The following is a 69,464-nucleotide window of genomic DNA, read 5'->3' on the forward strand; positions in this document are numbered from 1 at the left end:
AAAGTTGCTAGGAAAAAAAAGATGAGATTGAGAGTGAAAACCTAGAGGAAAAAATAGCAAGTACTAATCGTACATTAATAAGAAAGAGAAAAATGTATTAATTGGGGAGAAAAAAACAGTCCAAAGAGATATCGAAAAGAAAGAAAGTTTTTTGAGTTTACCCCCTCAATATTTGGTGATTGAGTTTACTCCCTTGGACTTTCTACTATTGTTAAAAACACTAAGACAATGTTTGACATGTGAAAAAAAAAAATATGATTACCAAGAATAATGATCGTGTAATTCGATTTTAGTAATTTGTAATATCTTGCTTTATTGTTAAGTTTAGTCAAGAATTTGATTCCCAAAATCTTATTATTTAATAGATTATTTAACTTATGATTCTAATTTTTTTTCTTTAATCAAACACGACCTTAGTAATTTATCTAAATTAGTAAGTTTACGGAGTTAAACTCAATTGTACATTATTGAGGATGTAAACTCAATTACCAATTAGTATAAGGAGAGTAAAGTAAAAAACCCAAGAAAAACAAGTAAATAAAACAGCAGAGTTGTTAGTCAGAGATTAGTTGACTTGGGCTGTTAGGCAGTCTAAGGAGCCAAAGTTGAAGTAGGTAAAATATGGCAGTTAACAAGTAAATTAAATAGTTCAGTTGGTCAAGAATAATGTCTTTTAATGACTCTATTACATGGTATCATGATTTCCACTCATTCATTCCATGGAATACTATGAATACAGTCCATAGGGGTTGGACTATCTCCTTAATTCAGAAGTTTCAGCTTCGATAATTCAGAAGTTTCAGCTTCGATTCTCATTAGAAGTTATAAATTTTGAGATAAGTTTAATAGGGTTTGAGCTCCCTCCACGTGCACCGCTCCAAAAAAAATGCAAGTTTAATAGCATAAACTAATTCTACAGACCATAAAAACGAACCACCGGGTATCCAATTAAATTTTTGGGGAAAAATAATACAGTATGTATGTATTTCTGTCTTAAAACCAGTACCTAGAGAATGGAAACTAACTTGCTAAACACCAAGCGAGAAATTGTTGACACTACTTATCTTATTTACACTTGTTAATTACACAGCATGATTATTTGAAATAAACTACAACAATCTCTAAATCTCTAAGTGTGTCCACCACCAATTGGTGTAATGGTTGGACACCATGTCTCCAACTTTACCTATTGAATGACCTAAATTATATTCTTACAAAAATAAAATTTTATGATTTATGAATTTGGATATATTTAACATATAAGGTAGAAATATGAACAAATAGACCCTTAAGAACTCAAAATATTATTATCAAAAAAAAAAAAAAAAAAAAGAACTCAAAATATTTTTGAGAGGATAGTTATTACACTTATTCAATCTGAAATGTATATTTGCAACAGAAAGAAAAACTATAATATATAAGTTTTTTAGCAAAAAAAAAGAAACAAGTATATAATGTATATATTCTAACGTATCAATATCACCTTGCTTTTGCGCATCTATCTTTGATGGTTTGGGTTTTAGTAGTGGTAGTAGGTACTCTTATCGTCACATAGAGAAAGGACAAATCCTAATATTTTAAATCATTCTAATTGAAACTTTAATGTAAAATAACTTCTTCTTTTTTTTTTTTTTTTTTTTTTTTTGCATATTTTGGATAAATAACAAACTTGTGTTTTAATCAAACCTTTCCTAATTGTTAGTTAAAAACCCATAATAAAAACACCACTTAAATTAAATTATTAACGTGCTCTTTGAGAAAAAAAAGGCATTAAAAAAACAAAAACAGAAAAATATAGGGGAGGGGATGTTACAAAAAAGAAAGCCCAAAAATGCATGTTTTTCGTTATTTTTTTTGTTTCAAAAAACAGAGAGGAGAGGTAGCTTCTGCACCTCTCCTCCCTCCTTCCTTCCCTTTCTAGTAGTTTTCTTTCAAAGAAAAAACCTCTCCACCTTTCATCTCTCTCTCTCTATTTCTCTCTCTCTCTCTCTCTCTAAAACTTGTTTCTCTCTCTAAAACTTGGGAGGCTCTGTAAAGGCAACAAACCATGGGCCTCTGTCTCTCCACGAAGAAAGTCAGTGGCCCCAATGAGGGCAACAACAATAACAATCGGAAAGACACCACAAACCCTTCAAACCCTTCAGCTCAGAAGAAAGATCGATCAACAACCCAGCAACAGAGGAATTCACAAACATCATCAAATCAAGAACAACAGAATAGACCGAGAAGAAATTCAAGGAGATCGAATGGGGTTATTCCTTGTGGGAAGAAAACAGATTTTGGGTATAATAAAGATTTTGATGATAAATATATGATTGGTAAGTTATTAGGTCATGGTCAGTTTGGTTATACTTTTGTTGCTACCGATAAATCTAATGGGGATCGAGTTGCTGTTAAAAGGATTGACAAAAATAAGGTATACCCTCTTTCCATTTCTCTTTTACTACTAGTATTTGATTCCCATTTCCAATCCAGATTTGATTATTTTCAATTTGATTCATAAAAGGTAATGTTTTGATTATTATTTCATTCTTTTCTGTAAAAGTTTTTTTAGATTCTGAGATTCAATTTGATCCTCTGCTACCCTTTTTGAGAAATTATGGTCCATATATTGGGACAGGGAATTTCTCATTTATAATACTTGACTAAAATTCGATATGACAGATGATTCTACCCATTGCTGTCGAGGATGTTAAGCGCGAGGTGAAGATATTTCAAGCCCTCACAGGCCACGAAAATGTAGTTCAATTCTATGATGCATTCGAGGATGATTCTTTTGTTTACATTGTTATGGAGTAAGTGTTAGTTACTCTTCAATATGAATCTTATTCGAAGAAAGAAGAAAAAACTCATTACATTTCTCCTACCATATTAAATTGTATTTTATCAGGTTATGTGAGGGTGGCGAATTACTTGATCGTATCTTGTCCAAGTAAGGAACCTCTAACTACATCTATCTTTTTTGGTTGATATTTTCATTATGTATTGGAGATAAGAATAGTATCGTCGGGGTGAGTGAAATTATTGTGTTGTTTAGGAAGGATAGCCGTTATACTGAGAAAGACGCTGCAGTAGTAGTACGGCAAATGCTCAAGGTTGTAGCTGAGTGTCACTTACGTGGTTTGGTCCATCGTGACTTGAAACCCGAGGTATGCTAATGTAGCTCACATTCATATCCTTTGTAAATGAAGCTTGACTTTACTTCTCTTAATCATATATATGTTTGTAGAATTTTCTTTTCAAGTCAGCTAAAGATGACTCACTTAAGGCCACGGATTTTGGTCTCTCAGACTTTATAAAACCAGGTATGGTGTTTTCTCAGTAAGATTTCGATCACAAATCAATTAGGAAAAAAGTAAGCCAGGAAATTCAGCACTAACACTTCTTTATTGTCCGCTTACGTTCTGAAACTAATTTAGGGAAAAAGTTCCAAGATATCGTTGGTAGTGCTTACTATGTAGCACCAGAAGTACTGAAACGCCAGTCGGGGCCTGAATCCGATAATTGGAGTATTGGTGTTATTACATACATTTTGCTTTGTGGTAGGCGCCCATTTTGGGATAAGACGGAGGACGGTATATTCAAGGAGGTAATTACACTTTTTGGATGAACTTGATTTGACTGTTACATGTGCACTTTATGGTTTCTCGTTCGATCTTTTGATGTTCATATTTATCTCAATGAAATACCTAAATGATTTAAACTGGTTGTAGGTCCTGAGAGGCAAGCCCGATTTCACCAGGAAACCATGGCCAACCATAAGTCATGGTGCTAAAGATTTCGTAAAGAAGTTATTAATGAAGGATCCTCGTGTAAGATTGACTGCCGCCCAAGCCTTGTGTATGTATCTGTTTTCATTTTCTTTTTGTGTATCTCTTCGAAAATTAGCTTACTATTGGTGTGAGATTTTGTTTGAATTCTATATGATACTGAGTTTTTCCATTTTTCTAGCACATCCATGGGTTAGAGAAGGAGGAGATGCCTCGGAGATCCCTCTGGATATATCTGTTTTATCAAATATGCGGCAGTTTGTGAAATATAGTCGGTTGAAACAATTTGCACTTAGGGTAAGCAATTCATTCGGCCCGTTAGTGGAAAAGATGGATCAAATTGTTTTTTACATCTCTAACGAGCTCTGCTTTCTACATTTAGGCCTTGGCATCTACTCTTAATGAAGAAGAGCTCGCCAATCTCCGTGACCAGTTTGATGCAATTGATGTGGATAAGAGTGGCTCTATTAGCCTTGAGGAAATGAGACAAGTATCTAATCCTTCTTATTTTCTTTCATTTGTCTCCATCTCTTAATCTAGATAAAATTATTTTGATTCTAATCTATCACAATTATGTCTGGTGTCTGAACTCAGGCCCTTGAGAAAGATCTTCCATGGAAAATGAAGGAACCACGAGTTCGTGATATTCTTCAAGCGGTGAGCAATTTTTCCGAAGTTCACGATTAAGTTTTCCTTGTTGACGACTCTTGGTCTTCATCATCAACAGCCCCAGTCATATACATTTGAAAGAACAACATTTAAACCTTCAGTAACGCCCCAAACCTTGGCAATAGCAAATTGTCCTTGCTTTTGATACCTAGGACCATACCCTACGAGTACGGGCTTTGTTATTGGCGATGGTTCCATGAGCCCACTCAAAAGACTTCAACACTTACTAAGCTTGAGCATGCACCAATAGCTCAGGCTCCGGACGCTCTTCCAAGCAATGTGGGATTATCGAAACCTGTTCTCCGCTGCCATGGAGGGATACACAGGTTAAGCTAAGTGGGCTTCACTCCAATTTATATTAATTTGTTGGTTATTATTTTGTTGATGCAGATAGATGGCAACACAGATGGGCTAGTGGACTTCCCCGAATTCGTTGCAGCCACTCTACACGTTCACCAGTTGGAGGAAAATGACTCTGAGAAGTGGCAATTGAGGTCTCGAGCTGCTTTTGAGAAATTCGACGTGGATAGAGATGGATATATCACACCTGATGAATTACGGATGGTAATTACCAAACCCTTTTGAAATCTTTCTTCCCTTCACAGAGTTCCTAATTGGGGGAAAAAAACGTAATAGTGGGTCCATGTTTTTGTAGCACACTGGACTGAAGGGATCGATCGATCCACTCCTAGAGGAAGCAGACATCGATAAAGATGGGAAGATAAGCTTACCGGAATTTCGCAGACTCTTAAGAACTGCTAGCATTTCTTCACGAAATAAATCCAAAGTAACACCTTTTCGCAACTCTCGAAGATTATAGATATAAGAAGAAATGCATATTCAAGGATGTGAGGAGAGCTCAGACACTTGGGCAAACAAAAGGATTGCACATTTAACTACCTACTTATGTTCTCATTTATCTCCATTAGTAATCCGAGATACCGAGCTGAAGTGATCTGAATCGATGAAAGTGGTCCTTGGATAATCTTTCTTCTCTATTAGAAACTATGTCCATTTGCTAAAAGGAGAAAGAATGCCATATTATAGCTGGAAAAATAAGACGCTGTAAGAGATGGATTACGTGGAACTAACTGATCGTCTATGAAGGAAGTCGTTGTAAGGCTTATTTGATCCTTTGGATGGGGTGCAACGTGTGGCATAAATAAAAAATGATGCAGCATTTGGTGTAATGGAACTTATTTATCAACTTATATTAAATATAACCAACTTATAGTATCTTCCCTGTCCATTTTAATCCTGGTTTTCATCTTTTCTTGTGTGTGTGTTTGGGTGGTCCAACTTCTGGTCTCTCCATGTCTTGGTTGTGAACATAAGTTGCTGCACAAGAGCTAACATTGGCTCCTCAATAGTCAAAGGTTTGTCCACCACCCTTTGGTGTCGTGGGAGGACATCCCTCTTAAGCCCGTAAGGTCGTGGGATCGAGTCTCGGTTGAAGTAGTTTATCACCAAGATTTATTCCATGTGATAATGTTGTCGGGCTTTAGGTTTTTTCTTGTCGGACTTTAGGTTTTTTCTTGTCGGGCTTTAGGCCTCTTTCATTATTGGTTTAACTTACGCGGTTATCGGGCTTATCACATCTTAATGATGTATCAATGCCTTGTAACGACTAATGTAGTCGTAATCGATTTCTCAAAAAAAAAAAAGAGTCAAAGGTTTAATTGCTTGAGAATTTGAGTCTAAATATTTACATAATAAGCAAAAAAATGAATCAACTTTTTAAAATCTCGAAAACTGTCAAAATTATTACGTGTATTTAGCATTCATATAACATCACTAGTTAGCTATTTTTTCCCTGACCCATAGTGACAGTCGCCAGGTATAAGGGATCTGACGAGAAAGCGACGGAAGTCGATCTATTGACGCTCTTGATACATGTCATGGTTAACATCGATCATCATCTTCTTCCGATTGAAATTTATTTTGGTACATATCTGGTTATGCAAATCAATCGTGTGTCACTTATTAGAGACAAATATAAGGTTTTTGTGTTTAGGTTTCTTAATACAAAGGAAGGAGGAACTCTCAAGGTATAAAAGAGAACATCTTATGTCAGAAGAACCAGCAAAGAAGCATCCCTTTCTTCACGTACCAGATCAATGTAATGAATGATATTATCCTCACTGAATAGATGTTGGCATTTTCAAAAAAAAAAAAAAAAAGTTTTCTTAGTACCTGTGTCTAATTCTGGGGCACACAAGGAGGCATACAAAAATAACCCATAAATACAGGGGCGTCTTCTCAACAAAAAAATAAATAAATACAGGGGCGTCTGGCTAAAATTCTCAATTAGCGCCTTATATAAATATAAGAATCACAAATTTTCCCCCTTTTTGGTCGAGAGACGAGGGAGGGGAAGGAATTGGGAAGAAAAGGGAGGGAAAATGTCAGGAATGGGAGATGGATACGTGGGTACGGCTCAAGACTCGGTAAGGATACGAAGATTGGAGAAGCAGAGAGATGTAGAGAGAAGAAAAATCGAGGAGCTCAAGAACAAATCCGCTTCCGCCGGTGGTCAGACTGGCCTTCTTCAGTTCGGCTCCGGTACATCTGAGGTACTTTTATTAAACCCTATTCAGTTTAAATCATTCTATTAAGAATTCAATCTACGCATTAATTTTTTTCATTATTTACTGTCAATTTCAACTTTTGGTCTCTCTCTAGGGTTTGAAATTAATAGAAAGGTACAGCATTTGGGTTAAAAGGGTTTTTTGACAAATTTGAATTGAATTTTTTGGATGATTGGTTTTGAATTTTTGTTTCAGATTCTTGAAACTGCTTTCAAGAAGGAAACAGTTGGACTTGTTACAAGAGAACAATATGTTGAGAAGGTAAATCCTTGTCAAATTCATGATTTATTCGATTTAGTTTTGTTATTGATATGCAAAGAAATTGAATTTAGAATGTTTATTTGAATGTGATTGATAGAGGGTCAATATCAGAAATAAATTTGAAGAGGAAGAGAAAGAGAAACTTCAGAAGTTGCAGCAAGAGTAAGTAGAAATATAGTATAAATAAACGAGCTCTTCTCTATTTCGATAATTTCGTAATTTTCTTATGATTTCTTTTGGCTTGGTTGGTTGTTGGTAGAGAGGAGGAACTTCAACTACAAAAGCGTAAGAAGCGGAAATTAAAGGGGGGCTCGAAGTTATCGTTCTTTGATGATATTGAGAATGGTAGTGACGAGGATGAGTCTGAAAATAGTATGTACCCCTTCAATATATTTAGCCAATACTTGATTTCAACAATTAAAATTGCCGGGTATCTTAGCGTGTGAACTCCTATAATTTTTATTTTGGTACAGTTCTTAGAATTCCTTTATGCAGGAAATCAAGAAACTAAGAAGATCGGGAAACTTGGCAAGGATCCAACGGTGGAAACAAGCTTCTTGCCTGATAGGTACTGTTTATCTTTCCTAGTTAATCAACATATAGTAGCAACTGAAGCAAAGTAAGTTCAGTTTTCCTGCTCAGATTTGCTAATTTCAACGGGGTTTTTGTTATAACAATACAGTGAAAGGGAAGCAGAGGAACAAGCTGAGAGAGAAACGTTGAGGAAGCAATGGCTCCTTGAGCAGCGGCAGATTCAAAGTGATTATCATTTAATTCTACGTTTTACATGTTGAGAGAAAGAAAACAAAATTAGATGAATCCACTGAATGCATCTTCTGCTTTGTCCTTTTCAGACGAACCTCTTCAAATTACTTACAGCTACTGGGATGGTGCTGGCCATAGGCGAGTTATTCAGGTTGTTCCCTCCTACCATCTTGTTCTGTCCTTCCTTGATCTGCTATGGTTTTCTCTGATTCTTATATTCATTTCTTGTGGGAAACTGTTCTTCAGGTACGCAAGGGTGATAAAATTGGAGAATTTCTTCGAGCTGTTCAGCAGCAACTTGCACCCGAGTTTCGAGAGATTCGAACTACCTCAGTTGAAAACCTTCTCTATGTAAAAGAAGACTTGATCATTCCTCATGTGAGTTTCACGATTTTTTGTGTTCTTTCTAGTTACGCTACTTAGGCCGGCTGCTGATTAATACCATTCCACATCTTGTTTCCATGTATTGCTGGAGTTCAGCAGCATAGTTTTTATGATCTAATCATAAACAAAGCACGGGGCAAGAGTGGGCCGGTAAGTGCACTATACATTTTAAAAACTCGTGATTCTTACTATGGTATGACTTGTTTCTCAGAGAAGTAATTTCGCTTTTGTGCATATAGGAAACTAAAATAACACCTAAAATTCTTTCATCTGACTGCTAGGTCAAGTAGTTGAAATCATGTTGTGAAACAACTCCGAGTGTTTCCTGGTATTAATTATGTTTCTGTTTCTCTTCTTAACCTTAAATTTCGTTAAATAGCCTTCATTTTCATGGAAGTGTGGTCCTGTTAACTTAAAATAGGGACAAAAGTGTGGCTTCTAAGCATTCCCATACAATACACTTCTTTCCTTCCCCCCATGGAACCACTTCCACGTAATTCGCAGTCTCGTAGAGATAACACATTTCGGTGGAATTACATTTCCTTGCCATTAAACACAACCTTAATGATGATTACAAGAAGAGTCTGAATGATGCTTATTTTATTTCAGTTTCTAACTAAACGTGCTTGAACATAATTCATCGAGGGTGCTGTAGTCACTTTATGCAAACTTTTCATGAGTGTGTTTGTTTGTTATAATAGAATGTTGCATATGCGAGACTTACCATTCAGTTTCTATGAACTTTTCATCTTAACTGCATGTTCCTTTCTGGCGGTTTCTGCACTCTTATTCTGATGTTTCAAAATAGAAAGACTATCAATTTCTATTTGTTTCTCTTCTGTACAGCTTTTTCACTTTGATGTTCACGAGGATGTTCGTACAATCGCTGATGCGACAATTGAGAAAGATGAGGTATGTTTTTTGGGATGTTCATATTTTGTTGGCTTATCTACTAGGGGAAAAATATCGCATGTATCATCATGTCAGATTAGATAATAAGATTCATTTTGGGGACATGAATTCTACTGTATATTTTAGGTATCTTATGTTCTTCCACCATTTAGTGGTGATATACAGTACCTATTCATGTGGAAAATATATGCGATGTGATATTGTGTTTCATATATTATAGTCACATGCTGGGAAGGTGGTTGAGAGGCACTGGTATGAGAAGAACAAACACATATTTCCTGCCTCGAGATGGGAGGTACCTCCTCTCTCTCTCTCTCTCTCTCTCTCTCTCTCATCCTGAACTGGTTATTCTTGTTTCAGTTATTTATTCGGTTTTTTTTTTTTTGTGGTTTATAGATATACGACCAAACAAAGAAATGGGAGCGGTATACCATCCACGGGGACTGATTAATGCGATTCATCTTTTTATGTTGAAAGTGAGATTCATCTTCTTCATGTGTACCCATCTCTTATCAGTTCAAGCAGATGTTCCCTTCATATCATCTTTGTTGTAAGCTTGACTTGATCTTTGTTTTATCAACTTATGAGCTCTCAATACCAAATCTTCCCTTTGTGTTTTACATTCAGATGTATGTTTAGTAGTTGGAAGTCATCCCTCATTGATTTTGTAGGTTTTTAATTGTAGTTAAAGTGAGGTCAATTCTCTGTAGTCCTATGTCTGGGTTTCCGAATGTGGTCTTTGGCAATCCCGACACAAACATGGTTCAGAATTAGTATCATTTTGGTAGGGATCGCCAAAGGACTTGACAGGAAACTCCTCGTAGTCCAACAAAGAAATTGTCTGCATTTGAATCCCCAACCCTCTGATTCTTACCCTTGTCATGTATGTAACTATATCATGTTGTGCAACTTATATTGGGACAGCGTGATATTGGATCTTATAAAACAAAGTATTTTGATTATCAAGATTTTATGTTTGATCTTTCAACAAAAGAAATTTCCCTCAAGACAATGAGGTTTATCTTAAACCTCAAAGAAATCAATAAAGGCCATACAATTTACCTATGTGTGGGTTATCAACGAGTTTACATCATTCACGTATTTTGTTTATAGGTTGTTGTGATCCCTAAAGCGACTGAACTTGGTGATCTTTATCATACAATCCTTCTGACTATTTGATTGTATCGCCACCTTGATTAAAGCACCTCTCCTCCAGAGTAAACACCACATTACTCCGATGAAGAGTTTGACAATCCCAATTAAATGATCCAACTCTTAAAATTTGAACAATGGTGAAGATGAAAATTGTGTAAATCCTAAACGTTAAGCATCTTAATTTAACAAATGTACCAATGTATACCATCAATAATGTGATCAATGTATATCACAAGTTATGATATATGTATGTGAAACTACAAACAAAAAAAAATGATATTTTTTGTCAGATTTCATTAGAATAATGATAGGTAGATTTGAGGAGTTGCTAGAGAAAAAAGTGAGAAAAAATAAACTGTTGTTGATGTTAGAGAGACAAAGAAAGCTGAGGGCGAAGAGAAAAAAGAAACAAAAAATACTATTTGGTTTCAGGTCGAGGTAAATGACTGATTGAGATTCGAGAAAGAGAGAGATAAGAAGGTATTTGAGTCAGAGATTTGGCACAATTGAAGGTGAAATAAAGAGAAAAATGTAATTTTTGGTGAGGGAATGTAAAGAAATAAGAGGGAGTGAGAGAACAACTGCAACAATTTAGATTCACTGTTAATTAGATGGAATTTAGGTCAGTAGTTTAGTTGGACTTTAAGTCAGTAGTTTAGTTGAGTTTTAGGTCTGTTTCTGTAAAGATTTAAATTCGACGGTTATCGTGTCTATCACATCGTATTGATATATCACTGCCTTTGTAATGGCGATCGTAATCAATATCTAAAAATATAATAATAGGAGCAGCTTTTGTTTCTTTACCAAACAAAAGGGATAAAAATAAGAGAGAAATGTGGTTGGTGACTCTGGACCCTGGCGGTAGTGGCTGTGAGAGGAGATGATGAAAATGAAACGGGGAAAGTAGTTGCAAGTATACACCATAAGAAGGGTAAGTTTTACTCGAAAACCCCATTAAACATAAACTGAACTATGAGAAATATCACGGGATCCTCCATAAATTTACATCGACTTAACAGAGTCCTATTTCTACGTAGTGACGATTTTTATTAAGTTGCCGCTCTTTCTCTTTGTTGGTGGTTGGTTAAATCTACCCGTTCGTCTCGAATTCGATAGTTTACTTTGTCCTACATTCTATCAAAGTTATACACTTGTAAACTTACAAAATTCTAACGTACATAATCCTTCACTTTAAACATTACCAAAAATGGTGGCTGCTGAAGTCGAAAAGAAATGGAAAATCAAAGCAGAGAATTAGTATTAAAAGGAGTTAATTCGATGCCCAACCGACAAATGTACAATCCCTAATAGCCTTAAATTTGAAGTTGGAAGTGTATGTAAATCCAGCCACTTAAATTGGAATTAGTTCAATGATGCTATCTTTGTATTTATGAGACCCTTAGCTGGGCTTTCTAAAAGAAGGGAAGGAGATTAACTGAGTAGTTGAGACTCATTCATTGCTGTTGCTAAAGTAGTTGAGAACTTCACCATATTCAATCTCTCTCTACTTTCTCTCTCTGTCCTCTCTCTTACACATGTAGTCATAAACACAAAGTCTACTTCTCTGTCTAATATGGGACCATATTCACATGTGAGACTTTAACACCACTTGATACCTTGTTCTTTTATATAACAAGCAATTGGATGTTCTAACAATTCATGCTTCAAAATCTTCTCATAGAAAGAAGCACCATCAAGCTTCTTTTTCCAAAAATCAATCACCCATTTTGTTACCAAAATGTGGGTTCATCTTGATCCCTTTGGGACAAGGAAATTCTTTCTGAGTTTCTGTGTTGCTTTTTTAGTAATTGTGTCATCCTGCTACTGTGAGAATGTTCTTACTAAGTCTGTCCAGGTTGTCGGCGTTGCTCAATGTGCTGACTGCAAGCAGACCAATCTCTTGGCTACCCATGCACTTTCAGGTATATACATATATAGCTAATATCATAATGCCTACAAGAGAGAGAAACAGAGAAAATGCTAAACAATTTATTGGTGCTAATATCTTGTACGGGTAGCATTGAACGAAACCTAGATCGTCGGTAAGATGAGGACTATAGATACCAAATGCAGAGACTAAGACCGGCTCTGTGTAAAGTTTGTGGTTATCCAACTCAAAATCAAAACTAATTGACGATAAGTGGAAATGTCTACAAATTATATTCTTAGTTACTAGATCACCCTTCTCGTCTTCTCCCATGTGAGACTATTTTCACACGTCCCTCATGTCTAGTGTTTTTTTAGTCTAACACGTATTTTTTTTCTTCGACTTACGTACAGTACATGTGGTTTCTAAACCTATTACATGCAGGGTTAGCTCTGGTACAATGTTAAGTTCATGATCGTTCCATTCAAAACAAATTAGCAATCAGTACATTTAACAGTAGAATATTATTTTTATGACAGGTCTTCAAGTAACTATTGATTGTAAAGTATCGGACAAAGGAGAGATCCAAACAAGAGGAGTGGGTAAGCTTGACAAAGAAGGAAAATTCGAAGTGAGTCTTCCTAGTGAGTTATTAAGAGAAAATGGAGAGTTGAAGGAAGAATGCTTTGTACAACTTCATAGTGCATCGAACGCACCTTGTCCTACACACCATGGTCTTGAAGCTTCGAAAATCATCTTCAAATCTAAAGATGCACAAGGAAAACACACATTTAGCACTAATGGAAAAGTAGCAATCTCACCAATTACATGTACTTCAGCCTTTTTTTGGCCTCACTTTAAGTTTCCACCACTACCCAACCCAACATCTCATCCATGGTTTAAGAAAACTCATCCATGGTTCAAGCCTTTGCCTAAACTCAAATTTCCTCATTTCCCTCCATTGACTATCCCTCCAATCTTCAAAAAACCTTGCCCTCCACCAATCTATAAGTCTCCTCCTACCCCAGTGGTTGACCCTCCCCCCACCCCAGTTTACAATCCCCCAACACCCATAATTGAACCTCCTCCAGTATACCACAAGCCTATTCCTCCACCCACCCCAGTTTACAACCCCCCAACACCCAAAATTGAACCTCCTCCTGTATACCACAAGCCTATTCCACCACCAACCCCAGTTTACAACCCCCCTACACCCAAAATTGAACCTCCTCCAGTATACCACAAGCCTATTCCACCACCAACCCCAGTTTACAAGCCCCCTAAAAAGATTTGCCCTCCTCCAGTATACCACAAGCCTATTCCACCACCCACCCCAGTTTACAAGCCCCCTAAAAAGATTTGCCCTCCTCCAGTATACCACAAGCCTCTTCCTCCCCCAACCCCAGTTTACAAGCCACCTACACCCAAAATTGAACCTCCTCCAGTTTACCACAAGCCTATTCCTCCACCCACCCCAGTTTATAATCCCCCCAAGGTTGACCCTCCTCCAGTTTACCACAAGCCTATTCCTCCACCCACCCCAGTTTACACACCTCATCCAACAATCCCTAAAATTCCTATATTTAAGAAACCATGTCCTCCATTACCTCATCTACCTCCATTACCCAAGATTCCACCAAAGTTTCTCCACCCATTCCCAAAGATTCCTCCAAAGTACTTCCATCACCACCCTAAGTTTGGATCTTGGCCACCACTTCCACCCTTCTCCCCCCATCCTTAAAAGGTGGTACACTCAACTGTGAGTAAGAGTAATCTAGTAACCAGGTTTGTGTTTTAGTATTGTGTATTGCTTTGGGACTAAGCTAGACAACACCAAAAAAAAAACCATAAAAGTTCTAAAATGTTCATGTGGCACTCTAGGGATCATTGGCTTCTTATTTTCTTTTTTAAGAAAAATTTGGTCGCTCCAAGATCAACCGTTCACGTGGTGCCACGAAAGAAATTTCGTTACTTTGGGTACTTATTTGGAGTTTGTTTAGTTCATTTCTTTACTATCTATTTGGTCGAAATTTTAACTACGCAATAAAAGGAAAAAGGAATTTGTTTATTGCTAGAAGCTTATTTTAAGTTTGGAGTGAAATGTATGGGTTAGATGGTGGATGGGTAATGTATTTGTTTCTCTACTTTTGTTGGTTTGTAAATGTTATGGTTTGAATTATTCAACTGTCTGTCAATAAGAACAAATTAAAAACATTTTATTTTCTTTTGTTTGGACACTGATCACCATTCATTCATCCTTTTCAATTGAACATTTACTTAAGAGTGCTTTACTAACTGGTTGTACATTTGGTGATACCAAATCAGAGTTGAGTAATTAAGGTGAAGTGACACTCTCTTCATCAAAAAAAAAAAAAAGGTGAAGTGACACTCTCGTATGGATAACATCATAACACGGTAATATGCCATAGTTATGAAGGGACGATGCAATGTCATTCGTGAAAGGTTTCATGAATTGGATACAACCCATATTTTTTGGGTCAAGGAGTTGTTGTCGTCACTTCTAATTTTATTAAGGTTGTATATGATAGGACTTAGGAGTAGTAAAGAAATGTGTTACATGAAAGTGTTTCCATTTTCACCCGTTCTGCGAGTGCAATTACTTTGGGAAGTTGGGAAATGCACCCAACCAAACTACAGTATAAGAAACAAGATTTAAGACCACAACCTTTTGTCACACTTTAAAGGTAATGGGCCATGTTTGCATAGGAAATTAGGAATACTTAGTCCTACAGAAGAAAACAACAACAGTGCAAGTCTTCAATATTTCCTAACTTGTTATAAATCAAAATTTGGAGGAGCATGACTGTATGAGGCCAGAGGTGTCGACATCCTGAAATACCTACAAGTAAGAGCTCTGAGTAAGCACTTTGAAAAATTTCAATTGCTAGAGTTCCTCGAGAAGACAATACAGTGGGTGGTATCTTATAAAAAATGGCGCAAAGTCAAATTACTCTGCTACGATTTTTGTTTAAATCATTGCTTTAAAAGAGCACCGAATAGACAGAATTGGTGTAGGTGACCCTCTGTTTAGATATTGATTTGAAATTCGATCAGATACATAGTGATGTGAATGAAACTCGAAGAGTTTGAAGGAAGAGTATCTTGTATAGTCTGATTGATGACATGTTCCATAGAGATCTTTCGCACAACCTTGTGGAAATCATGTCGGACCCAGACTGTTGGTCAAACAACTATTGGAAGCAGAGTACTACTGGCCTAAGATGCTGGAGTCCCGCATTGAATTTATGAAATATTTCGTACCCTGTTAGGTACATCTGAATATATCTTGGCAACAATCACAATGCTGGAGTCCTGCATTGAATTTAAGTAAACGTTATCATGGCAGGATTTGTTCAAGAACTTTGTTTGTTTTTTTTTTTGGGCCCAAACCCGCCCACCACGTCCAATGGTCTTTTATATTGGCTCGAGACTGGACTGAAGGTATCCCATGGGCACCGAACTCAGCCTGTTTCCCACCCCTAATACAGACCATCACAGCAGAAGCCTTGCAGATTAGGTTATCGAATATTCATTAAAAGCTACAGAAAGATGGTGCATAAGCAGATAAAGTAACACAAGGCCCTTACAGAGGCAAGAATTAACAGTTCAAACAACAATCTTTTCTTACTAGAATTGAAAAATACAACAATCAAGATAGTTGACATGCTTCAACATTAACAATCCAAGAAAAAACAGGCATCATAAGTACTGAAAGTAGATAGCAAGAAAAAAGAACAGAGAAATAAGACTCACCCTCGACCCCCCCACGTAACTCATCTATGTTTTCAAATATGCTTCTTATTGTGTTCCTTCGATTCAGTTACTCGTAGTTATCCTCCATACCTTCTTCATATTCTCCTTCCTCATCATCTTCAGCAGTTGCATCCTGGTATTGCTGATACTCAGAAACCAAATCATTCATGTTGCTCTCTGCTTCAGTGAATTCCATCTCGTCCATTCCTTCCCCTGTGTACCAATGCAAGAAAGCCTTTCGCCTAAACATGGCTGTGAACTGCTCACTAACTCTCCTAAACATCTCTTGGATTGATGTCGAGTTTCCTATGAAAGTAGATGCCATTTTCAATCCAGTAGGAGGGATATCACAAACACTTGATTTTACGTTGTTTGGAATCCATTCGACGAAGTATGAGGAGTTCTTGTTTTGGACATTTATCATTTGCTCGTCAACTTCCTTGGTGCTCATTTTGCCTCTGAACATAGCTGAGGCTGTGAGGTATCGTCCATGGCGAGGATCAGCTGCACACATCATGTTTTTGGAGTCCCACATTTGCTGAGTCAACTCAGGGACGGTGAGAGAGATGTACTGCTGTGATCCACGTGAGGTGAGAGGAGCAAAACCGACCATGAAAAAGTGGAGACGTGGGAAAGGAATGAGATTCACTGCTAGCTTTCGGAGATCTGAGTTTAGCTGCCCAGGGAACCTCAAACAACATGTAACACCACTCATGGTTGCAGAAATCAAGTGATTCAAGTCTCCAACTGCAAAACAATTACAAGCAGACGTGAGCCTCTATCTTTTAAGATATGCTTATTTTCCCCCACAATCTTAATCAGAATTCTGATTAGCATTCCTTCAACTATACACTTTCATCAACTGTTTCTTTATTTGAATTAAAAAGTACGGACTTGGTCATCAATTTTGAGTAAGACTCTGAATAAGACTAACAACTTGTTTTGAAAAATTAATACTTACAGCTTGGAGTGCTGAGCTTGAGGGTCCTAAAGCAGATGTCGTATAGTGCTTCATTGTCAAGGACCATACATTCATCAGCGTTCTCAACCAGCTGGTGAACAGAGAGGGTTGCATTGTAGGGCTCCACAACTGTGTCTGAGACCTTTGGAGAAGGGAAGACAGAGAATGTAAGCATCATCCTGTCTGGGTATTCCTCTCTCATTTTAGATATTAGCAGGGTTCCCATACCAGAACCAGTACCACCTCCTAGCGAGTGGCATACCTGGAAACCTGATGGAAAATATGAATAGAAGATGAGAACCCAGTTTGCGATGCAGAAACTTTAGTAGTTCAAAATATTACTTATTCAGGAAAAGAAAGTCAAGAACCAAACTGAGAGGAGTTCCTTAATAGTCAAACTGAAATAGATAATTTAGGCAAAAGAATCAAGTACATCAGCAAAATAGTGCAAATAATTCTCTTTTTCTTAAAAAAAGGACAACTCATAGTAAACCTGACAACAACCAAAATTATGTTAACCAACTCATTTTACAGTGTCCACCCACCTACACAATCTCAAGTTATACCTTTTAAACCTTCGGTAAGGTAGCGAAGACAATGATGGTAAAATCACTTAAAAATTCATATCGAATTCATTGTGGTTCCCCTCACTATTTTTCCAGGATTACCTCCTTAACTGTATCTTCCTATTACTATCTCAGAGAATTAACTTTGGAGAAAAAATATACCATTACTTCGACATAATAATCATAGGAGGAAGATCATGCCAATAGCTACTCATACCAGCTTATCATCTTATGGGGTGAAAACAACAAACATAATGCTGGCTAACCATACAGGAAAATGTTTAAATAAAATAGTTGTGATTGTTTCGCATGTAGGGTCCTTGTATTTCCTTTCACTCTGTAATATCTTCTGATCTTCATTCAAAGTTTCAAACAAAACAGTTGTGACATTTGAATACATTAAAAGATTCTTTTACAAGTTTTTATAGAATCCAATCAAATGAAACCAGTAGACATACAATGTTGATTAACTAACAACATGGAACTTGTTACATCTCAGAAAATTTAACTACAGTTACATGCAATGTTACAAAATCTCTTTAAGCGCATCACAAGCAACTATGTGTTAAAAAAGGGATTTACGCCTTAGAGCGGTTTTACAACACATTTATATAAAAAGAAAATATGACACTTTTTTTGTACTCCGCTATATTTGTATATTTTTGTAACTTTGTAAGTGTCTAAACAAACAAAAGAACTACCAGTGATTCTAGTTTTGCATAAACTACAACACATAACACTCAAATGTAAACCCTAATGCTTCTACATTTTCCCTTCGTATTTTTGCTTCAATGTTTTTATCAACTTCTAGATGAAAAAAGATTACTACGATCCAATTTCCCAATTGCGCCTTAATATGTGAAGCTCACGCCTCACAACTGAAATGCTTATGTATTGTTTGAGCCTTCAGATTCATAACCTTGAGGTGAAACACGACCGGATAAGGCGTACGCCTCGACTAAATTTTTAAACATTGACAAGTAAAAACTATACATCCACAAGATCTAGAAATGTTCTTATTTTTCAAAAGGAAAACGAAAACAACAGCAATGTTGATCTACAACTTTCATCAGTCACAAAAGGAGGAAGACCATCAATGACTTTTAAAATTGTGCTATCAAAATCAATGCAAGGCAAATTATAAGCCACGAAAAATTGATGCATCCTTTTACGAAAGTTAAATTATGCATTCTTGTAGTTCAATGTCATTAATGTAAAAGAAAATGCAAGTACTCAAGCTTCATAGGACAGAGAGAAATGTTAGTGTTTCCAAAGCAATTAGATGAGTCTTCTCTCACAGAAAGTACCAAATTCAGGGAGAATCAGATCCAAGAACAGAAAGCAATGTGAAGGTGGAGTTCATCATAGATCTAATAGTTTTATACGAATGTTGAACTTTTTGTTATCAGATCTGCATTTACTAAAACCTAAATTATTTACTTCCGCATTACCAAAATATAACAGAAATCAAAGACAGTGAAGGATCTCGTTTTCCTCTAAGAATAATATCAAAACATGATCTTCAAATATATAATCAAATCAATCGTAAAATGACAAGATCAGAAACAAACCTTGGAGGCAATCACAGTTCTCAGCTTCTTTACGAACAACATCAAGAACAGAATCAATCAACTCAGCTCCTTCAGTATAATGACCTTTCGCCCAATTATTTCCAGCACCAGATTGTCCAAATACAAAATTATCAGGACGGAAGATCTGACCGTACTGACCAGATCTGATACTGTCCATGGTTCCTGGTTCCAGATCCATAAGAACAGCTCTAGGAACATATCGTCCACCAGAAGCTTCATTATAGTAAACATTGATTCTTTCAAGTTGAAGATCAGATGTTTCTCCTTTGTATTTTCCAGTTTGATCAATGCCATGTTCATCACAGATTACTTCCCAGAACTTAGCTCCGATCTGGTTACCACATTGGCCTCCTTGAACATGAAGGATTTCTCTCATTTTCTCGATCTACTTATTTAGGGTTTGAGTTTGGAATTCGACGATCGAAATTCGAATTCCGTCTCGATGAGAATGAGGGGAGTGAGTTTCGCAAAATCAGGAAGGAGGGAAATATATAGGAGAAAATGGTAATGTCCATCCTAAAGACATTGTCTACCTTGTTTAATCAACGTCCGATATTCATCGAGATGCGTACTAGGTTATGATTCAACTGTATGGATGTAAGGTTAATCATTGATTGAGGTGGACACAAAAGGAGGGTTTGCTCTAGCTTTGCCTTTACTCATCTTCTTCATAGGACTTCTACGTATCAGTCTTTACTTTCAATGATGACCTTTTTATTTTTCTAAAAATCAAGTTCATCTATACATTATTTCAACAAAAAGAAAAAAAAAATAAAAAATTCATCCATACATACATTTAGGGGTGGGAAACTGGTCGGGCTTCGACATTCATGGATACTGCTAGTCTAGGCTCAGTCGTACCGGGTAGTTTATATCTTGAGGCGGGTCGGGCAAACACTACCAACATTAGTCTTCGGGTGGGTTTTTCCCATCGAACCAGGGTGGTTCGAGATGGATTTCGGGCTCCCGACCCAAATTCTGAACTTTACATACATTCTGCTCACAACTTGCAAGTTGAACTTATGGCTAACCCGCTTACGATCCTCTTATGTGTGAGGGTTACAAACATATCATTCCTGTTTATTCTGCTTGCGGTATTGTAATTGGTTTCTAGCTAAACATTACAATCCCTTAAATGTTCGGACTTGATGATCTTCATCATTTGTCTTGTCCGATAAAAAATGATTGTATTGTAATATTGATCGAAGGACATCTTCTTCAGTTGTAATTCAACAAAATACCTATCTTCACTTCTGGGTTTTCGTCCGCCTTTGTGATGAATTGAACAAGATTATTTCCAAAACAATATAGAGTTGAGAATGATGGATCATAAGAAAAATCTCATAATATTTATCCTCTAAATCTTTTATAAGGTTTGTTTATTATTAATCTTAAATGAATGAAGAAGAAGATTTTCGGCTTCATGATGATAATGATAATAATAATAACAATAGTAATAGTCTTATTCATTCAGCGATGAATCTGTTAAAAATCTCGTGACAAACTCTTTGTTAGTTTAGGGGTCCATGGGTATATAGACAAAAAAAATGTTCAAAAAAGGTTTAGGGTCCAATCTTCCCAAAAAATAGATTTTTAGTCCTTTTGCACTTGGGACTAAAAGCCTTTACTATATGATTTTATTCCTTCTACGTCCCATTCAATTTTCGCGGGATTTAAAATGTGGGGTCGGACTGAAATTTGAAACGTCCTATTATGTACCGTGATTTGGGGATAAAATTAGGAGAACGGATATAATTGAATCTAAACTTTCTCTCTCATCCATAAACCGGTTAAATAAAAATCGAAACTTTCCCAAAACCAATCGTTTCCAAAAACCCTAACTAAATCTTCGAAACGTCATTACTAGAAACTAATCAAACGCTGAAAGGACGGAAATCAAATTTGGGCGTGATTTGGGGGATTTATTAGCAAAAAACGGATAGAAACAAATCATAATTTCTCTCTCCTCTAAACAGATTTGGAAATCAAATTTTCTCTCTCTTCTTTACAGATTTGGAAACCAAATCAATGTTCTCTATCTTACTATGTATTTTTTTTTCGATTCAAATCAAGTTTCTCTCACTTAACTTTTAGATTTGGAAAGACTATATTTTCTATGATCAATTTAGCGTGATTTAGGGGTTAATATACAAAACGTATATATCACTTTCTCTCACTTAATTTTCATGTTTAGTAATAGTATATTTTTCTGGGAACATTACAACAACATTTGTTTTCATTTTTACTCGTACATAAATACACATCGAATACAAATTATGAAACAAATGCGTAAATTATGTGTTGTTTATGACGAGGAAACCATCATTTGTCATGTATACAACGTCATTTATCAACTGTATGTGTGTCATGTTCAATAAATTATACATAAATTTTTTTACATTACGCATCGTTTACATTCTGTTACAAAAAAAACGTTTACACTATATTGTCGAAGAGCATATGTAGTCTTGAGCAGGACAAACAACATTTACACTATATTGTCGAATAGCATATCCTAATGCTTTTGCACCACAGGAAACAAATGACCAAATTCAGTAAATATTTTATCCCAGCCATCAGATTTTAGTTTTGTGGTCTTACTTAGATTGGATGACTCTGTAGAAAATTCCATAAGTAACAACAAAACTACAAAAAGAAAACATATACATTTGTCAACAAAACATATAATTTACTAGAAACAACATGGGTTAATTCCGTTTTGGCCCCCGATTTGTGACCAACTGGCCGTTTTGGCCCCCAATTGTGTCCAGCAGTTCGTTTTGGCCCCAAAAAATTCCTAAATGGCCCCAAATTTTTTCAACCTCCCAATTCTACCCCCATGGCATTTCTGTAATTATTTTTTTTTTCCTTTTCTTTGTCCACCTCATCTAACAATTGACACATCACTCTGTCCACCTCACCCTTCTTCTCCGGCGAAAGGTTGCCGGCCGGAATAAAAAATTCCGGCCGGCCACCTTTACCAAAATAAATTTTTTTTTTTTTTATTTCTCTCTCTTCTTCATCTCCTTCTTTCTCTCTCTTCTTCATCTCTTTCTTTCTCTCTTCTTCTTTCTTTACCTCTCTCTCTCTAACCCCTCTCTTTCTCTTTCTCTAACCCCTCTCTCTCTCTATCTTTAAAACTCCGGCGAAGGGGCGGAGCCCCTTCGCCGGAGAACCAGACCTTCAAGGTCTGGTGAGAAACCAGATTCGGTCTGGTTTCAAACCAGACCGAGGTCTGGTGAGAAACCAGATTCGGTCTGGTTTCAAACCAGACCGAGATCTGGTTTCTACAACCAGATCCCGGTCTGGTTTGAAACTAGATCCCGGTCTGGTTTGAAACCAGATCGGAATCTGGTTTCAACTAACCAGATTTCGTTCTGGTTAGTTGAAACCAGATTCCGATCTGGTTTCAAACCAGACCGGGATCTGGTTATAGAAACCAGATCTCGGTCTGGTTTGAAACCAAACCGGATCTGGTTTCGCACCAGACCGGATCTGGTTTCGCACCAGACCTTGAAGGTCTGGTTCTCCGGCGAAGGGGCTCCGCCCCTTCGCCGGAGTTTTAAAGATAGAGAAAGAGAGGGGTTAGAGAAAGAGAAAGAGAGGGGTTAGAGAAAGAGAAAGAGAGGGGTTAGAGAAAGAGAAAGAGAGGGGTTAGAGAAAGAGAAAGAGAGGGGTTAGAGAGAGAGAGAGGTAAAGAAAGAAGAAGAGAGAAAGAAAGAGATGAAGAAGAGAGAGAAAGAAGGAGATGAAGAAGAGAGAGAAATAAAAAAAAAAAAAAAAATTATTTTGGTAAAGTGGCCGGCCGGAATTTTTTATTCCGGCCGGCAACCTTTCGCCGGAGAAGAAGGGTGAGGTGGACAGAGTGATGTGTCAATTGTTAGATGAGGTGGACAAAGAAAAGGAAAAAAAAATAATTACAGAAATGCCATGGGGGTAGAATTGGGAGGTTGAAAAAATTTGGGGCCATTTAGGAATTTTTTGGGGCCAAAACGAACTGCCGGACACAATTGGGGGCCAAAACGGCCAGTTGGTCACAAATCGGGGGCCAAAACGGAATTAACCCAAACAACATGTATAATGGAGTAAATTATGCATACTGTTTGTTAAACTTCATAATGTGTTGGGACACAAACAAAATTTTAGTCTGAATCAAAAGGTCACTGTTATGTGAAAAAATATGTATAATGTGCAATAAATTACATATAATTTTTTAAACGTTATGTTTGACAATATTTGAAGGATTTGAGTAGTTTGGCCAGCTTAACATGCCTACTTGTATGGGTGAAATTACGCATTATGGTAGATAAATTATACATAATTTCTGTCTTCTTATGAAATGTTTTATATTTTATGATAAATTATATATAATTTATAACAAACTACTTATATTTTTTATTCTTTGATAAAAACATGTACGGAAGATGTTTGCGTAATGTACCAGAAAGTATGAAAATGTATTGTAAATTACCTATATTGTATATTCTGTTATGATAAACGTACGGAATAACAACTGGTTCGTAAAATTGTACGGAACCAAAAATCTGAGGTGAAGAAATATCAAAAAATCAAAAAGCTTAAACCTAAATATAATGTAAAATGATATGATAATCGGATGAAAACAAAACATAATCGATTTGAAGGAATCAATAAAGAAGGATTAAACATCAAGATCATAAACAGTTATGAATATCTTAAAGAGAGAAAATAAACCTCACAAATACGAAAGTTAATGAATTAGTAAACAAACATTTGATAACAAAATCAAAATCTGTTATGTTTAATGATAGAGAGAGAGAGAATCTGTTACTTTAACCTGAGAAGGAATTTTAGATCTTAACAACGGAAAGAACAAATACTTTGACAGTGTAAAAACTGATAAAACTTGGATGATTCAGCTGCTATAATGAAGAAGGACCAAGATTTCTGAGTTTAATGGAGGTTTACTGGAGGTTTATGAAGATGATTCGATTTTAGAGAGAGGAAATAAACAGGTTTCCGTTTTGGAGGATGGTGAAGATAATGGTTATTTTGAATAGAAACGTGATTGGAGAGAGAAGATGAGAGATAAAAATGGAAACAGATATTTGGGGATTTTGAAGGTTAAACAGTTTTTATATATATGGAAGGTTAGTTTAGGTATTAAGATTTAATATGTATTCTAGAGATTTGTGTTTTCTCTCTAGATGAATACAAATGAACTAGATATCTATTTACATTATTATTTTGGTTTACAAACCTTTTATAGGATTAGAGATGACCAAATGTGTATTTAGGGCCCGTTTTTTGGATTATAAGCCCACAAATTCTTAGTTTAGAACCCTAAGACAATACCCCCAATTACATTTTCTCACAACTATATACCAAACACTAAGGTTGTGTTTGTTTTTTTTTGTAGACGTCTGAATCTGAATTGGTTGAATCTGAATTAGCTGAACTGAATTAGCTGAATCTGAACTGCCTGAATTATTTCGCAATTAAGATGTTTGTTCTCCAAATCTGAATCATTACATCTGAATTGAAAAAATTACATATGTACCCCCATTAATATTTAAATGAAAAAAACTTTGTCCTTTACTTTTTCTTTTCTACTTTCTCCTTCTCTCTCCTGCCCTCTTTCCCATACGGCTAAACTAAAATCCCAAAACCCTACTTCACCCAAAACACTGCTTCATCTAAAACGAGTGATACACCCATTGATTTTTTTTTTCTAGCTCTATAATGCCACTTCTCTTCTCTCTAAACTTATAGATTGTATCTCCTCATCTCTTAATTTAACTTCAAACCTCTTGAATGTGGGTATCTTCCTGATAACCCATTAAACCCTAACCCAAATCTCTTAAATGGGTCTCTTCCGGATAACCTTTTGAATTGGTCTCTTCAAAACCTCTTAATTTTCGAAGCTCCCTGTTAATGTAAGTTTAGATCTTCAACATAATAATCTCACTGGAAAAGTTCCCCAGCTCTGATCATTATTGAATCAAGGTCCTACTACTTTCTCTGGAAACCCTAATTTTTGCGGTTTTCCTCTATCAAATCAATGTCCAGAAGTTGAAAACCCTAAAATCCCTGACAACCCATTAAACCCTACCACAAAACCAATTTTTATCCTACTAGTGGATCAAGTGATTTACTGGAAGCAGATAAAACCAGATGGATTGCAGCAACTGTTCCTATAATATTTGGAATTTTAGTTGTACTCGGAGTTTGCTCTCTTTCGGTATGGTTACGAAAAAAATGAAAATAAAGATGGAGTCATTTCAGTTGTATATGGAATTTCAGTGGTACTTGGTGGTGGTCCGGTGGTGATAGGATGGTGATGTGAAGAAGATGAAGATGAAGATTGGGTCATTTTCTATTTTTGGGGGTATTTTCGTCATTTGTAGTATTTCAGATTTTTTTAAATTTTTTCAGACTTGTTTTAAAGTCTGAAATAAATGGGCCTTAATTCAGCCAATTCAGATGTTTAATTGATTCAGCCAACATTTCAGATCATGTCAAATACGAAAAAACAAACATCTAAATCTGAATTGAAGCTCAATTCAGATTTCAGATCTGAAAAATAGAAAAAACAAACACAACCTAAATGTTCATCAAAAAAAAAATATACCAAACACTAACAAAAGTTTTTCTTAGTAAAAACATTTTGTTTTCTTTTTCATCAAAAAAAAGTTGTTTTCACGTCCACATACTTTAATAGTATCGAACTAACTCTAAGAAAAACTTACTTTGTATTCATTATAGGATTCCAAATATTAACTGTTTCACGACGCGATCAGTTTTCAACCAAGCAAAAGGTGAGGAAACGAAACCTCAGTCTCAATTAGCTTCACTAGATCCTTCGTAAGTCCTAACTACCCTAGCTTCGCATGAGTATTCCTTTCATTTTCATCTTATGCTACCTCATTTATTTATTTTCATTTCTTGTTGAAGCAGTCCTATAGGAAGAGATTGACTATGCCCTTGGATGACTTCTTGGAGCTTCCCATGGAGATGATTGTGAACTCCTAAGACTCCTACCATGTTGCCTCTGATGTAATGGGACCACATATCCATAGATCCATCTTTACATATCCGGCAATTTTATTTTTCTAATTGAAAAGCAGCTCATATCATAATTGTCCTACTAATAATACAAAAAATATGTGCACCGCTTAAATTATTTATTTTCATTCAACACATGAAAGTCCAAATTCAACCCTTACAATGTTAATATTATTTATATTTATTCCTAATATTTATATCAAATCTTAATATAATGGCCAAATTGGCACTCAATTTATTTAAATTAATGAACTGCAATTAGCACTACACATAACACAATTGTGAACTCAGTCCTTTTAAAAGATACAAAAGGATAATTTTACACTTTGTCTTATTCGTCACCTACTATAGGCGGTGCGGTAGAGAGTCGGGTGGGTAAGACATTGTTACTTTTTGATACTAGTCTTAGAGTTAATAATTGAAGTCCGACTAAACTTAAAAATGGTAGAAAATGACTGGCGTGAGAAAAGTATAAAAGAGATCAAATAGATCTAGTTCAAGATAAAAATCGAGTGGGCAAGTACTATACGGCTATACGCAATGGAGTCTGATGGAATCTTTTCAATCAAACTTGAAGTTAGAGAAGATGGGAGCCAAAATAAGATTCATCATATACTTATTATTCTCAACACTACAGATTTAGAATAATAAAATGGTGAAAAATGGATCATTGTTAAGATTAGTGTAGGACAAATAATACCCATTCATAGAGAATCCAAAAGGTTAAAATATTAGGGATTTTCTCACAAAATGTCAATTGTTACGTGTTCCATGGCCCATGTGTTCACACATGCATGTCATGTGGACGGGTAACATGACAGCTTACTTAAAATTATATTGTTGTGGATGGGGGTTGCATACCCTATTGCCTATAGAACTCAGAAGAAAATTGCTTCTCAAAATATAAATGGATTAATTCAATTTGGTTGTTTTCTTTTGTTGAAATATTCAATTTGGTTGAATAAAATTGATTCATTTACTAATGTGTCTTTCTAAAGGGGATCCGTTTTTTACTTTTAACTCTTTAAATTTTCTTTTGTTAAATTTTTGATGGAGTCATTGGAGGATAAGTCCAAAATATATAATGACTTTGAGGCCTAAACTTGACAGACAATAGTTTATTTACTTAATTTCTGTTTTTTCTTCGTACAAATACACAAATACATCACTATTTTGTTAATTGATTAGTGAAGTATAGATTAATGTAAGAACAAATTTACTTTCTACACTAATACATATAATTATTTACGTTTTGTTTAATTAAGCTTATTACGCTATTAGAGTCCATTTTCTTGAGTCTCCCACCAAAAATTTTTTTTTGATGACATGTATTTGACTTTTGTTATGTTTTGCCCTTGCCCGATTTTGTAATTATTTGTAATTGAAGAAAGAGAAATGTCAGAGATATAAATATCCTTTCTTTTTCACTTCTTAACTTCAACTTCATATCTTTCTCTCCCCCTTTTCTTTTTTATAGGTTAATTTTAATTTGACTCATAATTTGTGACCAACTCACGTTTTTAGCTCCATAAGTGTGCAACAATTTGATTTGTCCCCTAAGGTCAAAATTTTAACTTTTTCCGAAACATTGACTCTCCTTCATCTTCATTAAAAACCTAATTTTTCTTCTCTTCAAAAAAATTTCTTCTTGTAATTTGAGCATCCTTCGAAGGTGATTGGAACTATAAAATATGAAGAAGTTGTCATTATCTTTTACATGAATTTTAAGTTAATCCACAAGGAGTAAAACTTTCAATAACCAAAAGATTTGATTTTTATCGGTCATGGTAATCTCAGTTTGTTTGAGTTTCCTCCGTTTCATTACGTTTTCCTCTAAGTACATGTTCATTTAATAGGAAATGACATGAAATGCAGTACTTCAGTGAGAGGAAGGGCCAAAATTCATGTGATTCTAATCAATTATGAGAACTCATGATCGATAAGATCAAATTTTTTTATATAAATACCATAATTCGGCTAGTAAAAGCCGGTCATGAAATTTATGGTAGAGATTACGAAGGTCGTGACAATTCATATTGGTTATATGGACTTTTTTTTGAAGTTTCAAAGATCTTATTAATGCATGTTCTGATCATTTTAGAACTTCGTGCTGATTTTTACTAGACATGATATTCTGTAACTCTGAATCTCCAACAAGCAAGGCCTAGTGTTTTAGCTTTTTCTGTTTATTGTCAGCTTTTTATCGACAATCTTTAGCTAAATGGTGGAGTTTGCCACAAGTGAAGCATTCGCCTGCAAATTTCTTCTTTATAGGATTGCCTACTGTGTTTGCCGAAGGTTTCTCTCTAAGCTTCTGGCTTGGTCTTGCTTTCCACCGCATTGACATAGGAGATTTTTTTATTTCACATTTCTGCATGCACTTAGGCTATCCCCTTCAACTCAGAGTTTGAGGATTAGGTCTTCAAGACCAATCTTTGTTCTTGGGTGATAAATAGTTTTTCAAGTCTTTCTACTGCGAAGGAAGTTTATTCTATCATGGAATGAACCTCAACTACCTCATTTGTAACTATATTTTCTGCCTTTAGTTCTTGTAGGGGAATTTGAATTTCTTGTATTTGCATCATGACTGGTTTAGAGTCAGTCATTTCATACCCGCAATTGATGTTTTATACTTGTTAGTGAGGGTATCCCTTAATTCTTTCGATGTCGTTATTACATCATAGACTTTGTTTAAGACTATCATCAAGACTGTTTGATAGGTAATTCTTACTTAAGAAATTTCAACGCTTCCACGGCAGAGACATTTTGGATACCACCATTCTCATTGAGGACGAATTTTTCTTTCGAAAGGTGCTTCACCGGATCAAAATCGTGAGAAACATCTTCTACTGCCACCTTTTGAAGTCAATCTCTTGAATTTTGGTTCTGATTTTTCACCATGGTTGGAGGATGGAGCATTCACTCAAATATTTTCAACATTGGTTGTCATTTATGCTTATCACAGAGCCGCAGCAAGTTAGTATTTAAAACTTTGAATAAAGAAAACAAAATGTCTTAAAGATTGTTGTGTCGATGGTATACTAAGACAAAAAAAAAATCTTATTGCCTATCAATCAACGAAAAACTAATAAAAGTTCCAAAAATGATTGGGGGCTCCTTGTCGTACTCCATAACTAAGTTGGCTAATAAGACAAGGGGTATTTTAGTCTTTTCACATTCTGAAAAAGACCAAAATACTTCTTGTCCGATTAAGGGGAGTACAACATGGAGTATGTCATGGAGTCCTCATATCAGTGTTGTAAAAGTTCAGAGATGCGCAATACTAGATTTTTTATATTTGTTTTAAATACAAACTTTTAAATCCGCTTAGATCTTTAAGATAAAGATTGGAGTAGTAAAAATTGAAGATTTTTTGTGGAAACGAAGTAAGTACAAAATATTGATGAAGTAAATTTCAACAACAAAAACGATTGGGGGACTCCCTTTATGGAGTACACTAGGGAGTGTACAAGAAAGTCCCTTTATCAGCATTGAACAACAACTATAAAAACGGCTACTCAGGGGTAAAATTCCTCCAATGAGCTGTTGGGTGCCTTTAGTAACAAAAGAATCGCAAAATTTGACCGTTGAGACGGGTCAGGCAGCCTAGGCCCGGGATAAGACCCAAGTTTACCTGGCTTGTATTCTATGCCCTTGATTTCTAAGTGGAATACTAAACCTCTTACCCAAATTCCAATTAGTGGTGTTGAAAAGGTCGGACGGGCCAGCCAGGCTGGGTTGCGGGTCGAGCCCATCCAACCCGAGTTGGTAAGGTATCTGGTCGGGCTTCAACCCGTTGGTATACCCTGCCCCAACCCCGGACCGAGTATAGGCCCAGGCCAAGCCGGTTCGGGTTGAATCCAGACCTGGCCAGATAAGCCTATTGTTTGTTTTTCTTTTTAATTCTTAAATTTGATATGCAAATAAAAAAATATAAATTGATAGTTTATTTTGGAAGGTATTTATCTATAGTTTAGAAATAATTTTCTTAAAAGATTTTTTGACAATGATTTTGGGATGATTTGATGATAATAATAATAAATAAGATGATACAGAAATAATTTTAGGAATTAAATCTTTTGGAAAGAACTCTATAGAATTTTTGAAAAGACTTTCTCATAAACTTAAGATTCCTATGATTTACGTTAATAACTTTAAGAAAGATTTTCTGAAAAGATTTTCTAGAAATAGATTTAGGAATGAAAAAATTTTGAAAGACAGCGGCTGTGGGGAATAAAAAAAATCTCTAGGAATAAAAATTCTCCACAAAATTGGTCAACCGAGATTGGCTATTGGCTTTTTTATATCTATTTGTTGTTATAAGGCTCCCAATTTTAGAGTTAAACAAAATTAATTTTTTAGAAGATCCCATAAATGAATTTAGAAAGAACTTTTATAAATTTAAGCAAAATTTTTCATGGTTCTAAACCCTAAACTCTTTTCAAGTTTCTTCTTTTCTTCATCTTATTTTTCAAAGCTTTGTTTTCTTCTAATCACTAAACACTAAACACTAAAAACATAGGAGAACAACCTAACATGTTTAGAAATGAATATGTTTTAGGGTTTCAAAATTAATTGATTTTTTAGGGTTTATAATGTGTTTATCTTGGGGAGGATTAATGGAGGAAGAAACTTGTTTTGGACAACCCATGAAAGATGTATTAAGAACTTCAAAATATTTTGTTTGATGATTTGTAGGGTTTAGAATGTTTTTTTTTCCTTTTATCTCTCTAACTTTGTTGTTGATTTTAGATAAATAAGGTTATTATGTGTTTGAGATTTGAGGAAGATAAGTAAGAGAAGTGATAGAGAAGGAAAAAAGATGAGATGAATAAATTTTTCTCCGGAGAAGAAGAAAAAAGAGGGAAAGAAGAAAGAGGTGTAAGTTATAAAAAAAAAATTGTGTTCCCCATAGAAAAATATTCCCTAGAGATTTCACAAAAAACATGGATTCTCCGGAGAATTTATTCCTCGGAGATTTTTCATTATTCTCCAAAGGCGCGGCCTTTTGAAAGAAGTCTTTGAAATTTTAGAAAAAACTTTCCCATTAATGTAAAGATTCCTATGATTTACATAAGTAATATTAAGAAAGATTTTTTGAAAAGGTTTTATGGAAATAGTTTTAGGAGTGAAGTTTTTTATAAAAACATTTATGGAATTTTAAAGAAATCTATAGAATTTTAGAAAAGACTTTCTCATTAACTTAAAGATAAACATATGGAATTTTAAAGAAATCTAAGGAATTATTTTTTTTTTTTAAAAAAGTAGGAGAGAAAAAAAAGAGGAAAAAACGGGCTGAACCAGGTTCCGGGTCGGGCTTGACCCGCCGGACTCAAACCATAAACCCATCCCAGGACAGGAAAGTAACCCGAGTCAACCTGGCCCGTCAGGCCTGGTTTCGCCCACTAACTCCACCAGATACTATCGTTCCTTGTCTTTTTCTTTAATGGTGTGTTTGGTTGCAGGATTCCTAAGTAGGATTCCTATCAAAAGTGGAATTTGGTAGGAATCATGAATACTTGGTCTGTTTGGCTACCAAGAATCCTAGGACTCTTGAATCCTAAGGATTCCTAATTCCAAAATTTGTATTGGACCAAAATCCCACCCTACCCCCTAGGATTTGCTCGGATTTTGGATTAATGAACTTAAATTTCAAACTTAAAATCAACAAAAAAATATTTCCTTCTACAAAATCATTATTTTTTCCAAAAATTATATTTTTTCTAAAGACATTTGAAAATACTCAAATAATAATAATGGTGTGTTTGGATGGCGGAATCATGAATCCGCGGATTCACGAGTCCTTGGGATTCATGATTCCACGGATTCATGAATCCAAGTAATATTTTTTGGCTTGTTTGGCAACTAAGAATCTTATGATTTATTATTATTTGAGTATTTTTAAACGTCTTTAAAAAAAATATGATTTTTGAAAAAAATAATGATTTTGAAAAAAAATAATAATTTTGTAGAAGAAAATATTTTTTTGTTAATTTTAAGGTTGAAATTTAGGTTTATTAATCCAAAATCCTAACAAATCCTAGGGGGTAGGGTGGGATTTTGATCCAATACAAATTTTGGAATTAGGAATCCTTAGGATTCAAGAGTCCTTGGATTTTTGGTAGCCAAACAGACCAATGATTCATAATTCTTACCAAATTCCACTTTTGATAGGAATCCTACTTAGGAATCCTGCAACCAAACACACCATAAAGGTTTTTGGGGGTCGGGAGGAAGTTTGAATCCTTCGGTCGTGAGGCTCCAATGGCGTCTATGTCCAGATTGATTGCCTTCATGAAGGGACAGGTAACAAATTTGGGTTTCATTCATTTCGCCACATCTCTCACACACACACACGTCAGTTGTTAAATCACATTCAAACTTTTTTTTGTTGATTTTGTATTTCAATATTGTCTACTGAGGAATACGACAATAGGTTTTTTTTTTTTTGTTTTTGGTACAGTCACCGATTACACTAGGGTTTACAATGAGGTTCCACCAGTAAAAGTTATTGCTTTGAGATCCACAGATACCGCAAGAGCCAGGATCGACCAAGGCAGGTGGAAAATGTGTAAGTTTTGATCTTCAACAATACAAGTAGTAGTAATAGTAATAACCAAACCATGAGTAATGTGAGAAGAAGAATAGAAGAAGGAGGTACTTATCCAATTCTCTCTCTCTCTCTCGGTTTTCCTTTTTTGTTGTTGTTTAGGGTTTTTCCATCAATATGTAAACTTTTAAGATTGATACTATCATTATGTATATCCAATGTGAATTCCCCTATTACTCCCCCTCCTATGATTAATTACCTAGACCTAGTTTTGAAGTTTCCTTCTTTCTCTCTGTATGTAGATTACTATACAACAACAACAACGGATAACCTTGATGACAATCTCCTTGCTGAAATTCTAATACGACTGCCTGCAAAAACCGTAGCTAGATTCAAAGTTATCAACAAAAGATGGTATTCATTGATCTCTCATCCTTTCTTTGTGAACAAACATACTAGTCTTCAAACCAGTCAAGATGCTTCTAGTTTTATTTTGGAAAAACCATATGGTATCACTCTGGTATCTTTTGATCGCCCTTCATCCAATCTCTTTAGTGAAACCGCCCTTACTCTAGGCTTACCACATGAAGATGTCGACCACACAAGATCATGCATTTTAGCTAATTCCCATGGGCTTATTTTAGTTGAGATTGGATACGACATTTACATCTACAACCCTTTTAACCAAGAAGAAACAACTTATTCCATCTCCCTGCATAGGGTTACCTTGTTATTATGGGATAATTTTTGGTCCAACTTCCTCCTCTCCGCATTACTATAGTCACTACAATCTGGTTTGCTTGGTTGAAGCAGACGAGGCTTTTAAATTCAAGATTTTTATGCCAGAGAAAGGGCGTTGGAGAGATTCCAAGAAATCTGCGATGATAAGCTATGGTACTAATGGCTTAAAAAAGATGTCTGTGTGCTTACATACTCGTCCTGTTTGCTTTCGAGGGATTATGTATACATTGACTGAAACTGGATATATCATTGCATTCCATTTGGATAAAGAAGAAAGTAGGATGATTGAAATACCAAAGAGTGTATCTGAGATGTTGGTAGGATTAAATAGAGATTGGCGGATTCCTACTTGGCTTGGAGTTGTAGAAGATGAAGTTAACCTTGTTGTAGTTACCCAGGAACAAGAAATAGTAATTTGGGTACTCCATGATTATGAAAACAGCAAGTGGAAAATTAAGAAAAAGGATGTGAATCATGTGATAAAACCTGGGAACATTCCCATAGCTTATGTTTCACCCTTGTTCTTCGATGGCCAGAGATTATTTTTAAACGCCACAACCACCGGATACAAGTATGATGGCAATGTACAACAATGGTTTGCACGTAATATAAGCTTATATTACACCCTAACTGGTGTTTCAAAACTTCTATGTTCCCACAATGTTTTACGGTGTACTCCTAATATAAGCACTCTTACTGGGATTTGCGACGGCAACCAAAGTTCGATTAGAAACTTGTAGTGAAATTTGAGTACTTACTTTTGGTGAATTTTATGATTTTATTTTACCCGTATTTGTAGTCGAACAATAAACCATAAAGGGTTTTAAGATGTTGGTTGGTTTCAATTGCATGGGCATCAGTGACCAAACCACTGAAAGGGCACTGCATCCTGCTAAATCATACGTGACCCTGTTCCAGCCAAAACTATATAGGACTATAGGAGACAAAGTAAACAGTAGAATTTTAATGGATGGAGCTAACAACCCATTTGCCTATCAATCGACCACGCTTATCAAAACCCACCAAAGTAATTTATGTCTCTTGGTCGAATGATTTGTAAATTGCTAGAATGGGTCTTGAATGTTTGATTAAGAATACAAAAAAAAAAAAATTTACAAATTTCGATATCAACAAAATGGACCTATCCATTCAACAAAAAAAAAAGGCGACCTATTTAATTTTATTTATTGCCCAATAAGAGGCAAAGGAACATCGAGATCATAGGTTCTATGTTTTTTTTATGAGATTATAGGTTCTATGTTGTTAAACAAATAAAAGTATTCTAGACACATCGCATAACTTAATACTTTTGCTTCATGACACTAATAAAGAGTGGGTCAAAAATTATATTTTTGTTGAAAAAGAGTGGCTCAAATTCAAAGACCACCATTGAGCATAGATGCAACCCTCTTCTCCTCTCCCTTTTTAATTCATATTAAAAAACAGGGTTGTTTCCCAAATGGTCCCCAAATTTATGACCAGCTTCCTGCCTATCCCCCTACTTTAGTAAAAATATTCATATGACCCTTTTTTTTCTGTTATCTTCAACTTTCCGTTACTCTACCTCCTCCATCTCATTTCCTCTCTCTACCACATCATTCATCACGAACAGACCCTGATCTGGTATGTTCGTGATGAAAAGACCTCCGGCGAAGGGGGAGTTTAGAGAGAGAGAAAATAAAAAATAAAAATTAGAGAGAAAGAGAAGAGAGAGTATTAAAAAAAGAAAATTTGAAGGTCGCTGGCTGAAAATTTGGGCGGTCGGCGACCCCTGCCTGTGAAGACGATGATGTGGCGTGATCAATGATGTGGTAGAGAGAGGAAATGAGATGGAAGAGAGAGAGAGTAACGAAAAGTTAAAGATAACTGGAAAAAGGGACTATATGAATATTTTTTGCTAAAGTAGGGGGTCAGGCAGGAAGCTGGTCACAAAGTTGGGGGTCATTTGAAAAATAACCTAAAATTACCAATGATGTTGCTAGTGTACCTTGTGACACTACAAAAAGAAGAAAAAAAAAACCTATGACTCTAGTTGACCATTCAACCATTCCCCTGTTTATTTTTCATTAATATTTTTGTACTTTCATTTGTATAGATGTGTGTCCATCTTAAAACTGATTGACAACTATGAATACTCTCTCCGTTTCATTTTTTTCGTCCTTTTACCAAACACAACTGAATCGGAAGAACTTTTTAATTGTTGACAACTGAAGTTAATTTTTCAAATTATCTACGTTTAAAAGGAGTATTATTGATAATTTCTTAAAATTAATTTATATAGTGTTGACAACTAAAAATAAAAAAATATATAAGAACATCTTCAAGTGTAGACTCGAGAAAATTTTCGAAAGTTTTATGTGTCAAATATAAATTAAGATACTAAATTATAGATGTTGACATGTAATTACTCTAAAAAATTTGTGTCTTCAATAAATTTATCTCTAAAATAACTTTATTTGGTATATGTCTTTCTTAAATTTAGTAGGAAAAAGTAAGTAAAGCAAAGATGTTTTAATCTCAATTATTGATGGAGAAATAGAAATACTAAATTCCTTTGCCTCTAGTTTTTTTTTTTTGATGAAAGTCCTGTGTCTCTAGTTGAGATTTCTAAAATAACACTCGTTACTCCTACATTTTTTTTAGAGTTGGAGGAATAAATTTTGATTTGTGCAAAATTGATAAATCCGATGAGGGGTAATATGACCCGTGCAATTCACATGCCCACTACTTAACATGAGTTCTACGAAAAAATGTAATGCCCTAATTCCCTCCTCCGCTCCTCGTCTCAAAAGCCAACCACCGGTTTAATACTTTCTCGGTACGTCTCTGTGTCACTTTAGTAATAAATCCTAGACTTATCCACTTGTAACTGTGGAAAATGTACGACCAGGATTTAACATAGATAAAGGGAATTAAATCTACACCCTCCGATCACAATACTCAACCCCTATAAATATCCGTCCATCCTAAACCCTCACTCTCACACAACATAATCTTCTTCCTCAATTCTGAAAATGTCGAACCCAAAAGTTTACTTCGACATGACCGTCGGTGGAGCACCGGCCGGACGTATCGTAATGGAACTTTTCGCCGATACCACACCAAAAACAGCTGAAAACTTCCGAGCTCTCTGTACCGGCGAGAAAGGAAAAGGAAGATCAGGAAAACCCCTTCACTACAAAGGGTCAGGTTTCCACAGAGTTATTCCTGAATTCATGTGCCAAGGAGGAGATTTCACTGCCGGAAACGGTACCGGAGGAGAATCAATCTACGGTTCGAAATTTCCCGACGAGAACTTTAAGAAGAAACACACCGGACCTGGTATTCTGTCGATGGCTAACTCCGGTCCCGGTACGAACGGTTCTCAATTCTTCATCTGTACTGAACAGACAGAATGGCTTGATGGAAAGCATGTTGTGTTTGGGCAAGTTGTTGAAGGGATGGATGTTGTTAGGGCAATTGAGAAGGTTGGATCTAGGAGTGGGAAAACTTCCAAACCAGTTGTTGTTGCTGATTCTGGTCAGCTCTGTTAAATCAAACTGATCTCTGGAGAAAAAAAAAAGATTTGGTTTTTAGGATTTCATATAGTACTAGTGATTTCCTTAATAAATCAATTCTTTTTTGTGTGATCTTAAATTAATGTTGTAGAGAGAGAAATATTAATCTACTGCAACTATAAATTTGAATAATTTGAGGGTTTTATCACCTTTTTAAGTATCTAATGGAAAACTTTTATATATACTAGTATGTATTGGGTATCATATCATCCATTACTACTCAAGAGTGAGTACTTGTGCTGAAAGGTCCCAAGTTAAAGTCGTCTTAAATTTTAATTACCGAAGATAAATCCGTTTTTGTCAGTATGAAAAGACCAAAATACCCTTATCCTGTGTGGGAGAGTACAACAGGGAATATGTCAAGCGAGTCTACAAATCATTTTTGAATAATTTTCTGCTTTAACTTTTTTGTTGCGGAGATGAAGATTGTTGAAGTTTTTGCTCTTCGTCTTGGATGTCTGATGAATCAGATATAAATCACGAATTGGATTAGAATCAAGATGATTTACAAAGATACTTATTGAGTCACCCTTGGTGTGGGGCTCTAAAAATTAGCCTAAAAATTGAAAAGATGCTATTTGGAATGGATATTTAGATCCACCCCTTAGAGATGCTCGGACTTTGTTTGAAATATAAATTTATTTCTATTTTTAACTTAACAATACTTTATCTCATTGAAAAAAAAGAAAAAAAAAACTTAACAATAAAAATTAGACCATATGTTAGTGAGGTGAACGGAACTACGAAAATCCTTACTCTAAAGTGTGACCAGAGTAGGCTGCTTTAACTTTATTTCATATAATAACTCCCCAAAGAATCGCTTTATGGGACGTATTGGAACAATCTTTTTTGCCGTTAATATCGTCTTTTATTAGAAAATGATCAATTGAGTGATTCTTTAGTCAAATGTGTCAATTCTCTCTTTTCCACTTCTCTTTCGATCACATACTCCCTCTCTAATTTCTCTTGCTATGTAATTTCTCTCTTACACTGTTCTTTCAGAGTCGCCCACTCTTCTTTTTCTGTTGCAAGGAGTCACGCACTCTTTCTCTTTTAACTTTTCTCTCTTCCATTTTGAAAATGGTCCTCGGTAAACGGTAAATAAAACTTGCAAGCCTTGAAGTTTTCTCTATGGCGCTTTTATTAATGTTTTTTTTGGCAGGATTGAGATATTTAAGAGTAGGAATATTTGGACAACAATTGAATAATATCAGTAGAATTAGGTGGGGTATTTGCAGTCACTATAGTATAAAAGTATAAGATAGAAAGTCATGAAGAGTTTATCATCAATCTTATCTCAGCTACCGACCACCAAAATTGAATGACCATTACTCTTTCATGGCCAACTATATGACAATCACAGGCACCAAGTTTTCTCCAATATCTAGCACTAAATTTAGGACCACCATGGTTGGGGGATTTCCAGTTTTCCACTGACCACCATCACCCTCTCCACCCATACTTGCTGCCTCGATTGTAACAACTACCAATGCGCCCTACTAGGTACCAACGATAGTTTCTAAATCACATGGAGGCATGTTGCTTTGAGTCGTTAGCTAGAGAGAATAATAATAATAATAATAGACGGGCGATAGAATAAGAGATCAAACGATGAAAAATAGTCCAACATATTTGAAGATTTAGGGTTAATTCATTCCATTTTGATCTCCAATTTGTGATCAACTTCCCGCTTTGACCCCTATAAGTGTTCGGCAGTTCAATTTGACTTTTGAGAGGACCAAAAAAAAAATTCAATTGGTCTAATTTCTGACACTTGTAGAATTTTGAGTTGTTGGGCCCTGGTGATACCCTGCCTGCTAATATCTCTCTCGGCAGGTGTTTTGAGAGGCGCCGTTAAAATGGGCCAGGCGCTTGGTCTAATTGGGGACGCTTACATACAGACTTTTGAGTTGTTGGGCCGCCTGCCGATACCCCGTCCCCTAATAGAATAGCTTTCGTGCGCCTTTAAAATGGGGATGATAGATGGAAGCGTAAATCACGTGGAAGTATTTAATGATTGTGTCAGGAGAGAGAGAGAGAGAGAGAGAGATGGGAGAAGTCAAAATAATTGTCCTATCAACCATACCGCAAACTTTGAATGCTTCCTCTGGTAGTCCACTACGGCACAACCTAATAAACCCATTCCAACTCTTCTGAATTTATCTGTCTCGTCCTTTATTATGTGTGAATCGTTGACTCTCTCTCTCTCCTCCGTGGACCCAACCAACTACCTCTCACATCGTCAAATCAAATGCGCGTTCTATTTGACTTTTACATCACAAGTTTACACTTTTTTTTTTTTTTTTTTTACCTGTATGGTCCAACCTAATGATATTGAAATGTAGTAACGAAGAACCCTCAGTTACACACAGTCGGCTTCCTCTAAAATTACCTTTAAATACCACAATATTTGACCTTCTAGGTCTACGAATAAAACACTATATTAATAGTGTAGCAGCAACAAGATCTAATACCAAAATCAAACCCTTAAACAAAAAACAATCTAATGTGTGAAAATACAATTCCATAATTCATATTCCTTAGTCGTCTTCAAATTAGATTTATATGTTTTCCATGAGTAATTTATCACTCAAAAGTCTGAAAGGATGAACAAATTGTTGAAAAACCAAAATAATCTAGTTTTGACTCTCAACTTGTAGAAAAATGAATTGACAATAAAACTCCTTATTTACTACACCATTTACAATTGGCTGCTTAGAAATGGTGTTTGAGTAATAGGGGTAGTATAGTAAAAATATACAAAGAAGAAATATGCACCAAACGCGACGGATGGAATTTTGATTTTCATACAAAAAAAAAAAAAAGAAACAGTCATGACTAGAAAAAGGTTAACCAGTCTTCTTCGTCCTCTCTCTCTCTCTCTAAAAATATTGAATTGAGTTTAGACAAACTGAAAGAGATTTCTTAAATTCTCTACTCAAAACCCAGAATTTATTTTTTGGAAAGTTTTTCTGTGGTGAAGTGAAGGAGAAGGGAGATAAGGTGAAAAAAAAAATGGGAGGGGTTTGTTCAGGAGGAGTGATGAAGAAAGAGGTAGATTATGATACAGAAATTGATACACCTAGGTATTCTGAGAACCTTAAGAAAGGTAATAATAATAACTATGATGAGAATCAACAGAGGAGGAAGAAGAAGAAGAAGAGAGATGATTCAATTTCTGATATGGATCATATCTTCGACGATGATGATGGTGGTGATGATGATGAGAGTAGAACATCAACGCCGTTGTATCATCATCATGATGTTAATGATTTTAGGTTATCGTTTTCTAGAGAATTAAAGCCTTCAACTCCAGCTAGGTCTGTTACTAGTAAGGTAATCGAGCTTTTTATACTTCTTATCTAGCTATTTCCCCTTGTTAATCTATAACTTCTTGAGACTTTTAAATTTCATAGCAAAATTGTTTAACTATCAATTGCTCTTAGAAATCCAATTTGTCTTTGGGTTTGGCACTATGCATGTTAAAAAACACTCAGTAGTATATATGTATAATTGTCAAAGGGTTTGTGGATCTAACTAGGTTAGAGTCATATTCAACACTTATTATAGGTGAAATCTTACATGCTCAGAGATTGAAGATTAAATTTTACTGTATTAAAGTTCATGGGTTGTTGTAATTTAATGGTTCTGAGTCATTTTTCTTATTCGGACACGAAGGAGCTAACAATTTTGAGTGACTTTATTGTGTGAGTGTATGCCTAAGAGGCAGAAGTCAAGGTGAAATATATTAAGAACGGGATCAAGGTTTTGCTTTCTCGGAACTAAAGTAGTCCTCATGTTGGCTACTTAAGACGGATTTTGAGGCTAGAAAACTAGCCAAGAAGTTTAAATTTTTTTTGGGTTATTATAGTTAAGCTTTCGAAACTGCGGCAATGCAAATTGGTAAAGAAGGGGTGAAATATTTAAGTTACCAAAAAAAATTAAGAAGCTTAATAAGAAATTAGGGAAAGGTAAGGCAGCAAAACAATCTTTGCGTATTCTAGACCCATTTTGCACAAGGAACCAGCTTGTTTATCAAGTAGATTAGGTATTGCCCTTGTCCACGGCATTTTGAAAATCCGATTTAGTTACCCAATGGACTATAAAAAGATACTAAAATGTAGCATTTTCTTTAATAACCATTAGATCTTTTTTTATACAAGTTGTTCGATAAATCTCAACCATTAGTCAGAAGACATAAAGAAAACCATTTTGTGTTTTTATATAGGTAGTGTGTTTTGAGGTGGATTATGCATTCTGTGGTTTAACCTTAAGTTTATTGCTTTCATAGGTACCACAGGTTAGCTCACTTTTGGGAAAAGCAGGGAGTGTTGGTCTAGAGGTTTTAGATACACTTGGAAGTAGCATGTCGAATTTGCATCCCAACAGTGGATTCTTTTATGGACTTGTTTCACGAGGGAATAGAATATCTATCCTAGCATTCGAAGTAGCTAATACAATTGTTAAAGGTGCAAATTTATTGAAATCTCTTTCGGAGGAAAACATCAAAGTACTGAAAGAAGAGATTCTACATTCAGATGGAGTTAAGAAACTGGTGTCTACAGATATGGAGGAGTTACTGACTTTTGCAGCTGCAGATAAAAGGTGACCGCATTAGTAACTCGTCGAATCTCAGAGCTTTGATTTGTTGTGTCAATTTTGCTTTTGTTATATGATTGTAGTAGTTGAATACTTGAATTGATTATAGGATTCTTACATGGGTAGTATCTGATCATGGTTTCCATTTATAGGGACGAATTTGATCTTTTCTCCCGAGAAGTAGTTAGATTTGGAGACCTATGCAAAGATCCACAATGGCACAACTTGGATCGCTATTTCAAAAAGTAAGGTAGATACTGTATTTACAAGTTGCATTACTGATATTTTGTAGTAACTGATTAATTTCTTCACGCTTATTTGACATCTCAGATTGGATACAGATTTCGCTGCACACAAACAGAGCAAAGAAGACGCAGAAATGACACTGCAAGAACTAATGAATTTGGCTCAGCATACTTCTGTGAGTATATTTTAGTGTCCATTGGCAGCTCACACTTCTGTTTCTGCATATGTTTTCCTCCTTTTTGAGGTTCAATCAATTGACATGAAAGTTGGAAAAGAGTGGGAAAACCCCACTTTTTCTAGCAACATTTATTAATTATCATTTGTCCTTTTTCCGCACAAAAAAACTAACTCAGCTTACACATGTAGGAATTGTACCATGAGTTGCCTCCACTGGACAGGTTAGAACAGGATTACCAGCGAAAACTTGAGGAGCTACAGGCCTTGAATCTTCCCAAAAGAGGTTAAACACGTTCTGCGTTATTACTTTAGTTTGTAAACCTTTCTGAAATTCACTAATCAGTATGGGTTCTCGCGACTAAAGACCCTTTTTTAGACCTTCTGTAGCCATTAATTATAAACCTAGAATTTTTAATGATTAAACTATTACGCAGGAATTCTATTTGCAAATGAATTCTATATTTAATAGGACATTTTTTTTTGTATTTACAGGTGAGAGTGTTGTGGTATTACATGGCGATCTTAAGCAACAAAGAAAGCATGTTAAGAACTTGAAAAAGAAATCTCTTTGGTCTAAGCATTTGGATGAGGTAAATATTGAAGAACCACTAGCTTTTCCTTTAAGAATATATTTGGTAGTTTTGAGTCCTCTATCCATGTAATGAGTTGTCGTCGTCATCATAATTATCATCTCAGTTGTTCTTAATATAAGGGTGGGATATGGATCTGTGCTAGGTTCATCCAATAGAAAAGACATTTTCGAACAAGAGATGTGTTCTGATCATTCTTCACTACTACATCACAATTTGCTAATAGCATTTATTAATTTTGGGTAGACTTCACTCATTCATTTAGAGAATCGTGCATACAACACACTGGAGTTCTATTTTATTCTTTTTGATGATTTTGATATTTCTCTGCATTGAGTAGTAAAAAATAGTTTTACAAATGTACTAAATTTTTCAATGTTTAAAATACTTGCGTCTCTTTGAGTTTCCAAATTTTAATTATTTGTCTTCCAATGTAGGTTGTGGAGAAACTTGTAGACATTGTTACATTTATACATCAGGAAATCATGGAAGTTTTCGGTGATCACGGTACACACTGATGCAGAAATTTATTATTTTCTTTCCGTATCTATTCTAATCTGAGATCAACTTATAGTTTATTTTGTAGAACTTAAAGTTGTAAATTTGCATAACCTACTAGCATGTTCCTGCTCTTCTTCTTATGGTTATGGATTATATGGTCGAAGTATGATAAGCATCTGCCATTTTCTCCCCGATATTTGAGTTTTCTTCAATTTCCCTTTTTTACTTGATGTTTTCCGCAGTTCTTCCAGTGTATGTATCAAATGCCCATTTTAAAAGTTATGGGTGTATACGAAGAAATCTGCTATTTCAACCTAAGTTTTTTTTTCAATGTCTCCTGAGCTTAGTGTAACTTTTCGGATATCCTGACCTTTAGTGCTTTCGATTGTATAGTCTAACTATGTATTCGCAATTTCAACTCATGTTAGGTCGTGTATTAGTCGACAAGGAGCAGATTCATAAGCCTCAAAGATTAGGTGCATCTGGCCTTTGCTTACACTATGCCAACATCATCAACCAGATAGACAGTATAGTAAGTATAATTCTTTATTGTTTCATTTTGGTTTAAAATAGTAGGGGGCATTTCTATTTACCCGAGTCATGTTCTCTAATTCAGATAGTTGTGCAAATTGTTATGCTCTTAGGTCTCTCGTCCAAATTTCTTAGCCCCTAATCAGAGGGACACATTGTACCAAGGTTTGCCAAGTGGTATTAAGACGGCTCTTCGTTCACAATTACAGTCATGTCATGCAAAGGAAGAGGTAAAATGAAAATCTTTCTCATGCATTTGTTTGTTACTCTTTTGGATTTCATGGTTCACAAATTTTAAATGGAGTTTGAGTGAAGTTACTTACGGCAATTTGGATGATTTGTCTTGTTGGTACATATCTTTGATCGATATACATATTTGCTTTATGCGTTCACAACTTTTATGCATGTAGTTGACGGTGCAACAAATCAAGGCTGAGATGGGGAAAATTTTGAACTGGCTTGTCCCTATTGCCTTAAATACAACCAAGTAAGTCCATAAATAGGTTATTCTTGGTTTCGAGATGCAAGTAGTTCTCTTTCCATGAAAAGAGGCAGTCTTGATATTGTTCATCTCTTCTAGCCTCTTTCTAACACAGTCCTTGTATCACAGAGCACATCAAGGTTTTGGATGGGTTGGAGAGTGGGCAAATACAGGGTGAGTTGATGATTCAATTATAGTATTATGTCTTCCTTTTCCTTTTTATCTTCTCTTGCTAGTTATAGCTATCGAACGGGATCTATACTAGTGTAAAATGAGGTTTGATATTGGTGACTATGATGACAGGAACGATTTCAATAGAAAGACAACAAAGAGCAATAGTTTGATGCGGATCCAGACTCTCTATCATGCAGAAAAAGAAAAGACGGAAGTATACATCCTCGAGCTGGTAATATGGCTTCAACGTTTGCTCAGTCAAATAAGAAACAGAGAAAACGGCGGGTTCAGACCGCATTTGCCTGTTCGATCCCAGAGTGAGAAAGCATTAGTCGTTCTTGTCGATAACAAAGAAGACTCGCCTCATAACAACAAAAATAACATGATTTTCCAGCTCTCTCCAGAACTTCAAGATATGTTAAATGATGTGAGTTTTAGAAGATTGGTTCCAGGAGTAAGTAAGAGTCAAGAATTTGCAATTTCAGGTACTAAGAAGAAAACCATAAAAGAATTGAAGATGAGCAGAAGCAACGGTAGTTCTCCAATACGAGAATTTACATCTAAGAATTTCTTGAAGCATTCAAAGGTCGAACAGTCTGATGTAATCGATGGATTAGACACAATACATTAAGAATTTAATTTCTTCTTCTTCCAGAGTTACCGAAAAACCTCAGATATCTTTTTTTTCTTTTCTGTATATATCATTATTTGTTGTGGATTTATGTTATGTGCATAGTTATAAGTTATAATGGAATGAACAGGTTGATTGTCTAATTGTCTTTGTATACATTTTCATGTTTAGAGCTTTTGATCTGATCAAGTTCTCCTTAAATTATTGTTGCTACCTTTCTACCCCTACTTTTATTAGATATTGGAATTGTCTGGTAATTGGCTCTGCAAATATATTGATCTATAGATTCATATCAAAGAGTGGTACTCAATTGGACCCAAAAATTGTCATAGGTTATCCACACGTCAGACAAATATTGTGAAATCTGACTCATGTAGACCCGTAGTCGTTTTAGATCTGCAAAGCAAAACTCGATGACATAAATTGTGTAATCAGAAGTTTATCAGAAAGAAAAAAAGCAAACAACATAAATGGAGGAATTCCTCGATTGAGTTAGTAATAAAGGTCCTAATCGGGAGTTTATCAGAAAGAAAAAAAAACAAAAATGGAAGGATTCCTCGATTGAGTTATTAGGGAAAAGCGACAACCAAAAAAAAAAAGATCATTACATTTAGGTGAACATAACAAACATGAATGAATTATCACCAAATTGAGGAATGTTAAAAAAAAAAAAAAAAAAGGTTCTTACCATACTAGTGGTGGGGTTATTATACATTTCATACAAAAAAATATTAGTATCTGTCTTTGACATCATTCTTTATTCCATAGACCTTAATCCCATGAACCAAACACACCAAATATATAGTCATCCTTAAAATTTCACTTTAATAGTTGAGTTCTTAATCATCTTTGAACTGCTCCTATTTCAACAAACCAACAAGTTTCACTAACTCCTTTATACCCTCTCTATATAAATAAGATCACTCTTCCTTAACATATTACCAATTAAGCTAATCAGTCACCACCAAAGGAAATCAAACATCTCAATCTTCCTCTTGTTTTGAGTAAAAGAAAATTCAAAGAGTCCTAGATGGAAGGCCTTTTAAAGACCTATAATTCTAGTTACCTCTTTCTTTCTCTTCTCATCTTACTTTCTTCCTTTGTTTTTCATTCAGAATCTCTCTCTCCTGAAGGTACAATAGAGAGAATCACAAAGCAACAACTTCTTGCAAACCTCCCACCATTTAGTCATGAAACCATACCAGCTGGTTCTTCTCAGTTATTCCTTACTTCCCCATCTGGAAAATACTCTGTTTACCTTCTACGTCGTGAAACGTCTATAGGTGCTGGTGGATTCGGGTCGGACTTTTGTTACTTACAAGTCCAAGAATCAGGTGTAAGTGTGTGGGAATCTGATTGCACACCAGTGAGCAATGCAAATACATGTAGTCTTGTGTTTGGTGATGGTGGGCTGGAAATATTCGACGGAAGCAATTCCGCTTGGGATAACGACGTGGATGGCGAAAATTTGGAGACATTGGTTTTAATGGACAGTGGTGATATGCAGATTAGAGATAAATATGGTGATATGGTGTGGAGGGCAAGTGATAACCCACTAGCTAACCAGAATTGCGGGTCACTTGGGGCTCCAGGAATGGCTCCTGGACTTCCTCCGTTTGCCGCTCCAATTCATGGTGGCAGGGGTCCTTTCGGGCAGTCGACAGAGCACACTGTCGATGCAGTAGTGAACCAGCTGCCCCAGGTGGGTATTCCTGCGGCGGACGAACAACCAAAATTAGCTCCACAACCAGAAGATCAGTTTCAACCTGAACATGAACCACAGCAGAAAGGTGCTTATTCTGATCATAAACAGGAGGGTCTAAACCAGCCATTTTCTTCTTTTGGAGGTGGAGATGGGACAGTAGCCAATCACCAGCAAGAATCCCTTCTTGATAATATTCCTTTTGACAGTGGGTATTCAATGATCAGAGAATTCAAAATCTGGGTTACTTTGGTTCCCCTGCTACTGACTTTCATGGCTTTCTTTGAGTAACTATTCCATGCTCTTCAATTGAGCCGAAAAGTAGTCTCTCGTCCCCATATCCTGCAAGTAGAGTAAGTGAGTGTTGTTTGTGTTTGTTTGGTTGTGAAAAGTTTATGTATTTGCCTCTGTAATATTGTATTCTGATAGTATTCAAAAGGAGTTCTGTTATTTGATCAATCCATTCACACTTGGATAAGTTCCATCAAACATAATATTCATAGGATATCTGTGATATCAGGATGCAATTAGCGACCTGCCTAGAACTCGTGAACCTTATCATTTAACTCGAGCCATCTACAGGCACTCAGTAAAGCTCCCCAAACGACCACATCCGGCTTTACTGAGGAAGCTTTAGTGAACTCATGTGCTTCCTCTAGAAAACCCTTTCGAGCCATCAAGTGGACCATGCACGGAAGATGTTCGGATATGGGAGAAATGTCATAAATGGTTGACATGCAATTAAAATAGTCCTTGCCTTCTTCCAGCAACCCGGCGTGAGCACACACCCAGACAATATTCCAACAAATATATGGCTTCACTCTGGCCTTCAGCATATCTGTGAAGATATCAAAGCAATCAGAAGCTCTACCATGAACTTCAAGTCCCAACATCATCACATTGTAGGAAACCAAAATTTTTTTCAGCATCCCATGGAAAAGTTTTCATGAACTCTCCAAACATCCTCATTTCACATACATGTCCAATAGAGGCATAGAGCTGTGATGATGATAACATCAGACTTGACCTTTGTATTGTAAGTTGCTGCCCTCTGCCACATGATAAGAAATAAGTTATTTCCACTTTTAACAAGTCGATCAAAGTTCAAATTCTCTCACTGATTATAGCAATTTGAAGATTACTAAATTGAAAATGAGAAGAAAGTATGTTTTATCATGTACCCTGAAATCCCTGTGAGTTTTGGGAAGAGTGATGATGTCGGAAAGTGGTATTCTGTTATATCTCTAAAAAATTGCCGCATTGACTCACTGAATGTCTTTCCTTCTCTTGCAATGTTGATCCGAGATGGAGGCTACCTACAAAGAGACTTTAACGCTCAAGTAAGTTAAGTATTGCATGTTTAGTGAGTAATTCAGTGAGAAAAAGAAAGTCCCCCCCCTCTCCCCCCCCCCCCCCCCCCCCCCCCTACAGGACAAATCTGATATGCATATATAGGCTTGGTAGGCGGTGCTAAAGCTCCTACTGAGATGATGAGGTGGTAAGATACTGACTCGATGATAACCACGTGGCATGACCATTAAAAGAATAATCATTGACCATGTGCGAGTATTTTGACATAATGAGATCTTTTGACAATAAAGGTTCGTGTATGAAAAGCAGATTTTTGGCACTATCTGGCCGTCAGCGCAAACATTCAAATCTGCTATGCTTTCTTTCCGTTGCAGAAAAAAGATCCCTTATCCCCGCCCTCCTTTCCAAAATGATGAACATTAAGTCCAGGAGGCCACTCTTTGGACAGAAGACAACTCGAGATATCGAGTTGACTTCTGCTTACCTACTAATTTTGCCTTCCTGCCTAGAACGATGCGTAGGGGTGTAGATGACTCGGCAGTCGGATTCACCTGTCTGCTAGCTCCAAGCTAGAGTAGAGCTCAAAGTGGTGAGCTGACTTCCACATACCTTCCTGCTCTTATAATTTTATATCATAACAGAAATATATCTAATATTCGTCTTTTTGTAAGCTTCGACATTGAAACTTCAATTTTTTTTGGACACCATTTCCTTGGAATTATAATTTTTCAAGTCCAAAAATCACCACCACTAATAAAGACAAAATGTAAACGGTAAAACATCTCATATTCGACTTATCATATAAAAAACTAATTTATTTTTTCATTAGATATAGTGGACAGAGATAAATGAAGAAAAGAAGATACACAAGCCTAAAAGAATATTTAGGTGACCAAGTAATAGAGAACGAGAAAAAAAAACAATGGAAGAAACATTGTGTTTTATTTTAAGAAAATATACGTAACTATAGACATAATTTACTAGGGAAAACAGAATCCCAAGTGGGGGATCGGTCACAGTTTTTTCGTGTTCTTAAAGAAAATAGGAAAACCTGGAATTTTTTTTTTTCCTCCATAATACAAAACACCTACATTGTTTTTTAGGGAATTTATTCTTCGTTTTCTTTTGAGAAAATGACAATCAAGCACAACCATAATAGTTAATATAGGGACACATGGGCATGTAAGTTTAGTTGTTGTCACCTTCTAAAATAATTGAATTCTAGTCTTAGATCATGGGATTTTTCTAGGAAGTTTTCCATTACCTGCAAATACAGTGAACAGAAGTCTAGACAACTTTTAAGCTTCAAAGTTTTCCCAATGGAGATTTATGATCTTATTTCATCCTTATGATGTACCGATGATGTTATTGAGGCAGTAATGTGCCAATTTAGTCGTTTGATGCATCTGACATGTTTATTTTGTCATTTGTACAAAAATGGTTTTTGACATTACACCCCTAATACTAATTCGTAATTTTGTTACCCCTCAAAAACTAATAATCGAGTTAACCCCATTGGTCATGTTATTTTTTGACAAAATACTAAGACAATATTGATGTGCGGAAAGAGAATGTGACTACCAAAAATAAAAATCTGGTGTGATTTCAGCAATTGTAATATCATACTTTCGTATTTGATTCAAAGGGGTAAACTCAATTGTCGATTGTTGAGAGAAGAAGGTAAACTCAGTTACGAATAAATATTGAAGGGGTAAAGTAAAAAAAAACTAAAAAAAGAAGAAGAAGAAGACAGTAAATAACAGAGTTTGAAAAGTTGTTAAAACTTAATTTGTTTTACAATAAGGACCATAAAGTAATAAAATAGGGGCTAAACGGGAAGAAGACTATATAACATGATCTTATAGATCATAATCACAAGAAAAATCCTAGGGATTTGTTTGACGATCTCGAAATAAAGTAAAACAAGGACCATAAAGTAATAAAATAGGGCCAAACCGGAAGAAAATATAATAAACATAATCTTAGAGATCATAATCACAAGAAAATCCTAGGGATTTGTTTAACGATCTCGAAAATAAAGAGGGTGAGAGTGACCAACTAGGGTTCTGTCTCAGGGGGTTTGGCCGTTTGGGATTCCTTCTCTTCTTATATATATATATATAAGGTTAGGGTTCTCTTCCTTCCTCTCTACAAAGAAAACTAGGGTTTCAAGATCGATAAAAACAGATCGATCGCCATGGCTCAGGAAGGAAGATTGTCTGGTACCGTTAAGTGGTTCAACAGTACTAAGGGTTTCGGGTTCATCTCACCAGCTGATGGAAGCGAAGATCTCTTCGTCCATCAATCATCTATCAAATCTGATGGATACCGATCCCTTGCTGAAGGTGAACAAGTCGAGTACTTGGTTGAAAATGGTGACGACGGCAGGACTAAGGCCGTTGATGTAACCGGTCCTGACGGTGTCAACGTTCAAGGTGGCCGTAGTGATAGCTTCGGCGGAGGCGGTGGTGGAAGAGGTGGTCGAGGTGGTGGCTATGGATTTGGTGGCGGATCTGACAGTTATGGTGGTGGGTACAATGGCGGAGGCAGAGGAGGCGGCAGAGGTGGTCGTGGTGGCGGTGGATATGGAGGTGGCGGTGGCTATGGAGGAGGCGGTGGCGGTGGCGGATGCTATACCTGCGGTGAGTCTGGACACATGGCAAGAGATTGCAGCCAGGGTGGTGGCGGTGGTGGAAGGTTCGGCGGCGGCGGTAGCAGAGGAGGTGGTGGTGGTGGCGGCGGTAGCTGCTACAACTGTCAGGAATCAGGACATTTTGCGAGAGAATGCCCTAAAAACAACAACTGATTATTAGGGTAAACATGTTTACTTTTACATGTTTTTCCTTTCTCTCTCTTTCTCTCTATCACAGTACTTTATTTTCTGGATTAGTTTTTATTTGGTTTTGAATCATGGGATAGTTTAAGAAGTGTTTTTGTTATTTTAAGATCGCTAATGGTTGCGATCTGGTGGTTTAATGGTGGCGGGGTGTTCCTTTTTGACCATTACTTTCCCCCTTGTTCGTTTTGAATGGATATGCTGGTTATAATCTCGTTTTTGTTCCTTTATTTTTTCTTGTTGGAATGGTTTGCTATGGTATTCTTATTTTGATCTATTGGAAAATACTTGATATGATTCAGACAACAATATCATGTCTTGTTCTCAAATTTCCCCATGTGAAATTTAGGGTTTATGTATGTGAGCTTTAGGGTTTATGTGAAGTGTTGTTGTAAACCAAGAGTCCTGAAAAGGACCTCAGAGGATTACTTCGATAGGCCCTCACTACTTCCCGTTTCACGTGTCTTTTTGTTTAGTGATGTAGAGAAAGCGTGGGCGTGGTTCCGATACAATGATCGGTTTGTGGAAGTTAATCTATTGAACAATGATTGGCCAGTGGTTAGTTACATCGTTATTGGTCACTAGATTAAGAGACTTTCGGTAGAATATGTGGGACTACTAGCAGAAGTCTCTCTTAGTCTTTTTGTTGAGTTATGCAGAGGAAGTGCTAACCCTAGTTTTGATACCATATTTGGTTTTTGTACATAATTCCAAACCAGTAGGTAGTGGTGAGTGATGCCGAGGAAGTATGAGTGCAAGCCTCTTTCTGATGCCATATATTTCATGGTTGATCATGAGAGTAGGAGTCCCTTCTGGTGTCCAAATTCGACTATTCCTCCGACAGTTTTCACTCGCTCCATGTTAGAGTTTCGTTTGGGTCCTTCAACCCTTTGTGAGTATGTAGTTGAAGTACAGTAGTGAGGCCATCATCTTACCTTCTCACCTATGATTCTTCAAGTGCTCATTCACGATTTTATCTTTCAAAACTTTGTTGTTTCTGCATACTCCTTTCCTGGCCTCCCGTGATCCATTCATTTGTTGGTTGCAAACTGGGATGTTTTTGCCCACTCATTAGCTTCCTCCTGTTATTCTATTTATGTATCCATGTAGTTAAATGGTAGGTTGGCACCCACTGGTTTGTACAGAGAGGCCTTTCTAGTAAGAGTTTTTGGAAGTGGAAGTGTTGTGTTCGTTTTCTGGTAGAGCTTGTTAGATGGTAACCCTGCCTGTATTTGAGTCCAGCCACGCTTGTTTCTCATTTGAAGAGTATCTATGCTCAGAGACCTAGAGTATTAATTGTCCGTTTTGGCTCTCATAGACGTAAAACCTACGAAGAGAATCTTTGAAGGTTTAGGTTTTAGAGTAGAGGTCTGCCTGGCTTAGAGAAAGAGGCAAATCAAACTTATTTGTGGATGTATCAATTTTTTTTGGTCTTGATGGTTCAGTAATTGTAAGAACGACACAAGTCTTCTTTGGTTCTAAACCTGATTTGCTCAATTAGGAAGATTCGTTTGGGTTGGATTAGGTGCCATCTGTTTTACCTGAGTTCCATTTTAATATCTGAAACCCATCTAGCTATAATTTACATGTATAGATAGTGGAGGCTGTATAGATAGTGGAGGCTTTGGGCAACTTAAAAAGTCCCTCTAGAGATTAAAGACTTCAGCCGACTAGACTCGACTTTGGGGCATACTCATTTGGAGTTCAAAAGCTGTTTTTTTTAGAATATTACTTCCAATCTTCATTATCTCCTCTTTGCCTCTCTCTTGCTCATCTTTCTATCTTCCTCCATATGATCCTCTTGCTCTCATTGTTTATTGGTGTCCCTCATTTTCTCGGTCTCTGGTCTCTTCTCTTACTGTTTCTTTCCTTCACTATTTGTCTCTCTATCGATTTCCATTTTTCATCTCATCAAAGTCTTATTTCATTGTTTTCTTGTACCCCAAGGTTGAAATTGGGGAGAGTTGCTTTGTGTATTTTGGGCGAATTTGATTGTCTAAAATCCGTTTTTTTGTGAATACACGGAGAACATGTACGTAGTTGTGGATTTAGGAGTTAGTGATATTTTGATTGACTAAGTTGTTCCATTAGAGAGAAAGTTGGTAAATTTGGTATAGATTATATGATAAGGATCCATAATCAAGGGATTTTATTGGTTTTATCGAGGGCACGGAATTTTAATGATGATATTCTTTGTGACCATGACCTTATGAACTTTTTTTTGTTGAGGGATGAACTTGTTCAAACTCAAGGATACCAATCTTAATCAATTTTTAGTGAATTTACCCCTAATGTTCATAACCCAAACCCGGATAACTTTGTTTCGCCTTGAGTGTTAGCCCCGAAGATCATTTTCTTGAGAATATTGATTTCTATGACGTCCTATTGAAGTACGGAAAACTAGATTCTTATGAAAGAAGATATGAGGAGAAAAATCATTGTTCCAAGAATTTTTTTTTTTGAATTAGTGAGAGCGTGTCTCGAACCCTTCACCTCTAGGATATTAGACTATACCTCCAACCAAGGGTTGTTGACGAGTCTTTCGTTCTTTAAGCTACTGGAAACCCTTTTGTTAAATACTCGATAGTTGATCACCTTGGTCAATACATCTTGTCTCGTATCCAAAGATATTCAGTTGTAAAGAGATAGAAGGAGGCAGAGAGAGAAACCAAGTAGTTTACCATTCGCCAACGACAAACAGGGTTACTCTCTTGCACCGAGTATGAGTGAGAATACTGTGAGATCGAGGGAATGGCAGGAAGGAGAGAGAAACAAACAAAGAGAGAGAAGTGGTAATGGTGGTTGATGGTCGGAATGGTGGTGTTGGTCGGAAGTTGCAATGGTGGAGGTGGGAAAAAGACGAAGATTAGGGGACAAAAATCGAAAATTTTATTTCGACCCAAAATTAATATGTCCCAACGTCAAATCTAATGACCCAAATTATTTTAAACTTTATTATCATTACCTATCATATTTTGGCAACTTTTACTAAATAAAAGATATACTTGTGTTTTTGGTTATTATGAATAATTGTCGACTCAAACAACCATCTTCTAAATTCTTTATTTTTGAAGAGAGTAACCATCTTCTTAATATTTGATTCACAGAGATTTTAGTCTGTGTGCGAAGGAGTCCGTTTTTTAATCTTTCTTGAGAGATGAACACATTTGTTGAGATACTGAATGCTTACCGAAAGAGCGGGGCCCGTAGTTTCGAACGAGGTCACACCTTCCCTTGGATTGGACCAATTCTGGTTCTGAATTATCCGTCGCTACGCTGTTCCGCGTGGACGCCTAATCGACTCTTCAAGCCTTATTTTGAAATTAGTAGCTTGTGTGAATGAGTAAGGGGATGTTATCTCAAACTTCATTCTTGGTGATCTAAATTTTGGTGATCTGTTAAGCTCTCTTTGTCTAATCGGTTGGAATTGAGGAGTCCAAATTGACTTAACCACCTCTTACCTAAACCCAAACGAGTGAAAGTGTCTTTCATGTTCATACCTAATTGTTTCATTTTCTCATCTGTATATGGACTAAGATTTGATGTGGGTGAGGTGTGAACCTAAAATCTTGAAACTAGATTCATTTACTAGTTTTAATATAAGAAAAATGTTGTGTGTCAATGATCTTTACTTACAACCTTCTCACATGAGAGGACTCAACCAGTAAGCATTTTGTATTTAGTAAGCAACATCACTCTGTTAGAGAGTTGTATATTGAAATTTAAGCACGAAGAAATCTCTTTTATGTTTTGTGGTTATAGTCTAATTATCGTAGAACACAATTAGATTAAATAGATGGAGCCCCTAATAATAGGAAGACAAAAAGTCTAAAATTGTGACTTCATAAGAAATGGTTTAGTTTGTTATCAAGGAAGAAGAATGTCACATCTTGCATTATTCATTACATGGTGGTTGTAGCCTCCAATAATACGCTTAAGGAGATAACTTTCTTAATTTAGGAAAATTATCTGATCCAAGTGACTTGAACCCACTTAATAGTTGTATGCCATAAATTTCATGAGAAAACCCAATCAGATTTCATTTAATGGGGATGGTGGGGTAGTTCCTAATCACCAATTAAGATTGATTGCTTATAAGTATTTAGTTTTAAGCCATCACTACTTATTAACGTGCACGTGAATCCAAACAAAATTATCTTGATAAATCAATTGTTGAGTTTGTAATGTCAATAAAAGGTTTAGGATGTTTTAGAGAATTGAGTTACATCAGAATCAAACTGGCTCATTTGAGACATTTAACATGATCTAATTTCTTCAACAAAAAAAAAAATGATCTAATTAAACAATGTTGCATGGCTAGTCTGTGACCCCAAATGTCTTAGGTACCCTTGGGAGTGATTTCGTCCGTGTAGGTTCACTTTCTGTCCCAATAATATTTTTTAACGATTTTTCTTTAATATTATTTATTTTTTCTTTGTTAAAGATTCAAAATCAAATTAATACGGAAGAGTAATATTAAAATAAATATGAGAAGTAATTGGCGGAATATTAAACTAGGACTCTTCTTGCCTTGTTGATGTCCATATGATGCGGATGCCTGCTAGAATGGCATTCCCTCTCTAAATACTATCTATTGATGCCTGATTTTCTTTTTGTATAGAGGACATATAATCGAGCTACTCCAATTATATTTGAATCACAATCTTCTCTAATGTCTACATAATCATGGGAAGGAAACCCCAATTGAGTGAAAGAGAGAGAGAGGAAGAAAACCCAATGTGAAGAAAGTCCCCAAGCAAATGCACACCTCTTGCGTCTTACTTAAGGGTGTTTCTTAATTACTACTTTTTAGTCATTTGACATCCATCCCCAAGCTAAAAGGAACTCAACTAGTCAACTTGTTGAGAGAGAGAGAGAAGTGGGCCTACTTGGACGGATAGAGGTAGGTCCATTTGTTGAGAATGAGACCAACAACTCTATAAAAACCGAATCTCATCTACAATTAATCCTCCTCTCTGTTTCACACAAATCATCAAATCACTTCATCTCTCTAGAGAGCCAAGTATAATAAGCTTCCCACAAATGACAACAACACTTCCTTTCCTCCTTCCCCTTCTTTCTCTTACTATTTTCCTCACCATCATCTCAGGTAATATAAACTACCCTCTCTCATTCTCTCTCTCTACCTCCCTCTCTCTATTTCTAACTTTTTAATGTTTGAATTCTACAGGAGTAAAATCGGCAACTTTCACATTCACTAACAACTGTGGCTACACAGTTTGGCCAGGACTATTATCAGGCGCTGGAACCCCACCACTCTCCACCACCGGATTTGCTCTTCAAAAGGGGGAATCCAATACCATTACAGCCCCAACTTCATGGTCAGGTCGATTTTGGGGTCGAACCCATTGTTCCCAAGATTCAACCGGTAAATTCTCATGCCTTACCGCTGATTGCGGTTCAGGAAACTTAGAATGCGGAGGAGGCGGCGCCGCCCCACCTGCTACTCTAGCTGAATTCACACTCAACGGAGCCGGTGGTCTCGATTTCTACGACGTGAGTTTAGTAGACGGTTATAACCTCCCGATGATGGTGGTGGCCCAAGGCGGAACCGGTGGAAATTGTACAACCACCGGTTGTATTGTAGATCTGAACGGAATCTGTCCATCGGAATTGAAAGTTTTATCGACCGTTGATGGGTCGTCAGATGTGCTGGCTTGTAAAAGTGCTTGTGAGGCGTTTGGTAAGCCTCAGTATTGTTGTAGTGGTGATTATGGAAATCCTGACACGTGTAAACCATCTAACTATTCACAGATCTTTAAACAAGCATGTCCACGTGCCTACAGCTACGCCTACGATGATGGGACCAGTACCTTTACTTGTGCTTCTGCGAATTACATTATCACTTTCTGTCCACCTTCCGCGAACAGGTAATTTACCAAAATAGCCCTGTTATTTTTTAATATTTTCAGTTCTGACAATTTGAACGGTAGAGAAGAGAGAGAGAGAGAGAGAGAGAGAAAGGGTATGGAAGAATGTGCTCCTTTTTTCCTTTGCCCTAGAATATCCGTACTTTTGAGGCGTTGGATTCGACATGGCCTGTGAATCTTCACCTTGTTTCTACCGTTGGATTCAAACCGCCCCACATGGCGGGCACCGTCACAAAGTACTTAGTGAGTGACCCAACAAGGTTTGGTATCTAATTATTTAATTTAATATTCATTATACTAGTGTAGTATATATTAAATAAAAGAGATTCCTTGTGAAGGATGTATCCACGATTTAGGTGGTTTGCAACTGATTTTCGACCATCTAGACTTTAACAATATAAATTCTAGGTTTAACTTAACATGATATCAAAGCTAGGTCGACACGTGATAAATTCAAGAGTCACGTGTGTTTCACTCATCTGGAAATAAAAAAACACACGAGTTAGTCTTAAAAACACTACAGGTGAGGATAGGGGTGGGAATTGGGCGGGTATGGGCGCCCATGGGCACTTGAAGCATCGGGCCGGGCGGGTCGGGCACAAAACTTCAATGGCTATTAGGGTAAGCGGGTTAATCGGGCGGGCAATTTTGAAATTCGCCTTGTCCATTACCCGCCCAAGCCCATTAAGAAGCTCGGGTAATTCGGGTATGGGCGGGCGGGTAGCGGGTAATCTCATGACTTGAAAAAAAATCACTTTTTCTTCTGCTTTTATAAAATCTCCAAACGCCTTTCCTGATTCTAAAAAGACAATGTGAGATTAAAATTAGACGTTATTTGTGTTGTTCCTTTTAGGAATTTAATCTCACATTGAAAACTAATGAAGAATTCTCATGAGATATAATATAAACTTATCTCACTCTTTGTTTTCTCAAAGCCAAAGACTACTTCAGTGTTTTACTAGGAATTCTCTTGGGCCATTGCAAAGCAATGCATTGGGTTCATGTGATTGCCCTTAAACATATTGTTTACCATCTCAACTAAGCCTAGCAACATGGACTGTTGTGCTTCATCAACCCATAAAGTTGATATAATTTGGTTGGTTATCATTGGGTGAGGTTAAGTGGGTGCGGGCATGGGCGGGTGCGCGGGTAGAGGTTTTAACCCATGCCCGCCCACCAAAACTTGGCGGGCTGGGCGGGTTGTGCCCGTGACGGGCGCGGGCGTCCATGGTCCTCGTTGGGCTCGGGTGCCCATGGTCGGGTTCGGGCTCATGGGCAAAATTCCCACCCCTAGGTGAGGACATGTATGAGAATGCGGAATGCTACATGAAAGAAACACGATCTAGCAACCAATAATATAATGTTTAGGTCATCTCTACTCATAATCAATTAGTTGTGAGTTAGACGATCACAAAATAACCTCCACTCTGTAACATTTAAACCATAGAAGTGAGTCAAATGTTACCATTTCTTAAAAAAATGTCACTAGTATAATTAGGCTATAGGTTGGTGCAGAAATATAATTTATTGTACGTGATATACTGAAACTATTCTAAAATTTAATGGTGATTAGCAGCCAGAAATCGTCACACTATCCCGAGGCGGCAATGTATTTTACTGGGAACCAAGATGGAAGCAATCTTTCATCATCGTCAAATAAATCCGTTGAAGATGTTGTTGGTCGGGTTCTTCTAATGTCGATATTTGTATTGTCAAGTTTATGCGGGAGATGGGGATTATGGTAATTTTTTTTAGAATTTTCAAAGAAGCCCATCCCGCCAAGGATAATTGTCTTGGCTGGACCAACAATCAATGAAGTTGCAGGTGCCCATCCCGCCAAGGAAGAACGAAGCTTCTGAAAGGGATGGTATTTATTAGTCCATTTTGTCGCCAACAGCTTCTATCAGTCGATCATATCAACAAGGTTTTATATGTTACATTTAATTAGAGTCCTTGTAAATGATTTGGGGTTCTTTTATTTAACATGGACACACATAATTTTGAGCTCTATAATTTTTTGTACATTTAAATTTATTAGATTTTTATCTTGAATTTATTAAGAATTTTGTGGTTTGTCTGTTTAGTTTTGGAGTTACATGTGAGAGTGCAGGCCAACCCACATCTTTGTTATAGTTCCAAGGCATGAGTTTGGCCATCTAATTTTTTGATTACTTAATCAAGATACATATTTATTATTATGTTATCAAAATATCTTTTTACAACTTATTATATTTTTCTATTGAGATTTTAGTCATGCTACGTAACTTGCTACTGTATAGCTATTATATTTTATAGCGCCCAACTTGATATAGTCTCTAAAGCTCGTCATTCTGCAAAGATCATCTAAAACAGGTTGTAATATTTGTAAATGAAGGAATCATTCAGAAAAACTAGTCATGAACGGTTCTGGGATGTGGAGCAGGGGCGGAACTATGTGGAGCCTGATCTCCACATATGTAATAAAAACTACTATTGTTGACAAATGTTTACTTTAGCTCTGGCGGTAGATTCTCTAGGCTTCCAACCCAAAGGCACGGGTTCAAAACCCTTGAACTGCCTCACCTCCTCTTTTAAGTTTCATTTTAGTTTCAAACTAAGTAACCAATTGTTATAGGAAATCTTGTTTTTTGCTTGGATACACTCTTGGGTTTGTATTTTTTCTACTTAAAGTGCTATTGCATAATTATAACACGAGAACTTTATATTAATGATTAATTAAATTATGTGACTTTTTTGTTCTTTAAAATGTTGAATGATTAATAAAGATCTATCGATATTTTGGTACTCTAATGTTACATTTATTTGTAAATTGTCTTGTATCTTGTAAGACCCTATGTATTTTATGTAGAAGCTTATTTTATAAAGTCTTTAGGCTTGCCCTCCTTGATATGAAATCCTGGTTCCGCCCCTGATGTGGAGTGTCCATAATTTTGTTTTTCTTTTCTTTTTTGTTGCTTATTTCTTGTATATTTTTCTTATCTCCCACTGTTTTCTTTTCAAAGAAAAAAAAAGTAATAATTAGTGTGCAAGTGAATTAAGGGAAATGGTTAGAATTAGAAATGGGGGGGAGACCTTCTCGAAAGAGGCTCAAATACATGAAAATGATAAAAATAGTATGTGGTTTGGATTAGTAGGACGCCCATCTTAGTCTAGTTCTTTTTTTTTTTTTTGTTGAGAGATCCATCTTTGTCTAGTTAGGTAGCAATTGCATCACTATCCACCCTTATTTAACTTCACTACCAAACAACACAAACAAAATTCATCCCTTGCCAACACATACTTCCTTATTTCTACAATATATATTTGTAATTTTGTATGCTCTTTACAAGTGGTGATGGTCAGCTAGTACAAAGTCTAGGCTCAAACCCAATCATTTGAATAAGATACGGGCTTTATTGTTTGGTCGAAGCCCATAGAAGTATTCTATACAGGGTTTCGTCTGTAACCTCAAATGTGTGACCTCATTGTACGTCATACATAAGCCCGTTCTATATAGTTTTGTTTTTTTGATGAGATCCGTTCTATATAGTTACGAGATACAAAATATCATAATATTATCCAGTTAAACAAAAATTCTAAATGGCCCAAAATTTAGAGCTGATAATGGGTCAAATGGTGATGTGGTTGATTCTGATTGGTCATGTCATGGGAAGAGAGAAACAGCTTGACTAATTGGGAGCAACCACGATACCGTTCGGCCTGTGACCAGTCTCAAATTCCGGACCATTTAACATTGTTCCCAATTGATTCGGCTTCAGAAAAAAAGAAATATCATGTTTCATTCAATCCATACAATCAGATAACCGATAACAGGGGACAAAAATCTAAAGGTCGAGATTGGGAGACGAAGTAATGTAAACTCCACTTATGCATGGCAGCATGGATATAAGCATGCATGCATGAATCTAGTCAAGATGGCAATATGACATAAACATTAGACTTGGGATTTCAAGGTAACCCATACACGTGGAATAATAAACAACTAGGAGAAAACTTAATACAGGAGAGACTAGATAGGGCTATGGCTAATCTTCCTTGGCTTAACCAATTCCATGCCTATGGAGTCACTCACTTAGAAGCAGTCGGATCAGATCATTTGCCCATCCTTCTAGACAATAAAACCCATAGTTATACCACTCCTAAGCCATTCAAGTTCATCAGGAAATGGATGACACACCCAGAATGCTTCAACTTCATCGCGGACAATTGGAAGCACATTAAGCAATATCAAAATTCTAATAACATTCAACAAGACCTCAGAAAGCTGAGTATGAAGCTCTCCAAGTGGAATAAGAATGTCTTTGGTAACATCGACAACAATATCAATAAAATTACTACCAGCCTGCAAAATAGTAAGACTAAAGAGGAAGAGCACAAACTCACTACTAATCTAGAAGAACTCTATAACCAACAAGAAAGTCTGTGGAAGGAGAAATCTCGTAACAACTTCATCAATCTAGGTGACAAGAATACTAAATATTTTCATTCTCAGGCTATTCAGCGCAACAGAATCAATAAGATTAATGCGATCAAAGATAAAAATGGTGATTGGCACGAAGAGATCACAGATATCCAGCATACGTTCACGTCGCATCTTCTTGAGATTAGCACAACGATCAATCCGGAAGAAGATTATAATACGCTTAACCTTTTTACACCCACTATCACTCAAGAGCAAAATAAACACCTCATAATGATACCTGATAGGGAAGAATTCAACTGGGCCATCCAGAGTCTCAAGAAAGAAGCAGCGCCGGGTCCAGATGGATTCCCTCCTTTCTTCTTCCAATCTAACTGGGAGACCATCAATGCAGATATATACGACCTGGTCCAAAACTTCTTCAAGACCGCTCAATTACCTCCGGAAATTAATCACACTCATATTTGTTTGATCCCTAAGACCCTGATTCCTCAAACACCGACAGATTATCGACCCATCAGTCTTCTTAATACTACGTACAAGATAATTACCAGATTGTTGGCTGATCGGTTTAAGCACACTTTGAGCCCTATTATATCTCCTTTTCAAGCCGCTTATGTTCCAGGTCGGCAAATTACTGATAATATCATTATAGGCCAGGAAATCATTCACTCTTACAAGAAGATGAAAGGAGAAGCTGGATATTTTGGTCTTAAGTTAGACATGTCTAAAGCATTTGACAGAATAGAATGGAAATTTCTCTCAGACATCATGAAGAACCTTGGATATAGCGAGCATTAGATCAATATGATAAATACTTGCATCACAACTTCCACTATGTCGGTTCTTATAAATGGTCGTCCGGGGAAAGCATTTCATCCCACTAGAGGCATTCGTCAAGGCGACCCCCTATCCCCTTTCCTGTTTACTTTAGCTATGGAAGGCCTCAGTCGTAAGTTGATGATGAATAACAATCAAGATAGATTCTTAGGTTTTCCCACTGGCAGTACGAATCTGGAGATCTCCCATCTCCTTTTTGCAGATGATTGCATTATTTTTGGGAAAAACACTTTAGACAATATCCACTTACTCAAGAAAATCCTACAGGACTTTTGTGAGACATCAGGGCAATTGATTAATTATGCGAAGTCCAATATTTTCTATTCAAAGAATTCGCATCCAAAGTTCAAGAGAATGATCATGCGTACCCTGAAAGTCAAATATGCGTCTACATCAGAGAAATATTTGGGCACGCAACTCTTCATCGGTGCTCAAAAAATGTCCGTCTTCAAAGACATTCTGGAACAAATCAAGAAGAAACTTAACAACTGGAATCACTCTTTCCTCTCACAAGCTGGTCGAACGGTGGTTATTTCAACCATTGCTGCGGCCGTACCCCGATATCAGATGCAGTGCTTCGCAATTCCTAAAGGAATTAGCAAAAGCATCAAGGCCGTTCAACGGAATTTCTGGTGGGGTAAGTCTAAAGGTATTTGCACCAAAGCTTGGTCTTATATCTGCACTCCGAAAAAACTAGGAGGTCTAGGGCTTCATCTGCCAGATGTGGACAATAAGGCTCTCTTAGCTAAATTGGCGTGGAGACTCAAGACTGACTCTGAAGCTACTTGGGTAAAAATTCTCAAAACTAAATACTTTCCTAAATCTAATACCCCTGGTCCCGCTAAAACTCATCACTCCTGGACGTGGAAGAATATAAGGAAGCACTACAGCCTACTTGATGATCTAGCGATTTGGGAAGTGCATTCGGGGGAAGATATTAATATATGGACCGAAAATTGGATCCCAGATAGTAATGGCAGAATTCCTAACATTAATAATTCTAATTTCACCAAAGTGTCACAATTGATCTCGAACAACAGTTGGAATACTGAAGTCTTAAGAGAAAACTTTGACATTCATACTCAGAATCTTATTCAGTCGATCCCGTTGAATAACGAAGGTAAAGATCAGCTCAGATGGAAATTCACTAAAACGGGAAAATTTACGGTCGCCTCTATGTACCAGCACCTTAGTAATTCTACTAACATCAATAATACGAATAACCAGAACTGGAACTTCATTTGGTCTCTCCCAACAATTCCACGAATCAAGATGTTCATATGGAAAATCTGCACCAAAGCACTCCCAGTGAAGGATAGAATAGGTAAGTATATAAATAATGATAACACTTGTCCGAATTGCACGAGCATTGAATCTATAGAACATGCGCTTTTACATTGTGCATTAGCTAAAAACATTTGGTTTAAATACAACATCATCGTGGAGAACATTACTTCTTTATCTGAATGGATTTTCTCCTGGGAAAATCAAAAGAATCAATGCTACACTAGTAATAATATTCACTTTACTACCATCTTATGGATAATATGGAAAGTGAGGTGCGACCACTGCTTTCAATATGAATTAAATGATCTCAATAAAATTATCAGAATGATTGATAATTTTCCTAAAACCAACATCAAATCCGAGAAAATCAGGCAGAATAAAAGTGAAAAATGGCAACCTCCGCCGGAAAATTTTATTAAGATAAATGTAGATGCTTCATATACCAATATAACATCCAATGTGGGAATCAGTATGATAGTTCATAATGCAGAATCACAATTCATCGCAGCGAAAGTAACATCCAAGAGAGCGAGAAACAGTGAAGAAGGAGAAGTAATGGCTATCTTATTTGGTATCGAATGGGCGAAGGAGAATCATTATAAGAAGGTAATAGTAGAAAGTGATAATATCAATCTAATCAAACATCTCTACCGACAACGGCATGTGGTGAACTGGCAATCGTTAATCCATACACGCAAAATTAAAGAAAGAAGGAAAGACTTTGAAGAAGTGCAATTCAAGTATGTAAAGAGAGACCTAAATTCAAGTGCAGATAAATTAGCAAAATGGGCGAGAAAGAAGAAGGCAAGCAAAAGCTGGAAGAATATTCCATGTATGTTAGTTAATAAATATTGTAATAACGTTTTTATTTAATATATGAGGACTAGTTCAAAAAAAAAAAAAAAAGAAAGTCTACCCATGCATGACCACATCAAAATGTTTCAATAAAAACAAGAAAAAGTGAAAAAGGGAGATCATACACGTCTTATGACATGTCTCTGGATAAGGCTAAAATTAAAAATGAATCCCCTAGCTCTCATTGACCTTCTTTGGTTAACTTTCAATACTCAAATTCAATCCCATCTCTTGATTTACATATAAAGCACAAAAAGTGTGAGAAATCAACCCTTCTTTAATTTTTAAGACACTCTTACAATGTCACAATAAAGTCCAAGTTGTCATATTAGGGTGGTGTATAGTGGGTGGGATCTGACTCAAATCTTTCATAAAAGAAGATTATTAGAAAAATCATAAAATAACCGAAAAACAACTTAAAGACGTATATACTTATATCAATACGGAAGACTAATGACTAAATTTTAAGTAGAAAGAATAAGGAACGTACAAGAAAAGATGATCGTCTTATCTTATACATCTTTACACCACACATCCTCACAATGTTTGAAAAGGGGATATCTTTATATATAAAAGAGAGAGTCTTAAGATCAATAGTGCACTCTCCTTATCGATAAGCTGATTTTAGTCGACACTTTATGAGAATACGATATATATGGGATATAAATTATTCTTTAATTTAAATTATTTGAATTTGAATCATTAGACTCAAATGAACCTAAGATCAAGTCATATTAATAATTGTTCAGACGAACAAAACATACGTTTGAAATCTGACTCAGATCAAGTGAGGCCTTGAACGTACTCATAAACTAAATAAACACTAGTATTTGCATTGTCAATTAATTATTTTAAGGGCTTTGGGAGAAAATGGGTAGGGACTATCAAGCATGTGCAGTTGTAAGAAGAAAAGGTTACATGCACATGCATAAACGACTTTGACGCATTCCTATGAAAGTGATATTGTAATTTTAAGCTAGGTTATAAATGTGGTTTCCTTCATCCGAAGGAATTTGTTATAAGTTTCTATTGGGAAGTTTTATTAGCGCCCCCAATAAGTGTTAAAGGCACCTCCTTCCACTACAAACTCCTCTTCAAATTTGCGTTTAAGGAGGCACCTTTAACATTACTTATAGGGGGCCAGCAACCTTTGGCTCAAGTGGTAAGAGGTAAGTCTTCCAACTTAGAGATCAAGGGTTTGAGACACACACTTACCAATATAAAAAAAAAACAATACTTATAGGGGTGCCTCTGAAACTTTCCCATACTCCCATTTCTATATTTGAGTTTGTTATGTAAGAGGTGAGGCATAAAGTTTGCCTTGTAGGCTTTCATAGTCTATTTGTTTTGCTTATAGGTAGCTATATTCTAGATCTAGATACCCAAGTTGGGCAACTCAGATGACAAACTTGCTCACAGGGCATGGACAAGATACCATATTTGATGCTCCGCCGCACTATGTCGGTCTACTCAGATAATAAACCTGCTCACAGAGCATGGACAATATCGAACATTGATGCTCCGCTACGTCAAATTGCAAATTTTCTTAATGTATATCCAAGTTAAGATGATTCATCATAAAGCACGCGATAACATCTACGCACAAAAAAAGTGTCTTTGTCCTATCTCTTCTAAGCATTAGAGTTATGTTTATGAGACATTAATGTATGCAAAAATCAATCCGCATATATAAAACGAGACTAGTGCTCTTGCAAAGTAAATTGTTTGCTTACATGTTTGTTGGATGAAGAAAAAACAGAGAAACCGAATCAGGGAAGATAAATATTTTTCTAACCACAACTTCTCATAAGGATCCATACTTGAGTCGGACGGGTTGCACAGTAAGATTCGAACTTTCCTCTCCAGATGTTGCACCCAACTAAAGTGAGTTTAAAACATAGGGTTCAATCTTAACTCTATTTGTAGAAATGGTCCTCTCTATGGTCCAGGTCAAAAGATAAAACACATGCTGCCTTCTATTTAAGATGGGAGCATTTATTCTACTTCCCAAAAGTGAACTTTTACTGATGAAGATGCCAATCCCCATATCTTGTATATGGTTCACTTTTTTAAAAGCTTAAGCTTTACATGTTGGATCTGAAAGATATTTTACACAAATTGCTGTCTACTATAGATGATCAGTAAAAAGTACAAAATAGATAGTTAATTAACTATCACTCTGATTTACTTCAATATATGTTTTAACTCAATTTTTATACTTGTAATGTTTATTCGCCTTGGGTAATACTTCTAATTAACTTAAAACTCGACCAACTTATTGAGTCCAAACAACAAATCTCTCTATAACAACTCATTCAAAGTAGACCCGTAGTTCACCATCGATTTTTATATTGACAAAAAAAAATTGGCATTTTGGTTGTGGAAAGACCTAATAATTTGATTTTGGTATTATTTAGTGAATACCACATATGTGTATGATGGTACCTTGAGAGTGTCATGGATAATAGTCCTCCTTAATAGAAATATAAATAAAGGAATAAAGCAGCATATACATCAACAGTGGGGTTCATGGTGTTAGTGGTTAACAGAAGGTCTATTTCCAAAAGCAAACAAAGTAGGCCTCATCTCACTAGCCACACAAACTTGAGACTTCACTAGCACTACTACCATCATGTCTTGGTTTTTCTTTTATAAATAGAAGAAACATGAGAGGAGGACAAAACTCTCTCTCTCTCTCTCTCTCTCTCTCTCTCTTTCTAATAACCCATTGCTTCCATTTGAAGAGGTGATAAATTCAATTAGAAACCAAACATCACTCCCCCCATAAAGGTCAGAGAACTTACAATTGGAGTACAAGAAACTCACAAGAAAAAAAAGAGAAGATGTTCTCTCCCTTCTGCCCTTGTCCTCTAATCTTTACTATTCTTGTCTCCTTTGTCATTCTTAGAGGTATGCATTTTGACTATATTTTACTGCCCTTTATGGCTTTAATGGAGTTTCCTACTTGTTTACCTGATTATGAATTTTGGGTTCAGATGTTTCAGGTGCTACATTCACTTTCTTAAACAAATGTGACTACACAGTATGGCCTGGAATCCTATCTAGTGCAGGAAGCCCTCCTTTAGAAAGTACGGGATTTGAGCTATCTAAGGGCACCTACAGAGCCTTACAAGCCCCAAGTGGCTGGTCGGGTCGATTTTGGGCGCGGACGCTTTGCAATTTCGACGGATCGGGTCAAGGAACGTGTGCCACCGGGGACTGCGGGTCAGGACAGATTGAGTGCAACGGTGCGGGAGCTGCTCCACCCGCGACTCTGGCTGAGTTCACCCTTGGGTCGGGTAATCAAGACTTTTACGACGTTAGTTTGGTGGATGGGTACAATCTACCTATGGTTGTTGAAGCGTCCGGTGGTTCAGGTGGTTGTGTACCAACAGGGTGTGTAACCGATTTGAACAGGCAGTGCCCGGCAGAATTGAAGGTGGGAAATGGTGAGGCCTGTAAAAGCGCTTGTGAGGCGTTTGGGACTCCAATGTATTGTTGCAGCGGTGACTACAGTAATCCAAATACGTGTAGGCCGTCTGTTTATTCTGAGATGTTTAAGTCAGCCTGTCCGAGATCTTATAGCTATGCATACGACGATGCTACGAGTACGTTTACCTGCACAGGAGCTGATTACAGGATTACATTTTGTCCTTCATACTCTAACAGGTAACTATTAAGATTAGGTTGTTATAAACAACAAGCATATTACAAATCTACTTTTTCTTCAACGCAAAATCTGTATATACACACTGGTTAGAGCGTTGCTTAGTGGTCGTACAACCCTCTTATCTGAGAAGACTGTATGTACAGACTGATTACCTATTCTTACCCGCAACAATACCCCTTTTTATGTAAAAGTTGGATTCTTTTCTAAGAAATGATGTTTCCTCATGATGACTAATTGAGTTGCTTAGTTTCTTTCTCACTTTATTTTTTGCTTTTTTGGTCTAGTGGGGGAACCTTAACTTTTGATAATTATCTTGATTAACTTAGCTTTTATTCTTTTCTCTTTATTTTCAGTCAAAAATCATCAAGAGATTCAGAACCAAGAGCAACAGGAACAACAAGTAGTAGTGAAGGTTCATCATCGTCGTCGTCATCGTCATCATCATCAGAAGGGGCAATGATGGCAGATGGTTCATGGTTAGCAAGCTTAGCAGCTGGAGGTACAAACAGAAACCTAGACTCTCGGGCGTTACGGTATAAGTCTATTGCCGCTGCTGCTTTAGCAACCACCATGCTCATCCTCTCCTTGTTGTAGCTTACCTCTTTTTGTCCTTTTGATTTCTTGATTTATTGTTTCCTTTATATATTTAGAGAGAAAAAGAGAAGATTGTATATTAGTAGTTAGTTTTGGTTAATCATGTATTACGAGTGAGTAAGAAAGAAAGATGTGAAAATGTTAAAGTTGTCTTCTCAAGTGATTAAATAAATAAAAAGAAGAGAGGAGGGGCAGGGGATTGCTTTAAGTTATTACAAAATAGAGAGTTTGGGAACATTGGAAGACTGTATATATATCCAAATTTTTTGCTAATGAAATGATGAATGCTAATGATCACGGTCCGCTGGTGGAGTCTACACTACCACCCGATCGTGTTTGTCTGAATCTGACTCGTTTAAGTCTAAATCCGACCTATCCTTTCTCTGTCGAATGTATAAAATATTATTTTGTCGGCCCTATTACATCAAATGTTATATCTAGCCTCCAATACTGATTTAGAAACAAAGATTTAAGATGTCTCAAGATGGGCATGAATCACTTATCGGTATTCAAGATGCAAGGTACCGTATATTCATCGTAGGATACGTGTGTAAAGTTCGAAAGCAAATCAAAACAACTTTTTCCTCAAAAAAATCATTTTTGATTGATATCTAGCTAGCATCGGATGTGTTTTTCTTTTTTTTCTAAATCCGAATCATCTGACTTCTTAATTGGTAGAGCGTATTTTTGTGTGTGAATGAGGGCGGCTTCTTTTTCGAATTGATAAATTTTATAATAATAAAGGCATCCATGAGATTGAAAACTTGATAAATTTGATAATGAATAAATACCCAAAGAGCTGCCTAAGACATGCAACAAGAATCCCACTAACAAAGAAGATAGAAGAATCTGATGCAATGTCAAAAGTTTGAATAGAATTCATTTGTTTAAGTAAACCAAAGCAATCATTCATACTATATTATTAATATGAAAACATCAGTCTAAGGAGAGAGTAGTTACTAAAATAAATAC

General features: G+C 36.3%; 9 protein-coding genes, 1 long non-coding RNA gene and 1 pseudogene across 12 annotated transcripts; 10 read left to right on the forward strand and 1 right to left on the reverse strand.

Annotated features, from left to right (window-relative positions):
- The first annotated feature begins 1,647 nt into the window (after positions 1-1,647).
- Positions 1,648-5,675, forward strand: LOC147551748 (calcium-dependent protein kinase 28-like). Its single transcript, XM_086669078.1, has 12 exons — positions 1,648-2,416; positions 2,665-2,795; positions 2,891-2,932; positions 3,038-3,149; positions 3,230-3,305; positions 3,420-3,589; positions 3,714-3,840; positions 3,952-4,067; positions 4,153-4,260; positions 4,365-4,427; positions 4,830-5,003; positions 5,095-5,675. The coding sequence occupies exons 1-12, from the start codon at positions 2,048-2,050 to the stop codon at positions 5,257-5,259; spliced, it is 1,653 nt and encodes a 550-aa protein (XP_086525204.1). The 5' UTR covers positions 1,648-2,047; the 3' UTR covers positions 5,260-5,675.
- Positions 5,676-6,750: 1,075 nt separating this feature from the next.
- On the forward strand, positions 6,751-9,969 carry XCT (XAP5 family protein). Its single transcript, XM_086669010.1, has 12 exons — positions 6,751-7,012; positions 7,223-7,288; positions 7,386-7,450; positions 7,548-7,660; positions 7,784-7,856; positions 7,971-8,047; positions 8,143-8,204; positions 8,300-8,431; positions 8,534-8,587; positions 9,284-9,349; positions 9,570-9,644; positions 9,746-9,969. Exons 1-12 carry the CDS (start codon positions 6,842-6,844, stop codon positions 9,794-9,796), a joined length of 1,005 nt encoding a protein of 334 aa, XP_086525136.1. The 5' UTR covers positions 6,751-6,841; the 3' UTR covers positions 9,797-9,969.
- Positions 9,970-12,163: 2,194 nt separating this feature from the next.
- On the forward strand, positions 12,164-14,583 carry LOC147551750 (uncharacterized). The gene is made up of 2 exons (XM_086667014.1): positions 12,164-12,426; positions 12,911-14,583. The coding sequence occupies exons 1-2, from the start codon at positions 12,243-12,245 to the stop codon at positions 14,110-14,112; spliced, it is 1,386 nt and encodes a 461-aa protein (XP_086523140.1). The 5' UTR covers positions 12,164-12,242; the 3' UTR covers positions 14,113-14,583.
- A 1,732-nt stretch (positions 14,584-16,315) lies between these two features.
- On the reverse strand, positions 16,316-19,735 carry TUB5 (tubulin beta-5 chain). Its single transcript, XM_086667015.1, is given in 4 exon segments — positions 16,316-16,546; positions 16,549-16,892; positions 17,107-17,376; positions 19,244-19,735. Coding segments are annotated over 4 exon segments (1,065 nt in total). The 5' UTR covers positions 19,641-19,735; the 3' UTR covers positions 16,316-16,492.
- A 12,955-nt stretch (positions 19,736-32,690) lies between these two features.
- LOC147551752 (uncharacterized) lies at positions 32,691-34,410 on the forward strand. The gene is made up of 2 exons (XR_015237163.1): positions 32,691-32,965; positions 33,161-34,410. It is a non-coding gene; the product is annotated as an uncharacterized LOC147551752 (long non-coding RNA).
- Positions 34,411-36,561: 2,151 nt separating this feature from the next.
- Positions 36,562-37,338, forward strand: LOC147551753 (peptidyl-prolyl cis-trans isomerase 2-like). The gene has a single exon (XM_086667016.1). The coding sequence runs from the start codon at positions 36,614-36,616 to the stop codon at positions 37,130-37,132; it is 519 nt and encodes a 172-aa protein (XP_086523142.1). The 5' UTR covers positions 36,562-36,613; the 3' UTR covers positions 37,133-37,338.
- A 2,484-nt stretch (positions 37,339-39,822) lies between these two features.
- LOC147551754 (protein PSK SIMULATOR 2-like) lies at positions 39,823-45,229 on the forward strand. The gene is made up of 12 exons (XM_086667017.1): positions 39,823-40,492; positions 41,448-41,761; positions 41,908-42,000; positions 42,086-42,176; positions 42,368-42,461; positions 42,671-42,768; positions 43,206-43,275; positions 43,698-43,801; positions 43,914-44,030; positions 44,211-44,287; positions 44,411-44,455; positions 44,585-45,229. Exons 1-12 carry the CDS (start codon positions 40,172-40,174, stop codon positions 45,084-45,086), a joined length of 1,926 nt encoding a protein of 641 aa, XP_086523143.1. The 5' UTR covers positions 39,823-40,171; the 3' UTR covers positions 45,087-45,229.
- Positions 45,230-46,029: 800 nt separating this feature from the next.
- On the forward strand, positions 46,030-47,247 carry LOC147551755 (uncharacterized). Its single transcript, XM_086667018.1, has one exon. The coding sequence runs from the start codon at positions 46,117-46,119 to the stop codon at positions 47,077-47,079; it is 963 nt and encodes a 320-aa protein (XP_086523144.1). The 5' UTR covers positions 46,030-46,116; the 3' UTR covers positions 47,080-47,247.
- Positions 47,248-50,147: 2,900 nt separating this feature from the next.
- On the forward strand, positions 50,148-51,148 carry LOC147551756 (cold shock domain-containing protein 4 pseudogene; annotated as a pseudogene). Its single transcript, XR_015237164.1, has one exon. The product of XR_015237164.1 is annotated as a cold shock domain-containing protein 4 pseudogene (transcript).
- A 4,493-nt stretch (positions 51,149-55,641) lies between these two features.
- On the forward strand, positions 55,642-58,909 carry LOC147551757 (pathogenesis-related thaumatin-like protein 3.5). Of its 2 annotated transcripts, none has more exons than XM_086667019.1 (3): positions 55,642-56,045; positions 56,127-56,826; positions 58,403-58,909. In XM_086667019.1, the coding sequence occupies exons 1-3, from the start codon at positions 55,979-55,981 to the stop codon at positions 58,569-58,571; spliced, it is 936 nt and encodes a 311-aa protein (XP_086523145.1). In that variant the 5' UTR covers positions 55,642-55,978; the 3' UTR covers positions 58,572-58,909. The 2 variants fall into 2 exon arrangements, with proteins under 2 accessions (XP_086523145.1, XP_086523146.1); XM_086667020.1 differs by having other exon boundaries at positions 55,889-56,045; positions 58,400-58,909.
- Positions 58,910-66,856: 7,947 nt separating this feature from the next.
- LOC147551758 (thaumatin-like protein 1) lies at positions 66,857-68,712 on the forward strand. The gene is made up of 3 exons (XM_086671058.1): positions 66,857-67,138; positions 67,225-67,897; positions 68,252-68,712. The coding sequence occupies exons 1-3, from the start codon at positions 67,072-67,074 to the stop codon at positions 68,490-68,492; spliced, it is 981 nt and encodes a 326-aa protein (XP_086527184.1). The 5' UTR covers positions 66,857-67,071; the 3' UTR covers positions 68,493-68,712.
- Positions 68,713-69,464: the final 752 nt, after the last annotated feature.

Source organism: Eschscholzia californica, unplaced genomic scaffold (genome assembly GCF_041429995.1).
Source record: "Eschscholzia californica isolate CP2 unplaced genomic scaffold, dmEscCali1.0.p SCAF_3, whole genome shotgun sequence".
NCBI classification, from domain to species: domain Eukaryota; kingdom Viridiplantae; phylum Streptophyta; class Magnoliopsida; order Ranunculales; family Papaveraceae; genus Eschscholzia; species Eschscholzia californica.

Excerpts from the sequence above, each read along its gene's own strand:
- LOC147551748 (XM_086669078.1), top strand. The coding sequence starts at position 2,048 with ATGGGCCTCTGTCTCTCCACGAAGAAAGTCAGTGGCCCCAATGAGGGC. Across the intron at positions 2,933-3,037 it reads CTTGATCGTATCTTGTCCAA|GAAGGATAGCCGTTATACTG; the intron begins GTAAGGAACCTC and ends TGTGTTGTTTAG. Across the intron at positions 3,841-3,951 it reads GACTGCCGCCCAAGCCTTGT|CACATCCATGGGTTAGAGAA; the intron begins GTATGTATCTGT and ends CCATTTTTCTAG.
- XCT (XM_086669010.1), top strand. The coding sequence starts at position 6,842 with ATGTCAGGAATGGGAGATGGATACGTGGGTACGGCTCAAGACTCGGTA. Across the intron at positions 8,205-8,299 it reads GCCATAGGCGAGTTATTCAG|GTACGCAAGGGTGATAAAAT; the intron begins GTTGTTCCCTCC and ends ACTGTTCTTCAG. Across the intron at positions 8,588-9,283 it reads CACGGGGCAAGAGTGGGCCG|CTTTTTCACTTTGATGTTCA; the intron begins GTAAGTGCACTA and ends TCTTCTGTACAG.
- LOC147551750 (XM_086667014.1), top strand. The coding sequence starts at position 12,243 with ATGTGGGTTCATCTTGATCCCTTTGGGACAAGGAAATTCTTTCTGAGT. Across the intron at positions 12,427-12,910 it reads GGCTACCCATGCACTTTCAG|GTCTTCAAGTAACTATTGAT; the intron begins GTATATACATAT and ends TTTTTATGACAG.
- LOC147551753 (XM_086667016.1), top strand. The coding sequence starts at position 36,614 with ATGTCGAACCCAAAAGTTTACTTCGACATGACCGTCGGTGGAGCACCG.
- LOC147551754 (XM_086667017.1), top strand. The coding sequence starts at position 40,172 with ATGGGAGGGGTTTGTTCAGGAGGAGTGATGAAGAAAGAGGTAGATTAT. Across the intron at positions 43,802-43,913 it reads TCAACCAGATAGACAGTATA|GTCTCTCGTCCAAATTTCTT; the intron begins GTAAGTATAATT and ends TTATGCTCTTAG. Across the intron at positions 44,288-44,410 it reads ATTGCCTTAAATACAACCAA|AGCACATCAAGGTTTTGGAT; the intron begins GTAAGTCCATAA and ends CTTGTATCACAG.
- LOC147551755 (XM_086667018.1), top strand. The coding sequence starts at position 46,117 with ATGGAAGGCCTTTTAAAGACCTATAATTCTAGTTACCTCTTTCTTTCT.
- LOC147551757 (XM_086667020.1), top strand. The coding sequence starts at position 55,979 with ATGACAACAACACTTCCTTTCCTCCTTCCCCTTCTTTCTCTTACTATT. Across the intron at positions 56,046-56,126 it reads TTTCCTCACCATCATCTCAG|GAGTAAAATCGGCAACTTTC; the intron begins GTAATATAAACT and ends TGAATTCTACAG. Across the intron at positions 56,827-58,399 it reads TGTCCACCTTCCGCGAACAG|CAGCCAGAAATCGTCACACT; the intron begins GTAATTTACCAA and ends AATGGTGATTAG.
- LOC147551758 (XM_086671058.1), top strand. The coding sequence starts at position 67,072 with ATGTTCTCTCCCTTCTGCCCTTGTCCTCTAATCTTTACTATTCTTGTC. Across the intron at positions 67,139-67,224 it reads CTCCTTTGTCATTCTTAGAG|ATGTTTCAGGTGCTACATTC; the intron begins GTATGCATTTTG and ends TTTTGGGTTCAG. Across the intron at positions 67,898-68,251 it reads TGTCCTTCATACTCTAACAG|TCAAAAATCATCAAGAGATT; the intron begins GTAACTATTAAG and ends CTTTATTTTCAG.